Source organism: Serinus canaria, chromosome 2 (genome assembly GCF_022539315.1).
Source record: "Serinus canaria isolate serCan28SL12 chromosome 2, serCan2020, whole genome shotgun sequence".
Classification (NCBI taxonomy): domain Eukaryota; kingdom Metazoa; phylum Chordata; class Aves; order Passeriformes; family Fringillidae; genus Serinus; species Serinus canaria.
Genome location: NC_066315.1, coordinates 116,458,109 through 116,530,197, shown reverse-complemented (window position 1 = coordinate 116,530,197; position 72,089 = coordinate 116,458,109).

Sequence of the window (72,089 nt, the reverse complement as noted above, 5' to 3'; positions counted from 1 at the left end):
CTTCCTTCCTTTGCCTGTCCTTCCTTCCGTACTTCCTATCCTTCCTTCCTTCCCTTCCCTAAGTCCTGTCCTTCCTGCTTACCTTCCTTCCTTTCCTTCCGAGTACCTGGGTCCTTCGCCTGTCCTTTCCGCTCCTGTTCCTCCGCCGCGTTCCTGTTCCTTCGCCCGTCCTTCCTTCCTTCCTTCCTTCCTGTCCTTCCTTCCTTCCTTCATTGCCTGTAAAGGAAAAACTTTCCTTACCTTCCTTTCACGTTCCTTCCTTCTCTTCGCACCTTACTGCATTTTCCGTGTCCTTCCTTGCCAGTTCCTATACCTATCGCAATCTTGCCATTCCTGATCGCTTCCGTTCCGTTCCTAAGTCCCTTGTCCTTCCTGGTGCCTGTTCCTGTCCGTCCTGATCCTTTCCTGATCCTGGGGGGGCTTCGCTTGCTTCCTTCCTTCCTTCCGTCCTTCCCGGTCGGGTCGCGTTCCTCCCACTTCCGGTTCCTTCCTAGTTCCCTTCCTTAGCGCCAATCCTTATCCTGGTTCCATTCCTTCCTGTCGCTGAGGATCCTTAGTGGGGGGTCCTGTCACATTCCAGTGCTGATCTCTCGATCCGCTGAATCGCTTGTAGACCCGTTTACCGATAGTCCTATTACCGGGTTCCTTCCGTGGTTCCTGTCTACGTTCCGGGTTCGGCTTGCCTGTGAACTTCTGTCCCTATCCGTTCCTTCTCCCTGCCCTTCTCTCGCCCCTCCCTCCTCGAGGCCGTCGAAAACCCTCCCTCCCACTCCCTCTGCCGTCCGCTCCTCCCTCGCACTCCCTGGTCCCTCCCTCCCTCCCTCACCAGTACCCTCTCCTGCCCTCGCCGGCCCTCCCCTCCCTCCCTTCCCTCGCCGTCCCCCATCCCTCCCTCCCTCCCTCCTCCTCAGGTCCCTCCCTCCCTCCCTCCCTGCCTCCCCTCCCGTCGCGCTCTCCTCCCTCCCTCTTCCCTCGCCGTCCCTCCCTCCATCCCTAACCACCCCTTTCCTCCCCTCCCCCTTTCCTCCCCTTTCCCTTTTTTCTCTTTCATGCCCCCATATACAGCTCCTTTAGGTCCTCCAAGCCATTTCTTTCCTCACAAACACCGATCCCCATTCATGTGCACTTCTGCACCCCAGTAAGCGTCTGGCTGAGTCTCAGCAGGAGCAGGGGCCAGAGCTCTGGCCATGTGCATTTAACATTTACTCCCTGTCTGGCTTTCCCTTTCAGTCTTGACCCTATTTTCTTTGAAAACCTTTCACTGTAAGGAACGTGGCACTGAGCTTATTCTCCCCACCCTGCTCTGACCAGGCTATAGATGTCTATTTTCAGTTAATATTTCATCACTAAACACTTTCTATAGGCTTTTGCTTTTCCTTCCATGCTTCTTGAACTCCATCCAGTTCACTTTTATTGGTACTGAAAGTACTTAAATCTGAAAGCAGTAGAGGAGATGCTATCTCATCACTATTGTATACTGAGAGAGGCATCTATCACTTCCCGGGTACGTGACACCATGTCTCTGTGTTAGAAGCCCAAAAATTGCATTGGGTTTTTTTTTTTTTTTTGGTCACACTGCTAGATCCTATTGAATTTACTGAAGCCCATACATACAAATCTATATGTTAGTAGGCATGTATATTATACCTACTGTATTCCCTTCAGTCGCCACTTTGCAATTATAGGAAGAAAAAAATACTTTTGCGTGCCTTCTTTCCATTCCTTATAAATCCATGCTGTTTACTGGTTGTGGTTACATTCTCCCCTAAGTGCTTAAGATCTTTACCTTTTAATATTTTTTCCACTATATTACTGCAGACTGAAGTTAGGCTTACCAGATGGTAGATGACAGGTTCACTCTTTCTCTTCCCCTTCCCTTGCCATTTTAAAAGATCAGTAACCTTCTCCTCTTTCTTTTCAGACATCTTAGAGCTCACTAATTCTCCAGGAACACTAAAATATTGTCAGTGTTTTGGATACATTCATTAGTTAATTCCCCTTCTTCCCCATGCTGCACATCAGAAGGATATGCTCAGTTTCACATCCTTAGTTTTCTCTCCCTCAACCTTCCCTATGACATTCTATCAACAATCCTAACTACAAGGTTGTTTTTCCTAACTGGGCTTTCTTTTTCATAAAAATTGCAATTAGTACTTTTTAAAATTTAGAATCATCACTCCTTTCCCCCCCTTTTTTTTGTAGAATAACAAATCTCTTTTATTTCTAGCAATTCCCTTCTTCCCCTTGTAATTAAAAGATCATTTAGAATCTATACACATCTAGGTCATTGCTACATTGAAAAATGGAGGCACCATGACTTGCAGTGCTCTTATACTCTATAAATAAGGCAATTTTATATGTTTAATGAGTTATCATGGGCATAAAATAAAAAAAAATGTTGAAATAGAGTTAAAATCCTTATATTTTACAGTGAAAAATTATTTTGTTCTCAGACTCTTCCTATATTTCAAGTGTTTCTGAAGAAAAGTATAAGCTCATTTCCCATTATATCCCTTTAGTTGCCATGATAAGTAATAAGAAAGAACAAAGAATTTCCTTCCTGGATTACTTTGCTAAATTCATACTTTAATCTTTTGGTAGATGATGTTTTTCAAACACACTCAGATGTCTGATTGTCAGGTTTATGTCTCAGCAAGTATTCGCAGCAATTCAGGTACAGTAAAGTATCTACCTCTAGCAAGCCTCTGTGTACTATATAACTTTTATAGTCATTATAAAAAGTAATTTATTGAAAAAACTTAAACCTTTTCCAACTCAACTGACTTTTGATTTAAAGGTGTGTGATCCTGGTTATGGTAATCAGGTGTGGTAGGTGCTTTTTTCAGAATTAGGTTTGCTGTTTATGTCACAAAGTTTAGAAGCCCTGAGAGTAACATCCTCTAAAACATAGCATGTTCAGAGAAACAGAGATATCAGCTCATGTTTCACTGCTACAGTGCCTGGAATTGCACATAATACAAGCTAGGAGAACTTTTCCCATTTTTAGACCACATTTTTTTCTCCTGGGTATTATTTCTCTTTGTCTTCACTGAAGTACAATGCAATTCTGGCTACAGACTGGCTCTGGGGAAACAACTTGTAATAAAAGGGGGGAAGTAACATTGCTTCTTTCTTTCTCTCTCTCTTTCTCTCTTTCTATCTCTTTCTCTTTCTTCTTTCGTTTCTTTCTGTCTTTCTTTCTTTCTATTCTTCTTTCTTTTCTTTCTTTCTTTCTTTCTTTCTTTCTTTCTTTCTTTCTGTTCTTTCTTCTTTCTTTCTGTCTTTCGTTCTTCTTTCTTCTTTCTTTCTTTCTTTATTTCTTTTGTCTTTCTCTCTCTTTCTTTCTTCTCTTTCTTTCTCTCTTTCTTTCTCTCTCTTTCTTTCTCTCTTCTTTCTTCTTTCTTTCTCTCTTTTTTCTTTTTCTTTTCTTTCTTTTTCTTTTTCTTTTTCTTTCTTCTTTCTTTTCTTTTTCTTTTTCTTTTCTTTTCTTTTCTTTCTCTCTCTCTCTCCTTCATCTTTTTCCTCTCTTTCTCATGGTTTCCTGGCTTGCTGTCTTTCTTTTTGTGTCTTTCTCTTTATTACCTTTTCTTCTTTCTCTTGCTTTCTTACTTTTGGTTGGTTGCTTGCTTCAGATACCATATGGCCTTGCTTCATTTTAAAAGTGACAGGATCATTTAATGACAACAATGATCACGACCAACAGGAAAGCTCCTTGCAACAGTGTCTAGCTCTGATTAGCACTGTGACACTCACAATATTTTTGAGCCAAACCATTGCAATGGGATTTGAACTGGTTTTTCCATCCAGAGAGGAGAATACCGCCAGCTATGGTTCCAGCACTTTGCTGACTGTGTGGGCAGAGGCCTGCTGGTGCAAGATAAAGGAATCTACTTCACTGCATCCTCAAGGACCAAGGGAGACAAATCAGGGAAGCATCAGCAGGTGAGGTATGGACCCTGCTGAGTTCCTGAGAGATCCAGCTGCTGAGCTCTGACATCTGGGGCAGCTTTGGTGTTGCTCATTTAGTCCTTTATTCAAACCCAGGCACAGCACACCCACTGAAGAGCTGAGCCAGATACCAAGGTAGGGTAAAGACAGAGGCCATATGCTATCCATGGAGAAAAAACCCCACACAGTTCAGTTTTGTGAGGAACTTTTTCTTTCAGAGTATTTTACAACATAGCCTCAGTTGCCAAGAACAGTCCAGGTACCACTAAGCTTACACACAACTTCCTTTCTGAGGGTAAGGTTGAGTGATCAGAGATGGTTGAGGTCTGACAAAAGCTTTTAGCATCCTTAGTCCTGTCAGGCTGTCACAGAGACTTACCAGTGTTTCCTTTGCAGAGTAATTTGATTATTCCAGGAGAGGACTGCTGGAGGCAAGGAGTTCCACGCACTTGCAGGCTGAATCCACCAAGGTGACAGTCAGTTGTGCAAAGGCACATTTGCATGGAGGTCTGAACATATTTCAAACTGATTTACTTCATAATTGTCCCATTTCTCTCACTGGTGAACTGCTTGGACAACAGATTTATTTGAGTTTAAATGGGCATGAAAAGAAGTGGCGAGGCTGGAGGCAAGACTAGATGCATCTGATCTACAAAACATATAAGGTTACTTCTGGGAACTTGGGAGCTGAGGCACTGTCAGGGAAAGGGTATGGAGGCTTTTCACATCCCTGACCCTGTACACAGCTACACATAACATCAGACATTGTTAGCACAGGAAAGAAGTCCACCATTAATGTAGTGGTTAGTTCCCGAGTTCTTGTCTATAATCCTGAAATAAAGATCTTAGTGAAGAGTGGCATGCAGCTTTTCTGAGACAGCACTGAGGTCAACCTTATGCCAGTCTGATTGGCCGACAGACTTGGAGAGGTGTGTGCTTGAACAGAAAGAGGCTCCCTGAGACACATTTCTTTAGACTACCAAATAGGTCGTGGGAGATTCCCTGCGTTCCTCTCTTAGCTGTGGTCATAGGAATTTTTGCAGGAATAATCCAGTGTAATAGCAGAAGCTCATGCATAGGATGAATCTGGACCCAAGTGCTCACGTTACAAGACTTGGGCCCCATTTTTGGCCATAAACTCAGAAGTATTCCATCAGCATGAGAGCAGGCACAGTGAGAAGCATGGACCCTGCAACACATTGTTATCGTATTCATGCTGTTGATTCTGATTCTCTGATAAAGTTAATTGACTGAGTCAGGGCAAATTTGCTCCACACCTGCTCTGGACAGAGCAAGCTCAACCAGCTCTCATCAATCACTCCCACCAGGAAACTGGCACAAACAGTGCTTGTTCAGCTGGTGCCAGCAGCTGAACTTGATGGCACTGGTACAATCCCAGGGTGTAAGACTGTGGGATGTGCAAATGACCCTGGGGGAACCACATCAGAGTTACACTAAGCCACTATATTTTTTACCCTTACAGTACATTTCCTGAACCTTTCTAGTAAACTTTGTTAGTCTCAGTGTCATTCAGTTCACTCTGTCAGCACTTCCTTCACATGGAGTGCAATTTATTGCATTTGTGATCTGTCCATTATCAAGTTGGTTCTAGGATGGACCAAGGATGTCTACGTTCAACATCCTTATCTGGGGGCCTTCAGCAGGAGACATGGCTGCACTTTGCTATGTGGGTATGAATCCTGCAATCCAGGAGTCCAAGAAACTCTGCCTTGCATTTGATGAGATCATTCATCAAGAGGTTCACTCCAGATAGGTCTTGTTTAGAAAGGGCTATTAGACACACCACACCTGCCTCATCCTTTGTTTTATGAATAGTTCTGAGCCTTTAATCACGTTTTGTCTTGCCCTCCTGTCTGTACACAAAGCACTCCATCCAAAACCCCAAGCCTCTTCACAAAGGGAGTACATCTTTAAAAGCTCAGGCACAAGCCTGTGGCTGTCCTCCACAGTGGTGGCGTGGAATGAGAAGCAGTTGGACATTAGTCCTGAGAGGAGCAGAGTTCTGCCAGCCCCCTGTAACATGACTTTAACATGGATTTTGGCAGCCTTGGCAAACCCAGGATCTTGGGTCAGGCAGAAAACTGGTTAAGAGCTGAATCTCTTCCCAGTGCAGCTGCAGAAAGTTAAACTCTATATCTGCAGACAGTAGATGGCAGGAGGAAGGGAGGCAGGCATCACTCAACCTTATAAATCATGTCTGCTTTTGAAGCCCTTAAGTGTGTTACTGGGTCTTTGTCAGCAGAGAGAGGAGCCTGACTAGGACCCTTCCTTTGGAGACAAGTCAGACCACACAAAAAACTGAGCAGAGCAGGGATGTGTGTTGAGCTCAAAGATAATTTGACAAGAACAGCAGCAGCAGCAATAGCAGCTGCAAAAATCCTAAAACCTTAAATAGGCAACTGCTTAGCAGGAGGCAAATAGACTGTAAAGTAAAATATATTGTATGGAATACATAAAAACATTTGAATCCTTTCAATTCTGTTTACAGGCCGTAGCTTCAGACCCTCATCCTATATCAGTGCTAAATAACTCTCTATGCAGTTTGGGATCAGGAGTTTCAACCAGGACCAGGTGGCACTCAAGGGGTTATTGTGATTTGCACTCTGTCTCATGGTAACTTACTTGTGTGCCCAGAAGTCAAATCAGAAATCAAGGAGCACATTTAACATTTCAGACTGGAGGCTGACAAACAAACCTGGGCATGGGCAGAAACAATGCTATCAGCCCTCCTGTCCTCACCCCAGCCTTCATGGGCACAGTGGTGGTGTGCTTCTCTCTGAGCTGGGCTCTGAAGACTCTTGTGCTGGAGCTCAGCTGTCCCAGTGAATTTAATTCCTCGAACATCTGGTCTCCGTCTGCTGCAGGAAAGATGGTGGGCCAGATGGGAAATCCTAGTGGCTGCAGACAGCCTGGGGGGCACCTACTACATCGTTCTCAAAGACGATTTGAAAATGATAGATCACAGGACCTAAAGAGCTTTCACATATATTACTATAAATAAAGTGCCTTTTCATTTTGGGTTTCCCCCCCCCCAATTATTTTGTAAGGGAAAGATGTTAATGCATGTAAGATGCAAGAGATATGTTCACTAGACATTTAGCAGGCCAACCATGCTTCCAGGATAAGGAAGCATTGAGCTGAGCTGTGCACACAGTGTAGTTGTTAGTACACACACTGCTTCTGTTGTCAACCATTCCACCTAGCCTCTTCCAAACCAGTTTGGGAAGAGATGGGCTTGAGGTGTGAGGCCATGAAGTTCAACAAGGCCAAATGCAAGTTTTTGCACCTGGGTCAGCACAATCTGGAATCTCAGTGCAGACTGGGGAATGAACGGATTGAGAACCACCCTGTGGAGAAGGACTTGGGGATCCTGGTGGACAAGACTCAAAAAAGAGCACTTGCAGTCCAAGAAGTCAGCTGTAGCCTGGGCTGTATCACAAGAAGTGTGTCCAGCAGGTTGAAATTGAAAGAGGGTAGATTTAGATTGGACATATGGAAGAATTTTTGTGAAGAGTGTGATGAGACACTGGAACTACTTTCCCAGAGCTTTTGTGGGTGCCTCTGTAAAGCTAGATTCAATGAGCTTTCAAGCAATTTGATCCAGTGAAAGGAAAGAGGGTTGGATTAGCTGATCTTAAGAGGTGTCTTCTGACCCAAACTAATCTGTGGTTCTCAGGGTCCAATAGCAGTTCCTGCCAGGTCGTGCTCACAGGCTAATATGGCCTGCAAACAGGTTTGGCTCTTTCATGCTGGATAGTCATCTCAGACCATCCTGGAAGGCTTTGTCTTTCCAGATGCCAAACCTGCCAGCATGCTCTGTCTTTTTCTTAGAGTGATGGTGCACATGCTGTGCATGATGCCCATACTGCATCTCTCATGTTATTTTAGGTTTTGTAAACTGGCAAAAGAAACACAGAGTACTCAGGGCCCTGGGTAAAGCCATCCTGCTGACATGTGGATTTGGCCTTAGCAGTGTGGGTATCCATCAGCCTGTGCCACTTTGTCTGGAGGACTAGAGACTCCCACTCCCTTTACTTAAGAGTGCAGATATAGCCTAAAAGCCTGAACATTCATCACTGGGATAATCTCAGCTGACAGTGAAGGTTGCACAACTTCCTCAAGATGTGAAATGATAGAGGAAACTTTGTTCTACTGAACTGGACAAACCAGACAGTACAGAGGATCAGCAAATTTAGGGACACACAGAGACTCAATGTAATTGGTTTCAGTGCTTGGATTTTTGTTTTTTTATCTTTGCAGTCAATGATAATCAGAGACTGACCATGCATTGCTTACTGTCATCACTAAGAAGGATCTGGCAGCTTCTACTTTGGGATTACAGAAATTGTTCTTTCAGCTCCAAATCAGTGATGCTGCAGTTTGAATACAAACCTGACCGAGGTTCAGTAGTTAATAGAAATGCAGTGTAACAAAGTCTAGTGCTAGATCATGTTTATGTTATGCTGTCAAGAAAACAGAAATCAATCCAATTTCAAATGGAAGGTGGACAACAGCTGCCAGAACTGCTGCTGGAATGAAACCCTGGAAGGAAAAAGGAAGGGTATTAGCATAGGGTAGTCAGAACAGTTTATTTACAAAAATTATTGTCAGTTGAAGGAAGGGACCAAAACAGGAAGGATTTTATTTCACATTATTCACAATATTTAATTCAAAATTTCACAGGATTTTATTTCAGCCTGTATTGTGATTCTTCAGCTACAGAAAATGGTTTAACAAAATAGGAGAAAAAACACCCAAAGAAATAATCTTGGAACTGAAAAATACAGAAGATGAGAGGGATATTTTAATGACTGCCAAGAAATTTTGAGTGTTCAAACAGCTAAGGAATTTCTACAAAAAATAAAGACTAATTAAAGCAAAAGGACATAAAGGCTATCCCCACAGGTGACACAGCTGGTGCAGAGATTTATCCCTTTAGATCAAACTTCACACAGATTATTCTCTGAAGTTTTTGAGAAACCTCCCTGTTCTCCCATCTCTGAGACAGCCTTGCTACAACCAAACAGGAGATTTTGGTATTTCAGGTAATTTTTGCTGGTTTGTCTGGAACAGAAGGCACATTTTAGAGTCTCAGTCTCAGCTATGTGGACATGGCTTTATCAGTTTGAAGTAAAGTGGAGGTTTAGGTGATCATTCTTTTTTTTCTTCAGCCCATTTGTTGTGAACTATCACTCTAGTAATAAATACCTATTGGTAGAAAAGGGCTGCAGAGCCATTTTATTACTATGTTTAGTATTTCTATTACAGAATAGTGGCAATGAAACAGGACTAATACAACCTTAGATTTTGCTTGCAAGAACAATACAGAAAAATCTGCTATAAAACAAGGGAGACTGATACTTGAAAACATAAAGGAGGGAGATAAGCAAAACCAGAATGCCCTAGGAGCTGCCACCACTTGATAAAAACAGTCTGTGTATATGTGAGGATATTGGTTGTGTCATGAGAGGTAGCCTGGTGGTCATAGGAGGTTGTAAATCCAGATGGACACATGCTCTGCCAAGAGGAGAGCAGACAAGAGGCATTAAGTCAATTGTTTTGCACAAGACATTTTCAGGCAACGACCAGCAGGTAGAGTTGACCGAGTCCCAAAATACAGCACAGTCAGGAAAAGGCTGTGTCAGGGTAGACCCAGAGTTTGAAATGACAAATATGTAACTCTAATTCAGCATGGATTCTGTTAATTAAGTTACTGGCTCATTGGCAAGTATTTGAAGGTGTTTGCTGTGTTAACCACAGGACAATGATGAGGATGGTGATGGTGTGTGCTAAGGGAAGGTGTGGGGAAGTGTGCTGTAGATGGTGCTGGCACATGCCTTTTGGAAGCAACTGTTGGGTTGTGCTCCTGTAGTGCCGCACCGATCCGCTCCCGCACAGGCAGTGCGTGGAACAGACCTCTGTTGGGCTCCTTGGCTCTTAATGAGTCTAAACAACAGCTGTTCTCTCTTTCTTTGGGCCAAAGTCAAATGCTGAAGCATAAAACATGTGGGTTACAGTGCCATGGAGGGAGTGTGCAATTCATCCTCCTGTAGCTGTGGCAGGCATGTGCACTTGTGTGAGCAGCATTTACATGCATATGACAGTCTTGGGGAGGGCAGGAGAGTCACAAACTACAGATTATGGTTAAAAAGCTCAAAGGAACCACTGCAAGCATTTAATTGGACCTCCTGTGCAATGCATAAGACTGCAGTGAATTAATTTGTTTAAATTAGATCATGTCCGTGGAAAAGAAAATCCTAATGTTTTGATCTCTCTGTTAATGCAGAGAAATTGCTCGAGTGATAGCTGTTTTTACTTTTTAAAACAAGTCACTTTTTCCTGGTTTGAACCTGGTTAATTTCAGCTCCTTAGCATTGCACTATTGCATTTCTCTTGGCCAGACTGAAGATCATTCTTACTAATGTAAATTGAGTTGTCAACTTCCCACTTGTTAAAGTCAAACCCTTCAGTTTATCATAATAAAACACACCTCAGGGAGTCTTCTGGTTAGTTGCTGAGCTCTTTCTGTATTGTTAGCTGCCTTCTTGAGGAGGAGCAGCAAAACTGAAGTCTGTGCTCCATCTGCACTCCTTAGGAGGATGAGCTGTTGACTGGCTGTTTGAATGTTGAGTCTGAATACCAGGTTCTTTTCCCCTGCTTGATATTCCTTATTTATGTATCCAAAGATTACAGTAGACCCTAAATTGCACTTGGAGCAGTGTTCAGCTCTCTGGCCATTTCCCCTTAATAAAACCATCCCTTTTTCTTTGTCAAGCTGACAGAGTTACAATCAACTCAGCAGTTTTGTTCAAGATGATGTGGGCAGGATATTACCATGGTTTTAGTAATCTTGAACTTTTCCAGTATTTTACAGGCTATAGAAATACTTTTCCAATATTTTACAGACTACAGAATAGAGTAAGCTTCTTTGTCAACTCTTGAAATTCTTTTACACAAAATGTCTTGCAATGTAATTCTCATCTACATTGTGTCAAGGAATTATTATTCATTTAAATGCACCTGCTAAATCTACAGAGATGTGCATTTTAAATATGCTGCAAGTTATACTTAAATATGCATTGCAGACCAGAGAACTGGTGTTCAGCTGTTCACAGAGTTTAAAAGCAGAAAACAATATTATCATAATTTAATTTCTGTTAGTCTATGAGTATTCTAGAACAGGCTCAGTTCAAGAAGCAAAGAGAGGCAGCCTTACATTTGTTTCTGAAGCTGTACACTTTAGTCTAAATTTGCATGACTTCAACTGTAGATTTCCTTTTCTGTACTTGTTAGAAATAATATTTAATTCCTATGTGATCTGAAGCAGCTTTTTAAAACTTACATTTTCACTGCATTCAGAGGTTTCAGCTGCTGGGAAGGTATCAGAGTAACTGAAAATCATCAAAAAAGTCTAATTATCTTCACCATTAACATTTTGCACAAGTTCTAAATGAACTGTATTCAGTGTCTGTTGCTAGCTATTGAAACTTGCAAATCAGACAATGGTTGAGGTTGGAAGCGACCTCTGGAGGTCATCAGGGCCAAATCCCCTGCTCAAGCAGGATCTGTTGTAGGAGGTTTCCTAGGACCATTACCAGTTGCCTTCTGAGTAGCTTCACAGGTAGAGATTCCACAACCTCTCTGGGCAAATTATTTCAATCTTTTCCTAGCCTCACAGTAAAAAAAATGTGTGAGCTTTCTCTGTGTTTAAATGGAGTTTCATGTTTTCAATAACTAACCATTGCCTCTTGCCCTATCTGTGGCTATTGCTGAAATGAGTCTGGCTCTTTCCTCTTTGTTTTTGTTGTTGTTAGCTTGTTTTATTTTTGTTTGGTTTTTTTCCCCTGGGGTTTTCTCCCCCATCAGGTATTTATAAATGTTGATAAGATCTCTTCTCCAGACTGGCAGTCCTAGCTCTTTCAGCTTCTCCTCACACAAGAGGTGCTCTACACCCTTGATCATCTTTGTTAGCCCTGTACTGGATTCATTCCAGTAAGTTCATCTCTCTCTTCTATTGCGGAGCTTAGACCTGGACAGATTGCTACACATGTGTCTCAGCAGTGTTCAATGGAGGAGAGAGATCAACTCCCTCAACCTACTGCCAACATTTTTCTTAATGTAGTCCAGGATAGTGTCGGCTTTTTTTGCTTCACTTGTGACTCAGATTCAGTTTGCTCTCCAAGGACCCCAAGATCCTTCTTTACAGAGTTGCTTTCCTGATGGTTGTCCCCAGCATGTGCTGGTCCCTGTAGCCATGAAATTTTCTGAAAAATCCTTTCCTTAGGATTTTTTTTTCCTGACAAGCTGAGAGGCCTCAGGAACAGAATGTACACAATAATTATCTGTTGCTGTGGAATGCAACAGGTGGATCTGTTATTGGTCTCGTGTGGTTGTTTCTAACTAATGGCCAATCAGAGTCCAGCTGTCCAGACTGTCTCGGTCAGACACAAGCCTTTGTTATCATTCTTTTTCTATTCTTAGCTAACCTTCTGCTGAAATCCTTTCTTCTATTCTTTTAGTATAGTTTTAATATAATATATATCATAAAATAATAAATCAAGCCTTCTGAAACATGGAGTCAACATTCTCATCTCTTCCCTTGCCCTAGGACCCCTGTGAACACCATCACAGGTCCCTGGGGTTATTCCTTCCTAGGTACAAGAATTTGCATTACTCCTTGTTGAACTTCAACAATTTCCTCTCTGCCCAATTTTCCAGCCTGTCCAGGTTCCTCTGAATAGTAAAACTGATGTATGAGACACGCCTTACAATTTTTTGTCACCTGTGAACCTGATGAGTGCACTGTCTTGCAGTGTCCAGGTCAGTAGTGAGGCTAAACAGTATTAGGACCAGTGTGGTGTACCCTATGGCATACCACCAATAATTTAACCACTGATGAAACTTATGCTGCCAATCGTAACTCTCTGGCCCCAGTTATTTACTCAATTTCCAATTCATCTCACTTTCCACTTTCCTAACTTTTAGTTTATCAGTTGGTCTATGATGATGAAAATGAGACAGTGTGGGAAGTTTTACTAAAATCAAGGTAGACAGCAGCAACTTCTCTTCCCTCATCCATCAGCCAGCTGTCTCATTATGGAAGCCATTGAGCTGGTTAAACATGATTTCCCCTTCATAATTCTTGCTTATGGCTTCCAATTACTTTCTTCTTTGAAAAGGGCTTCCAGCCAGATTTTCATCATCTTCTAAGTGACTGAGGTGAGGTTGACCAGCCTGCAGTTCCCCCAGCTCTTTGTCTTGCCCTCCTTGAATATAAGAGTGACACTTCCTTTCTTCCATTCTTCGGGAATGTCACCTACATGACAAGACTTTGCAAAGATAATCAAGAGTGACCTTGTGCTGAAATCAGCTGGTTTTTGCAGGACTCATAGTGTCTGTTTAATTTGTTTAAGTGTTCCCTAACCTGTTCCTCCTTCACCAAGACTGAGTCTTCCTTGTTCTGGCTTTTCTCTCTTGTCGAATAGGCCTGGGGTTCCTGAAGACTTTGGTCCTTTGGGGAGGTTGAAACATCCCCTTCTGTGTATCCTCTGACATGAGATCACCTTCTTCATTCAGAAACAGATTAGTATTTTCCTTGTTCAGCCTTTTATTACTATAACACAATGGCAGGGCACCTTCTGGTTGCCTTCACATCCCTCAGGAAGGCCAGATTTAGGGGAGTGTATAAATTTAGGCCAAATTTATTACTTTCTTAACATCCTCCCTACATGTCCAGGCAACATTTATGCATTTCTCCTTTGTAGTCTGTCCTAGATTCCACCTCTCATATACTGCCTTTATGCTTTGGAGCTCTGTGATATGTTCCCTGTTTAGCCAAGCCTGTATCCTAATACATCTACCCCTTTTTTCCCCCCTGAATATTGGTGTGAAGCATTGTTCTCAGAGGATGCTGTCCTTAAAGACCTGCTACCTTTCTGAGCTGCTTTAGCCTTCAGAGCTACCACCCACGGGATCCTACCTGTAAGATATCTGAATAAATTGAAGTCTGCTTTTCTGAAGAATAGACTTTATTCTGCTAGTTTTCTTCCCCAATGAGTATGAATTCCTATGGAAATATACCAAATTTATGTTCACTTAGAATGGTTTAGGGGAATAAAAAACCAAGATTCAGTAATTGCTTAAAGAAGTAATTTTGGGTTTTGGGCTACAAGCATATATTTTGCGTTTATACCAAAGTAGAAAATCTTTAAAATCAACTTAAGACAGATAATAAAATGCCTTTTGCAAAGTATGGACAAAAAAAAAGCTCAATTTTGTCATCTATCATGTTTTAGACAAAAAAAGGAATCCTTCATCCTTCTCTCTGAGGTCACTACATGGAACAGGTTTCTTGCAGCAAATGTCTAGCATTTCTTGGCAGGTGGCAATGACTCACAGTGCAATAAGCACTGTGGATGGGCCATCTCATTTAGGATAGAGAAGAGTTTGGGCATATTGATACAAACTGTACTATTCCATTTGCTTTCAGGGTCATCAAATGGCCATGATTTATTTTATTTACTGTCACATGTACCATACATCTGACACCAGTAAAATTTATTTTTGCGAAGGTCTGTGTTGCTGTTGTTGTTATTATTATTATTATTCTCTGTATAAGTCTTTAAATGAGGTTTTCCAATGTCTTTTTAGATTAAATAGAGGCCTTTCCACATATTTTCTGGTGTTCTGCAGCAGTGGTGATCATGGTATGGACTCCTCATAGGGCTAAATTCCGTTCATAATTGTAGAGAAGATAAAAGAGAATGGGACTGGAAAAACAAAAGGGTATTTTTGTTTGTTTGGGTTATTTTGTTGGGTTTTTTGTTGTTGTTTGTTTTGGTTTTCTTTTTTTTTTTTTAGTTAAAGTGAATTGCAAAAGCTCTTCTTAGGTCATTTTAAGCCAGCTTGTAAAAGAGTGGGGTTCAGTTTTCTGTAGTGTTACTTGGAATCTAATGAATATAAAGTAAAATTTGCAGTGACTGGAGGTACTGTGTTTTGTTAATTTATTAGTGCAGTGCCAGGACACTAGCACTGCAAAGGCCTGTGCTATATATGCAGTATGAGTAAACAACATTTGTCTCTTAAAAATCTAGCAATCTCACTCTTTTTAAAAGTACTAAAATTATTTAAGATATAAGTTATTTGCATCAAAATATTAGAAGCTGAAAAAAATCCAAGAAATATATATTGACTAAGTAGGGGCTATTCCTGTGCCTCAGAGAGCTATGAATTTTATAACCCCATATAAACAATTACAAAGTGCACTATGCTTTAGAGAAATACACCAAAAGAATAAAAGGTTCTATTAAACTGGCAAAAAAATCAGTGAAATGAAAAATGAATTAAACCTTACTCTGACTTTTTGTTTTGGAAACTCAAGGTTTCTGGAATTTGCAGGTTCAATTTTTGTATCTTTTATTTCCTTTTTTGGAAATGAACAGTTGACAGTCTGCTTTATATGCAGCATGCATAGCACATAAATAGCATTCAAATTAAATTCTACACCAGCTGTACATACCCCATACATGTGGTTCGCGAATGTTGCTGACTGCAAATGGTGCATATTTTGATTTTCAGTTGATATCTAAAACTGTGAATTATCTTCTGAATATGTAGTGTTTTGCTTTCAATCCCTAGATTACATTTATATCAAGCAAAATAAATACAACTGTCTGATAATCACAACCTGGTTTTCTTCAGCTAAGGTAAAGATTAGTTCCTGGCCAAGTGACCTCAAGTCTTGTCTTCTTCAAGGTGAGAGACCCATTTTGGGTGTGAAAGGGAAGTTTGAAATGAAAAGTAGCCACAGAGAAGAAAACCCAGCATGCTGCAGCCTGTTAACCTGAAGTCTCTTGAATAAGGGGCTTGTGACTGTTTTTACTACAGTCAAGTCCCAGTGTGCCTTTAATGTAGTAAGGTTTGGTACTCAGCTATTAGCTCTTTCAGGCATGTTCACACTGCTTGACATTTATATAACACTGACTCCCAGAAACCTGTTCCAGCATCCACTGGGCCCAGTATAAAACCTGTGAGGATTTTTTTGGATGTGGCCTGTGTCTGGTTCTTCCAATATCCTGGTCAGGAATATGGCAGGGAGCCATTGGAGGGAGGGGAAGTAGCCAGATGGCACCAGTACACTGTTGCTTTGGCATTTTTTTCTGGCCAGCTGACTGGTGCGATCTCTAAGGAGGATTTCTGTTTGTTTGTTCATTTGTTTTGTATCTTTTCTTTCAGGTAGCCTGTGGACCTGAGTTAAATTCACTTGTCGCTTGATCACCTTACAGATTTTCCACCTTTTCTTTTATCTTTTTATTTGTTGTACACAGTGTTGGGGGAAATTTGCTTTGGTATACTAAAATCTTGCCCTGATTTCATATTCATCTTTCATACAAAAGCCTTGTTGGCTCTAAGGAGTGCCATATGCTTGAAAGACATGCAACACTGATATTTTTTTTTTTCTATCAGCTTGTCTATGAACATTGTAAAAATTCAAGACAAACCTCAAAGGGAGCTAAGACGTATATATATATAGTTATATATATATATATATATATATATATATATATATATATATATATATCTATATATATATATATATTTATGTCCACACACCTCAGAGGGAGATAAGGCTTATATAGATATTATCCTCACAGCAAAGACTTGATTTTAAATTCTGTCTGAGTTTGAAAATACCCTCTTTCACTGGCTGTATCTCAGATGTTGGCATCTTCCTTAACAATTTGAGGGGGTTGAGGGGAATCTATGGGTGCTCCCTCCTGGGAGTGGATGTGGATGTAAGATTCTCTGATCTGGCCAGACATGAGCCATTTCTGGTCTATATAAGTGTGTTAACATTGCTCTGTGCTCAAGTCAGTGAGGCCTGGTGACAGGCTGTGTATATTGCTGGTTTGTGTCTAAACAGCTTCAAGACTAGAGCTGGCTTGGATCCAGCCTTTTGAGAGCATCGACCAAGCCGCCTGCGTGTATCTGCACCTGTCCACGTGGATGCATTATAAACTGCACACCATGCAATAGAAATGCTGTTTATAAATGACATATTGTGACACCTCCTCCTTGAAACACATTTTTCCTCCACCTAAGCCTTTCAGTAATAATCTAACACAGAAACAACATGGCTAAGACAATAAGTGCATCGCTGGGAGTTACCACTTCTCCTTTGTGTTTGAACCCTGTGATCTGCCTAATTGAGAGATTGATCTTGATTAGTTGTGAGCACCCACGGTTCCTTCTGATGGGAGCATATGGTATTGTACTGTATGTGCTTTGAGCCAGGAAACAGATCTCTCACTACCCCCTTTACACATAGGGCTGACATTACTATGAAGACAGGCAGCAGTAGTATAATGCCTTCCAGCAACTGTGAAAAGTGTCTGTGTGATTCAGTCGCTTTTCTGCTTACTGATAATTTCGTTCTAATAGTACCACTAAAAAGTGGTTTCAGTCAGCCTCCCCAAAACAAACACTTTTGGGTCATCTGTCTACTTGCACCCTTACAGGTGATGATGTTCCTTCTGGTTTAGCATATCAATGGTGAATGAGTGACTTCAATATAAAATGCAACTGTCAAAACATTCAACTAAAGATGCTTTAGGCAAATATCTTTTCAACACTTCAGTTTAATACTGGCTCTTAAATACTCTGTTCAGACTTAGGTGGTTGATACTACACCATTTTGATGACTGATTTTTGTAGGAGACAGCAGCAGCTCGGTTGTCCTATGGGGTGGAGAAGACGGGAAGCAGCTGCATTTGTGGTCTGCAGATGTTCAAGACAGCACCAGTCAGGAAACTGCTAACTACCTTTAATTGATCAGCTCACCAAAGTGGGGAAGTGAGCGTTCACATCTGTGGCCCATTCTTATAACATGTTTCCTCCTCACTAATTCTTGCTGCTGTCTGGAAGCTTTCCAGACTGCTGCTAGTGAACAGAAGACAATTCTTTCATAAAGAAGCAGGCATTTCCAGCTCCTGAAGGGCTTTAAACAACTAAGCCGAGGTGTTTTCTGTTATAATAACTAGTTAAAGAGAATAAACTGTACTTTGACAGGATTTTAATTTGATTGTAAGGTTCTCTGCTTCTGTAGGACTACTTGAGCCTTGGTGTTTCACTTGCTATGCTGAAAATCAAGAGGGGTTAAAAGTCTTGCAAAAATTGAAATGTTATTATCTAACAGACCACTAGAAGTCACAGGCAAGAAGAAGGAAAACAAGTCATGTTTAGTCTGCAGGGCCAAATGCAAAAGATCTTTCTTCATCTCTGTATTCAGCAGTAAAGCTGTGAAGGCTTTCCTAAATGCTCACCTGTGCCTCCAAGAACCCTGACTTGGGAAAGTGTCATGGTTTGAGCCTGGCACAATGCCAGTGCCCCCAGGAGAACACCTACTTCCCTGGCACCTACTGTGAGATATGATCAGAGACAGAGCAAAGCAGGCTCCAACTTAAGGTTAAAAGGAAAAAAAAACATTTATTAACCTACAACTACAAAGAAAGACACACAAAACACAGTAGAACATAAGATGAAAACCTTCCAAAATTCTTCCTCCTCCTCCCCCCACCAACTTTCCCATTTCATTGCCACCCTTCAGACAATTGATTCTCAGTCTCTCGAGAAGAGAGGAGTCCCTCTTGCGCCACACGCCTTCCATGTCCAGTGCTCTCACCACTGCACATGGATCAGAGCTGCTTCTAGGGTTTTCCATTTTAAGGATACCTTGACCAGTTCCAAAGGGAGCACAGTCCTTCTCTTTTTGGGACACCTGTCCCCCCCAAATTTCACCCCCTGGGGCCGAGGGGTCTCTTGAACAGAGATCGTCTTCTTCTTCTTCTCTTCTTCGAAGCGGAGGGCACCACCACCACCCTCCTCACCCGTCGTCTCTGTTCACACTCCTCCACATCACTGCACTCTCTTGGCTCTGAGCCATCGCCTCCCCCTAGAACGCAGTCTCTGTGTCACGGGAACACCCGTGGTTCTGCTGTGGCTATACAAGAAAAGTCCAGCCCAAAGCCACTCCGTCATCTCCTCCCACCTAGAATTTTCTTAACACCTTTTCAATCTCAACAGCTTCTCAATTTCATCAACTTCAGGAGGACTCATCTTTTGCAAGGTTCTCAATCTTCTTCAGAGGGGTTAAAAGTCCCGAGCTCTCTCTCTCTGCCGGTTTACTTCGTCAACTCCCACGCCTGGCTGCCCTGCTGGGCACCCCCCCCTTCTCCTTCACGCCAGGCCACTATCACAGGTGCCGGCTCTGTCTCTCTCCCTATCTCCGGGGGGGGGAATGGAGGATGGCTGCCCGAAGCCCTTGCAATGTTCTCCTCCACCCTTGGGCCCAGGCCTGGCCCACCTCTCCCTCCGGCCACATGGCTCCCCTCCCCCCCCTGCCCAGCTCGGCTGGGCAGGGGGGGGTTCTGCTCACTCTCCAGCGGGACTCCAAGAGGAAGCTCCCCTGCGAGATCACAGCTTTTAACCCCTGTGTTCTCAGAGGCGTATCCTGCCCTCAGTGGACAAACCAGGTGCCAATATTAAATCTGAACACTGATTGGCTTGCCCACACCATCACAAAAAACTTCATTTCCTTCCAAACCACGACAGAAAGTAAGCTTGATTTCAGATGCTACTCCCTCCGTGGGTCCCACTCAGATTCAAATCTTCTGTGTCTCTCTTTACCCCCAGGGCTTCCTAATCCTCAACTCTACCAGGGAGGAGCTTCGTCTCAGCAGCCCAGGGCTGCCTCTGCCTTGGAAATGCTAATGTCCCCTGGCCACGGCTGGCGGTGATTAAGACCATCCCAGCCCTTATCTGGAAATTGGCTAATCCCCAAACAGATTGTTAGCCCATGGCTCAGGCTGAGTAAGGTTCAAATCCTAGACTCATCCCATGTTCTGCACCTCTAAGCATTCTTTAAGCTTTCATAGTTTGAGAGAGATGCATATAAAAACCTGCCTGCCTTTGGGGTGATAATATGGCTGCTCCTAACCTTGGTACTGACAGTTTGCATGATAAATGTGGTGACAGTCATTTTAGAAAGGTAAAGATGGATTTAGAGTCTAATCTGTGAATCTGCAAGGTGAAATGTTCAATAGTAATAATAGGTAACAGATTGTAGAACTTGTAATTGGATGTTGCTGAGACTAGGAACTTAGAACTAAGAAAGGATATTTATAGAAGTAATAATACTCAGACTTATAAATAGTAAAACCCCCAAGATTTGGTGTGAAGTTGATTATTTTTCTTGGAGACTTTTTGTCACTCGGTGAAGTTAAACTTTGTTTCCAGATATCACTGCAATATGAAGAAACCAAGTTTTATCCATATCTGAGATTGAGCAGCCTTGCAAGACCTCTGACCATCGTAACTACATAAAAGCACATTGACTGGAATCAGCATGGAAAAAGTTTACTGTTAGATTATTCCAATATGTTAATTTCCTTTATCTGGATGTCAATATAATGAATCAAGCTACAACATAAAAAAAATTACCTAAGCTAGGCAAAAAAAAAGGTGTAATCTATAATCCAAAGTAAACATGTTAGTTATTCATCTAAAGTATGAATATTTTTCAGTTTGGAGCACAAGTTCCTATGTAATTTTGAATTACCAGAAAAAAAGAAAATGTTATAATCCTTGTTTTCTAACAGAAGTGTAGAAGGTATGAAATTAGAACTTGAACAAGAAAAAGGAAGATAAATATTTTTTCTTCAAAAATGTCTAACTGCTAAACATGAAATACTGGTCTAAAATGTCACCTGTTTGAGAGGAGCTAATGAGAAACTGCTGGAATGATCTGTAACAGCCTGAGGATAAGGGTTCTGCTGGGGCTCCAGATTAGGTATGGAGTCTCTGAGGGGTAGAGCTGACTTGCCAGGGCACATCTAGCTGATACAGAGTGTGGGAGTTCATGCCATTTTGTCATGCAAAGGCAAACAGAAGGATGTGGAAAAAACCCCACATCTTTTGGCAAAAGCTTGACTAAGGCATGCCTTTGCTACTGTTGAAAAATAGTCCAGGACAGGCTTCTGGCAGCGAGGCCACACAACATGATACATTCTCTTCCACATGCCTGAATTCTTGTCCCCCTTGAAACAGGGGGTGGCGATATCCAGCCCACCACCTGGGCATGAATCCTGGCAAGTGCTGTGCTCTGGGCCATACCCAGGCAGTGCAGGCTGCTGCTGCTGGGCACAGACCAAAACTGCACCAAGGAACATGCTGACACAGTGGCTGATCATGGGCTTGAGCCTTTGCTTTATTTGTGCAGTATAGAGTCTGCCTGAAACAGCATGATGGAGCTCCTAAGCAGGTTCTCCTCAAGTGTTACTATTCTTCCCATAGACCTCACCTTTCTGTCTTTTTGTGTGTCTCCTCAACTTTTGGTTAGTCTTTGAACCAAAATAAGTTCTCCTGGGGACATTTTGAGGGGCAGTTGTAATCCGCAGTGTGGAAGTGGGGCACTGGACAATGAATACCACAGCTACTGCTCCATGCATTGTTCTTCCTCCAAGGATTCATTAAACTTTCTGCCTGGGAGCCTCCAGTTTTGCAGTTCAAGGTCTAAGGCTGCTTCTGTCTATATATATGAATAGGTTGTATATGTGATCAATTGACTGGCTGCTGTTTGACTGACCAACTGTGTCTGTTCACAGCAAGGGGAGATTTTGGTACCCAGGGTGCTGCTTGAACCTGTCTGTCACTTACACCAGTTTGCTGAAAATATGGGATAAATGCTGTAGAATTTGCTCAGCTGATCAACTGACAATGTGCTGAGAAACATCTTAGATATTCCGAATATTCTGCATATTTCTTTATTCTTAATGATCGTGTGTTAGGGTAAATATTCATTCCTTTGTTAATACTGATGAGTATGGCAAGCATTTCCCATGCATATGCTAAGTGATGTTCGTGACAAAATGCCTTTTCCTTGAATGGAGTGTGTACAAAATGTGCCTAAATGCACTTCCATGGTAAAGTGCACACACTGAGGAGTAAGTTTTTACAGCGTTTGACATCCTTGTGGTGTGGGGGTTTTCTCTCCTGAAAGCAGAAGTCTTCACATGTGTGATCTCCCTTCTGAACAGTTGTTTCTCATTATTTCTTAGTTTTACTTTGGACGTATCCAGTTTGACTGCCCACTGCCTGCAACTGCATCATTCCATGGGATATTCTGGTTTTAGAGCTCTGAGTTGGAGGGTTGATCTATAAATCTGGTCAAGAAATCTCCAGAAGGTCAGTGTGGAATAAATAGCAACAGTGAAATATTTTCCCTTTGTTTCATTATTAGCAGATGGCCTGATTCTGCACTTTCATTGGGACAAATTTGGCATTGACATAATTCAGAAGCAGTTCAGTTTTTATGGACTGATGATAAAGTTGGACTGATACCAAACGTCAGGCTGGCATAGCAGGTTTAAAGATGGGCAGAAGAGGCATAAGCCAAGAGTTATAGGCCAGTTCTTGATTTCCCCATAATGTGATCCCACTCTGCCCTTGGTTCTGAGTCAACTATAATCCACCGAGGTGAATTAGCCAGAGACAATATATTACCTCATGTCTCTGGCTTGGTAGCTGGAGCTCAGCCTTGTGTCATCAATAGTCACAAGGTTTGGCATCACCTTGGGGAGCAGAGGGCAAAAAATGTCCTTCTATTTTGTGCCTGCAGGCACCACCCCTGTGGCATTGGGCTGCTTTGGCAGAGAGTGGTGCTGTGCAGTCACTAAAAATAGTCAGGAAGGTTAAAAAGAAGGAAGAGTGGGCAAAAGCATTTAATGTGTGATAAAGTAAGTGATTTTATAACTGATTTTATTACTTTAAGTTCAAACATTATTTTCACTAGCCTTTGTCAGGTGTAAATGAAGATGAAAGAAGTTGGACAGGGGGAGACTTGAGTACTGCAGGATGCTTCAGGAATCATGTCTTTAAGGGTTATTAAACACAATTTGTTTTTGTCAGATTTCCATTTGTCTGTGTTTCAGCAAATCCTAGAAACTTGAGCTCTGACATTTTGTATATCCCTATTAATTATTCATTCCTGAGAATCTGTTCTTGTTTGACCTTAAGAGTTATTGCCTGTTTACACTGAAGAAGACCCAGTAAGTCTTGTCATACATCGTCCTTCACAAAAAAATAAAAAAATATAAGAGTCTTTCTCCCTGGGTAAATGAGGATATAAAACAACCTGGGCTGGGTCAATGATTTTAATACTGGTGGGAAACTCTTAACGTGCTGCAGAGGCAGCATCTAAGGAATCTGCTGAGATAGCTGGATCTGCAGTTCCAGGTTAAACTTAGGGATACAGGACCACACTTCATCAATGCTGTGTGGGATGAGCTGACCCTTGTGCAGAGTGCCACCAGAGGACTCATGCATCACTTATGTCTGACAAAGTGTCCTAAGTGGAACTTTGGTGTTTTGTGAGGTTAATATGAATATTTTTCACAGGAGCTAGGTTTTAACCACTATGGGTAAAGTTTATACAATCTTTGTCTCAATAAAAATGAAATATAGACCAAGAGAAACTTCCACTGAAATCAGCATGATATTGTGTTGAACAAACCCCACTGACTTCAGCAGTTTGAGAGCACATCTAGCTGCAGATTTCCAGTTAAAACAAGCTTTTGCTTGATCTTTGCTTTAAGAACTCACCTCTATGAAAGATTTCAAGGAAACAATTTGCTTTCAGTGATGTCAGTGGTTTTTGCACAGGCTGTGTGGAAGTCGGGACTTCCCAGGAACTGAATATCTGTAGCAGCCTTACAGATCAGATCACCATGGAATTGACATGGTGAAATGCCAGAATTTTTGCAACATTAGTCCAGCCCAGTCAGCTCACCTTTCTACCACTGGTGAGGGAACAAGGATAACAGTTAAAGGTCCTGGAATAAACGTGTTTAGACAGGACATATATCTAGCCTCTGCAGCAGGATTCTGGGACACAATTTTCACATGAGGCAGAGATTCTGGTATTTCTCTCACTGGACTGAGGACAAATCATGGTCTTCACAGCTTCAGCCTTCCTGTGATGCAATGGTGAAGAAGACCTGCAAGTATGATAGTACTTAATAATCTCTGGTTTGGGGTTGAGTTTGGCTTGGACACTGAAGAACTTATTGGAATGTTAGGCTTCCCTAGAAATAGCCAAAAGTTTGGCTGATGAAAGAGTGCCAAAGAAAAACACCTTATTGAAATATGCATTTTTTATATTAATTACTTTTATTATTTTCCCTCATAGTACCAACATTTATACTTTTAATTTCAGATTAGGAAAAAAAAATGCCTCCGTTTGAAGATAGAGATTTTTCTCATAGAAAAACCTTGTGATGGTATTTAGGACTACAGCTCTGAGGTTCATCAGCACTCGTCTCTCCTTGAATGGCCAATGAGCCATTAAAACTCAGCACTGTACTGCAACTATGAATGATTCCAACTTCCCAAAGGGAAATGGAAGACAAGGGCTTATCAGGGAGCTCTGGAGATGTCAAATCCCCACCGTGAGGCCTAATCACATATTTCCTTCTCTGTAAACTGTGACTCCTTTATGACAACAATTTTAGTGTTAACTGCTACAAAACCCATAAAGGTGAAAAACATGTATTTTTCTTAGGGACAAAGACCTCAGTTGCTGATATTCCATTACTTGCTGATGAATGAATATCTGCCATCATAGCTAGCTGTGTGGTTTTTTTGGCCTGCCTAGGAAATAAGAGCTGAATTAGACCATGGCTTTACCTGTTGTATTTCCTAAAAATAGATGAAGATATGAGGCAAAAGTGATCTTGTTATTTTTGTAAAATTGTGCTTTTTCTTTGCATTTGTTTATAATTCTTAATTTGTATGTGTTTGGAGAGACACTATGAACTTCCCAAAGTAGGTGGAGAGCAGTACTGCTGTAGAGATTGCAATTCAGGAAAAGTGTTGAAACAGGGCCTGGACTAAAAGAACTGAGAGGCAGAATTAGATTTTATTATCTCATTGACTAGTAGCAGAGATTCTTGCACAGCTCTTAATTAAATCTGAATGTCTTGACTTCTCTTAGGCCTTTGACACAGTTCCATACAACATATTAATCATTAAATTCTCTTGTTTTGTTTTCCCCATGACTTCTCTTTAGCCAAACTGGAGCTGTTAAAATGTTCATCCTTGGCTGTCACCCCAAGTTTTTCTCTTTTAGTTCCTGACAAGTTTCTCTTCCTAATATAAGTCACTCTTTGCCCTTCTAATACATAAAGATTAAATCCTAGCTCCCTGTCTCAGCCTTTGGGTTTCCTCAAGGGTCACCATCCCACAAAGTCTCAGGAAAACACTAGATATATTTGTCCCTCTTGTGGCTGCCATGTGTCAGAGGGGTATATATTTCTGTAAAGTTTAAAAGAAGAAAAAAAACTTCATGCTGAGAGTTGGCTGCTGCCTAGACTGATGGTAAGTATGTGATAATAGAGTACCTAAGGCAGTGCCAAGCACTAACTGGCTGACTTTGCTTAGCCAGTGGCAAAAAAAAAACCCAAAACAAACCCAAAAAAACGTGCCCAGGGCACCAGTTTTCCAAGGCAGAGGAGGATATGTGATAATCTGTTGTAAGCAAGACTAAAACTCCTTCCTGACTGAATTAAGGATTCAGAAGTCCTTCTGAGCTGAAAGATGTGGGGAAGAGGAAGGATTGAAACTAGCTAGTCTCCAAAGAAGGAGCAGCACAGAAGAAAGCTAAATCCTCAGGATCCATGGGAAAGAGCAGAGTGGAAAGTGGATCATCTGCCAGGAGAGTGTGAACATGTTACACCTTGTTTTCTGTACCATGGAGGTCATTTTGGAGCTAAGATGATAAATGTAGAGATATACATGGCTTTTGTTTCATTGCTTGTTTATCAGCTTCTGTGAACTGCATAGTGTGAGAGGCTGAGCAAATGCCTGGGGTTCTGGGATAATACTCTGGCTCTTTGGCCAGTTTTAACCAAGCAGTGGATTGAGGCTTCTGCACTCAATTGATGAATATTCAATTGCATTGAATATCATCCAGTCCTGGTGAAATGAAAGACAGTTTTCCTCTCTCACAATTCATTTGTTCACCAAACATTTCTGTATAAGAATTTTCATGTCTTTAGTATAAAGTATGGACGATAATAGTATATTCTCCTCTGTCTGATTAAATTCAAACCTCCCTATTTGATATTAAAAGCTGCATGAAAAGGCACATGGCAAAAAACCAAAAAATCCCCAGGTGTGTTAGTATCTCTGTGAATATGTAATGGACACTTACATATTTTCAGCGTAAGACAAGAGGCAGTGTTCTCTGTCATATGCACCCTGTGCTTTGTGGCACCAGTGCATCCAGAAAAAGGCATTAAAGGCTGGACCAGATTCTGGGGATGTCAGGATACATACAGCCCACAGACAGACCATGTTCCAATGAACACCTCTTTACATCTGGTAAAAAAGTTGTTCTCAAAATGCAGCTGGGGCTTAAGGTGATAAGGCTGATTCTGACTCTGAATGTGCTAAAGACAATCGGCAGAGATTTCCAAATAAATGGTAGAGGGACTTGACAAAAACTAAAGCCTGTATGTGGAGAACTAAGAGACTCAGTTCCTGTTGATACCTCCATATTGGTAAATAAAGCAGAGCCTCATCTAGAGGGCTTTGGTGCATCTAAAGGTCACAAGGAATTCAGCCTGGATTTCTGTGAGGTAGTTTGGGAGGGGGTTCTCAGCTGCCTTTAAACGGGCTTTTGAATTGAGTGGAAGGAGGTCATGACTTCTGTTTGGGGAACAATCCTTGTTACTGCAGACAGGTACAAGGTAAAGATGGATTTTTTGTGATTGCAGGTGGTAAGCAGGGAAGAGGGTGGTAGGAAATGCTCTGTACCTGGAGGAAGGATTGTGACCTGTGGAGAGAGCTGGAAGAAAACCAAGGGCTTTCTGACAGAAAAAATGGGTCTGTGGGTTTGCACTTGAGTGTGGGACTGTGGCTGTTAGAGGAGCTTAAATAAAACAATCTAGACTGATTAGATTATGAAACTGGGAGGCAGCAGATCTAATTTCTATTTCTAACTTGCTGTATGATTAGTGCCAACTCATCTAATTTCTTAGGGCATCAGTTTTTCCATCTGTGAAATGTGGATGATGTGACCATCATCAATAAATTGGACAATGCAAGTACAATGTGATACCTACCCCCCAGTGCCTTATGGACAGATTTTTATTTAGATACTTCACCACCTCTGAAATTACATTGAATAGGTGATTTGAAAGCTTTGTCGTAAATCTAAACACTGCTGACACATTAAGAAGAATGAGGTGATCAGATGATGAACTACATTAACAAAAGAAGCATGTTTAAATGTGGTATAAATGAGTTTGAACTGCAGTGGTATGAAGGGATTTTTATTTCGGCATTCTGCCAAAATGTGAGGCATTCACATTTTTATACTCTTTGTGGATTTTCTTTGAACGTAAACAACATATATATTGTTGTTACAACTTTGGAGAAGTCAGTGACTCAAATACAATTTGACTATTATTGATGAACTGTGTAAATAAGATTTGTTGTAGAGGGAGTAATTTTGTAAATGTAAAATGGAATAAAAAGGAGAGCGGTATGAGGCATCCATCACAGAATGTATTTTTTGCTTTCTCACAATAAATAGACCAAAGGAAATGCACTTATTCTGTAGAAGACTGTGCACTGACTTGACGGTAGTCTGCACCAGTAATGGCTGTCACCATCCAGACTTTCCCAAAGTCTACCAACTTCATAATTTCAGGAGCTGAGTATGTCTTTCTGAGAAGGTAAAAGGAGATTCAGAGAAGAAGTGTAGCTTAACCTTTTCCATATAAACTATTTGTGAGTTTTGTGGAAGAGAAGCTTTGAGATTAGTCCTAAAAGACTGAATTGTACTGAATTGCAACTTCAGTTTCAGTGCTGCAATATAAACCATGCGTTTTAATGTGTACATCGTGCTTGCAGCAGTATGATAATACAGAGGCAGAGCAATTACATCAGTAGAATGAACACATTTCTAATGGTATTTGTGTTATATGGATATATGGCTGTTGGCCTGTATGCTGATACTTTCATTGCTGCCATATACATGCAATCTACTTATGGTTAAGGTTGCCAGGCAAGTAATTACCAGAATGGAGTGCTAAGCAAGCAGTCCTGGTGTCAAAGAATCTGACCTTGTGAAGATAATGAGACAAGGAGAATTCAGAACAGATGAAAGCCAAGAGCACCTACTTTATCTACTGACAGCCAGAGAACACCTTCATGCTCAATCAGTTCCTGCTAATGAGACAAGATGGGGCAAGATGGTAAAACAGCAGTAACGGGCAAACTTTTTTTCAGCTTAATGATCTATAACTTAGTCAGATAAAATTGTCTTTTAAACCAGACAGTAACATAAGTATGAACAGAGAAAAACGAAGAATGTATTGAATACATTTTGGTTTTGTTTACATTGTAATGGGGGATGATTAATGGGTGGGGAAATATGCCCTGTAGTGTGGCTGGGGGAAGCTTAATCCATTTAACTTATCAAAGGGAAGGCAAAAGGGCAATGCAATCACTCTGAGAGTCCACATCAGGAGAGGAGCAGGGTAATGGAGGGCTTTTCAGCTTAGCTGGCAAACAGACACAGCATACACTGTCTGGAAGATGAAACCAGAGGAATCCACTTGAGAAAAGGAAAGCCTTTATCCATGAGGGTAATTTCTTAAACAACATTGTGAGGGACTTCTTCCTCTACTAAAAATTTTCATTTAATTTATTTTAAATTAAGACTGGATGCTTTTTGAAAGGTATATATGTTTGTGGGTGTTTTTTTCTTTTCTTTTTTTTTTTTCCAAAATGTGTTTAACATGTTTAATGTAAACACTCGGTGGTCCAGAGGTGACTGTGAAGGGATCTTAGAGAAGTAACTCAGATGTGAATGTTGCTTGTCAGTCTGCACCCAACATCTTCAAATCTATTGGAAGGTTTAAAGGTATGCAAATTGTAAAAGGTTGAAAACTAATGGACTAGCTAAATTGACTCTTGGATTTGTATCAAGAATTAATGTAGGGGAATGTTCAAATCTCTCTTAAACAGAGTATCAGACTAAAAAATCACTCTGGTCTATTCTAATTTTGCAATCTATAAATAGAACTACTATTGTGGAGCCGGACCAAGATTAGGAAATTCTGGCATATGTTGTAGATTACCTCTTCTGGTGCATGTTAGCTAGGCAGCCTTACAAGATGTTTGCAGGGTAGCTAGCTGATTTTCTATGTTATATTCCTGCATTCTTCTTTCCTTGCCATTTTAAAGCTGCACAGGCATTACAAATTGTTCCTTTTGCTTTCACAAAGTTGCAGCCTCATTCTTTCCATTCTCTATTGAAATCTAATGCATTAATTCAGAAGATTATTAAAGTTCAACAAGACCTCTAAGATCATTGAATTCAACCATTAACCTAACACTGCCATGCCCACCAGTAAGCCATGTCCCTAAGCACCACATCTGCATGTTTTTTGGACAATTCCAGAGGAATCCAGAGGGATTGCACCACTTCCCTGGGCAGCCTGTTCTAAAAGGCCAGATTCTCTAAAGCCTATTCTCTAAAGGCCACAGCTTGGTGAGAAGCTGGGGAGATAATGGACCCTGAAAAATAGTTCACTGTGATCTGAGTCTTACTTGAAACTTCAGATGAAATTATAATTAAGAAGGTTGTGGTAGGTTGATGGCAGAGGAAATATAAGCTCGATACCTGAGTCACTGTTTGAAATCCTTTTCCTCTATCATTTGTAACAAAGAATTTAGGCCATCCAGCATGAACAAGACCACATGTAAAGCACAGATCAGAGTTTCTGAGGGGAATTTTCCTCTGGGAGCTTAGAAAAGGACACTCTCCTCTTCTGTAGCTCCAGTGGTGGGAGGCTGAGAGGTTATAGAACCTCAGTTTTCCCAACCCCTTTTCACTTAAGGGTTTTCTTAATTCCAAATACAAAGGCCTTTCAGTGACTGATGCTAAAGTTCAGACCCATCTCTTCAGTTGGAGAAAAGGCCAAGTCCTCCTCTCTGGAAGCTTTTGGATAGAAGTTCTCTTTCTGTACTGGGAAAGAACTAAAGCAGAAATCCAGAAGCCAAGACGAAGAAGGAAAGGAGCAGTGGCACTAGGGAATCTCCAGAATCAGTTTATCTGGCCAGCTCAGAATTTCACCAAGTAGTTTCTTTCCAGATCCATGGTTGGAATTTCTTTAAATAAACCCACCACTTACTCTTGATCCAGTGTTTCAGAACAACCACATCATTCTTGGGGACTTGAGTGGCTCTTATTTGATGCAAAAATCTAATGGTAGTTCCCAAATGCAAGTCATTCCTGAAGCTTGAATAAGCTGCATCTCCTGCAAATGCTTCCCTCCTTTTCTTATCCTCTCTAATAAGCAATGCAATACCTTGCAAAGTGAAGACCTCACACAGATGGTGAGTGATGCTGAATAATTCACAGGCCTGTCAGATCATGTTCCTTGCCCCTGTTTTGTTTTCTTCAGTCTTGCCCTACCCCTTGGTGGTTCATGATGGTGCCTGGTGGCCCTGTTCTGGCTGTGGCTTGGGCTGCCTGGTGCCCTGGCTTCATGCCACTGGTGACTTAGTGGCCCCACAGGGCTTGGTGTTCAGGCTCACTGTGTGGGATAGCAATTGCAGAGCCCCAGAGAAGCGCTGCTGTTGCAGGTTTTCTCTCAGAAGACCTTCACTGGAAGTCACATCTTCCAGCCACAACTTCTGCCTCTGGACCTTTCACCTCTGTTTTGCACAAAGTGTCCCATATGTCCAGAGAGGAGATACTGAAAAGATCTGGAAGCTGTGTTTCTCTTCCAAACTTGTCAAAACTGAGGACTGCAACTCCTTGTGCCTAGAGCTATTCAATAAACTGTAAGGTTTTTATTTGTTTGTTTGTTTGTTTGTTTTAATTGGCCAGCTTAAAAGTAAAGTCATGCAAGCTGGTGTGAGATTTTTTTCCCCAGAAAAGGAGAGAATTTGTCTAATCATTTGTTCTGCCCTGTTTTTCTGCTCTCTCTGGTGCTGTTCCAGTTTCATCTGACACAGCAGCCCTGGGCACCACTGCCTCAGATCTTCGGAGTTCATTATTTAAATCTGGTAAGAGTGAAAAAGTGAGCTGTAAGGGCCCGTATTAGCACAGCTAGAAAAACAGACAAGTTTTTGGTCTCACAAGCCTGTCTGCATGTGAGCAAACCAGACTCCCAGCTGCACAGTGAGCATGGGGAAGGCCCATTGCTGACCTGTGCTCCTGCTGGCCCACGCCTTGCTTTCCCCATCTCCAAAAAATGAGATAATAGCACCTGAGCAGAGCACTGTAAAAGCCAGGTATTAAGATGAGCAAGAGCTAGGAAAGGGACATGGGCTGAAAACCACTTCCATCTCCCTGACAACAGTAGCTCAGCTGACCAGAAAATCACCAGTTCACAGCAAGACTGCTGTATTCACCAAAGCTTTGCTGCAAACTGGTTGTATGTTAGGTGGTTTGGGTTTTTATTCCAAAGGCATTCCAGGAGGGCTCTTAGCATTTTCATTGCACCCATTTTCTTTAAGGTGAAAATAATTAAACAGCCCTTCAGTTATAGATCAAGAATGATTTCAGTGTAGATCAAGTATGAATTGTTCAGCAGCTTCAGGTTCTTCTGCTTTCCCACCCAGGGAATTGCTGAGAGTTCCCTGCTATTCCAGGGAATCACTGTGACTTTTCTGCTTTTCCCTCTCTTTTACCAGAGCCAGAGTACTGCAGCTGACAAGTCTGGGCCTTTTTTCTAACCCTGCTCCTGCATGGTTGTCCTGTCCCCAGTGTGGCAAACACATGATTGGATCACACCTGCCCAGCCCTGGCTTGTCCCACTCTGGTCCCATGTGAGAACTGCCACCACCCCTGCTGCCCTATAGAATTTGTGAGTTGAAGTGAAATGTCAATCTTGCCTAACTGTGGGGGAAAAAAAGAGTAAGTAAGTTGATGTCTCCCTGTCCATCAGTTATTTTAAGGTTTTCCCCATCACATTTAAAAGAGAGGGGGAAATGTGATTTAAGGAAGAGTGAGAAGTAATTTGCACGCCCATTCATACACATGAGAAAAAAATGTTTTCCTCAACTTTAGCCTTACTTTTCTCAGTTGAAAGAGATTAAAAAAAAAAAAAAAGAGGCAAACAATGAAAGCATTTGGCACCAGTATGATTTTTATTGCAGCTGTCATTCTTTTGTTAGAAAAATCTCCAGCAAATGTAACTGAATGCTGAAAATGGGCCCTCTCCTGTTATTTCAAACATCTTCTGAAATAATGACATCAAAATTATATTTGGAAATACAAAATCATGACTTTTCTTATAACATCTGAGCCACTTTTAGGAAACAATAATTACAATGTTAGTGTAGAATTAAGTAGAGAGATTTCAGGGGTTAGAGAAGGGTTCCTGTGACTTTTAATTCACCTGTGCTGTGGAAGACAAATGTGTCTTACTATTTCTTTCTTTTTAAATACTTGATGACCAATTTACAGAAATAATCTGATATTTCACGGTCTTAAAAGAAACTGGAATGTGTGTATGTGTGCAGGGGTGCATATGTACACCGATATATAAAAATAAAATTAAAAACAAACAACCTTTTTTCATCTTGACTTTAGATTGTAGTAGATATAAAGTAGATATAAGGAGAACAAACTTGCAGCATTGTCATGGGTTTTTTGTGGCCTTTTTTTTTCCCTTCCTGCTAATATCTCACTTTGTGTCTGATTAGCAGCCAAATGAAACCTACTTGTTAAAAACAGAGAGCAACACACATCTCTTGAGTCAGTCAGGAGTCACTTGAGTCACACAGGTAAGGTGGCACAGCAGGGCCATTCTGGACTGTCATTGGCACAAGAAGCCAATAATTTGAGGTGGTTTTTGTGCATGTAGGTAGACTTGATACTGAAGATTTTTAGTGCAAACAAGTGCTAAGAACCCACACTTAATTTCTGCAAGTTGCAAAAGAAAATTGTTTCATCTCAGAGACAAAGGTAGTGTTTTCCAAAGAATTGGACTAGGCTGCAAAGAGTTACCTAGGGTATTCTCTTCATTGTGATATCATCATAAATTTAATGCTGTATCTTTGTAAAAGCTCTCTTGAGCTCTACAAAATATATTATGTTGGGTGATATACAGCTCCAAGATAGTGCAGAGAGGGTGGCACAGCTGGGTGCTTAGTCCTGCCAGTGTTTGGAGGGACAAAGACGAGATCTGTGCACCTGATTCACAGAGCTGAGGTGACAAGGAGTCCCATGGCAGGGAAAGGGAAGCTGGTACCCAGGGATCTAGGAGTGGAATAAGATCCTCTGTCAGCAGCTTGTGCTGTTCCATCCCTGCCTGCACTGCTGGCCCTCACTGCAACCTGCATTTTCCCATCACCAGGCAGCTTAAAGCCCCCAGGGTGTGAGCCTGATCTGGGGGAGCAGCAGGTTGGCAGCACACTGGGGCAGTCAGATGCACACGCTGCAGGACGCCTGTCAGTCAGGGCCGTGGGGATGAGACACAGACGGAGTGAAATTCAGCCTCCTGACAGCTGATGCGGAGCTGACAGCTCTGCAACAGACACCAAAAGTAATTGTTAGGTGCAGCTTTGTGGAAGAAAATGATCTAAGGCTGAGTGAGGCACAAACTGTCACATGAGGACTAAGGATGGCAGCATCAGCTGTCCTGCTGTACAGATCCCTTCTGAAAACTTTACCTCAAATTCTACCTTTTATTTTTAAACCCACAGCAGATAGTATAAATTGGGAGGTAGGTTCCAGGCAAACCTGAGTTCATCTGTTGGAGGCTGAATCGTAGCTGAAGGACTGTCAGCTGAAGAAGTGGGTGGAAGAAGCCTTGACAGCCCCAATTTTGTACCTGCTTAGAGAGGCAGAACAACCTCTTTGTGCTGAGGGTGGTCCTGGGAAGTAGTGGGAAGGGAAAAGCAACCCCCAGGCTTGAGAGTTATGGAAGAAATGGGAAAACCAGAGGAAGCTTCTATCTGCTGCTGTTTTACTAACAAAATGGAATGGGTGAATGGTCAGTAACAGCAGCAGTAATATCATTACAGACAGGTGCCATTTAAATATAGTTTTCATTGAAGAACTTGAATTAGTGTGTTGTTCAGCTCGATTTCTCTTTCTTCTTATCCTCTTTCTTCTTATCCTTTTGTAACACTTTGTGACATATTGCACCTTGGTCAGATGTTTTCAAACATATTGAATAAAATATTTCAATTTACATTAGCTGAGCAAATGATACAAGTCCATGATGCTTCCATGACCTCTAATGGAATGGGCAACTAACCCACTTAAGGATCAATATTTTAGTCTGAAGTTACTACACAGTCAATATCTTCATGTTTTTCTAAGTCCACATTTTCTAGAGGCAAATTTCTAAAGTTACACAAAGAAGAACCTAATTATGGTACTGGATGTAAATTCCATGATTTGCCTACTAACAGTTCAGAATTGGAATAACTGTTTTACTGTCTCAGAAAAGGAGGAGTGAGAAGATGCCAGAACCTGTGTAGAGTAGTGTAGTGTGATGATCTAACTTTAAATAATATTCAGGTCTGCCATTCTGGTCTAGGTAACTTGGCTTAGTCAGTTTTTTGTATGTACTCAGATTGGGAATTGTGGATAAAAGCACAGAACGTGTAACTTCTAGTTAGGAATCTGTTAAACCTTATGGCTATTGATCCATTGCAGTTTTGTTTAAAATAGAAGCCTACATAAAGGCAATACCTATGTGCAAACAAACAAAAAAAAAATCAGGGTTTTTCAAAGCAATAAATCTGAATTGAATTTATAAATATCCATGGGCAAAATTACATAATTTTCATAGAAGTCTCCCAAGTTTTCTGAATGTTTATCCTTTCTCTAATCACTGAAAGAGTGTCTGCAGACTGTATTTATTTTATTTTCAAAATATGATGAGACTAAAAATTTACAAGCAGAATAGCTATTTAGAATAGCTTTCCAATTCAGCACATTTTTATGCTTCATACAAAACAAAGAGTCCTCAGATCAGTAAGAGGGAAATAAAATGGGAGAAAGGAATGGCTTATGTTTTTGGTGAAGAACTAAAGCTGAATTATGCTGTTCATACTGTAATTCTTGAGCTTATCACATCTTCCTGTGTGTTGTCTATCTTGATAGATAGATGAATGACAGGTGACATCTGCCTGCATCTGAACACAATGTTAAAACACACAGAGGCACTCAGGAAGGATCCATTGTCCCAGAGAGGTGCCAGCTCCAGAAAACCTAACCAAAAACCAAACCAAAACAAAAACAAACAAACAAAAAAACTCCCCAAAACCACAAAAAACCCCCCAAACAAACCAACACAAACCCTGGGGCTAAAACCAAAGCTTGTGTTTTAGTTTTTTTTTTCCCTGTCTTTTTGTGTATGTGGGTTTTTTTTGTTTTGGTTTTTTGTTTGTTTGGTTGGTTTATTTTGTTTTGTTTTCATGTTTGGGTTTTTTAACTGAAATATCCAAATATCTTAAATATTAGAAATCATGTATCTGTATAAAGCAATTTTTGAAATGTTTTGCCTGATGATTAGACATTCTGGAATGACTGGATGCATTGCCAAAGATTTACCACAGTCTTTTTTACAACTATTGTTTTAAGTGTTTCTCACCACTGTTTTATCTGAAGCTCATTATCATTGCTTGATTTCCTTTACCACTTTTCTCCCCTAAAAAATTGCAACTGTTTTATTCTTTATCTCTTGCACTCCCACCTTACATTGTTTTTCTCTCTTGTTTCATTATTTTCCACAGCATTTACTTTCTGTCTTCGGCTTTGACCATGTTTTCAAAGCAAAAAAAACCTCAACCAACCAAAATTACTCAAACCCAACATCTTTTCACAGAATCACAGAACTGTTGGGGTTGGAAGACACCTCTGGAGAGGTATCATCCAAGCCCCCTGCCCAGGCAGGGTCACCCAGAGCAGGTGACACAGGAACGTGTCCAGATAGGTTTGGAATGACCTCCCTGGGCAGCCTGTTCCAGTGCTCTGACACCCTTAGTGTAAGGAAGCTCTTCCTCATGCTGGGGTGGAACTGCTTGTGGTTTTGTTTATGGCTGTGCCTCCTTGTCCTGTCACTGGGTACCACTGAAGAGAATCTAACACCATCCACTTTCAGTCATAAGAAATCTCCATGTGCTCAATGGAAGTAGCTGGGGCATAATTGTTCTGGAATAGTGATGGGATGGCTGCTAGGGAATGATTTTATTGGATAACTTAATCTTGTATCATCCCAAGATTTTCAGGACCAAGTTCTATGCTGCCAAATGTGTGAAATTGAATGGATGTATTTTCTACACAGAATAAACTGTCTCTTTACTTGTCCATTCTTCTTATGACATTAACAGAACTTGCATCATTAAATTATTATAGATGCCAGACTCATAATTAAATTATTATCATGGACTAGATGAAGGGAGACAACTACATGCACCCTCTTCTCTCAGCCCTATTTTCTATGGTTATGCAATCCGTGCAAATCAGGTAGAACATTATTAAGGCTACAGAAGAAAATATAAGTTTTCTATGCTAAATGTTAGTTGTTGATCTGGGTGCAAGATGTCTTTGAAAATAAAGTCAAAGTATCAGGAATGTGGGAAAGAATCCCTGAAGGTCATCTAGTCCAACCTGCTCCTCAAGACATTTTTCAAGAGGTAAACAAAATGGTTAGTTGCTGTTTCCCTGGAGACCCAGGCAAATATATTAAAAAAAAAAACAACCCAAGATAGTTACTTCATTATTTGTACCAATCCTTTCTAGTTATGAGGCAAACCTTAATTATAAGCATACTTCCAATACACCTGGGCAGACATCAAGCAGATTAAAAGAATTTCTTCAGATTTTGGAGGCATTGAAAGGTTCAAATGAATAGTGAAGTTAAAAGTAGATAAATATTGCCTCATTTGCAAAAAATCTTCTCTCCTTTCGTCCCTCATGATAAGATGGTGATCTGATTTTCACCTGCACAACCATATTTGATATTCTGGAATATTCATCAAATTTTTCTTCAATTATCTCTTGCTCTGTGGTTGATTTGCATCCCCTGGTGCTGCAAACACTCTTTTTTGCATGACTGAAAACCAAAGCTAGGAAAGTACATTGCAAAGAAAACTTAATGCCACATGGTACAGTCAGTTAATGAAGTTAGGATTCTGAGATGGGACTGCACCATGCAAAGTTTGGTCAACTATCTAAGACTTCCAAGGACCTCTTGAGCTCTTTAAAACATCTTTACCATGCCTGAAGACAGAAATATTTGACAGTTACCTAACCCAAATCTCAGGTTTGCTGCTCTCTAGGTTGCATGTGATGGAGCTTTTAATGTCTTAAAATTCTCTTATAGGGCTAATTTACATTGAAAACAGATAGAAAAAAATATCTACTGCTAATTTTTAGATAAATATCTCAAAGAATTTTGCAGTAAATCTCCCAAAGTCTTTGGCTCAGTACCAAAGAGTGAAGACTCTTTTGGATGTTTACAGAGTTGCTTAGCTTTCTACAAAATAATCCAGTGACTTAAACCTCACATATGCTCCATGAAAGCAGAACAACGTCAGTAATAGGCCTAAATTGACCTGAAGCAATTCTGAAAGTTTTCAGTTACCTAAAAGTTCTCTTTTGTTCTAATCATTAAAAAAAAAAAAAAAAAAAAAAAAAAAAAAAAAAAAAAAAAATCCATGTACTGTGGTTGCTTGAAAAAGAAGGAGTCCTGATTGAGGTATTAGAAGTCAGTAATAATTCATGGTAAACTTAAAAAAATCTGTAGAGGTTTTGTTTTACAAATTCTTCAGAACATGAATTTCACATCTTGTTCTTTAAAACGTGTTCGCTTTTGTGGCGATAATTATTGAGGATGTGAGTGAATCAGAGTCTGAATCATTTAAGACCTCTACATCCATGAATAATGTTCACCAGTGACTATTTCTCAGGTCCATATTTATTCAGTAATTCCAACAATGAAGTCTTGTTACGTTACAAGAAAATAAACATTAAAGTAAACAGCTTGTTCTGTATTGAGATGATTAGAGGAGGAATTCAACAAAGACTAGACTTCTGTCAGTCCAGTTAGGAGTTTATTATCCAAAGCTGTTGTGATAACAGTATTATTTCAGTGGATACAGGCTGTTCAAGTTTCCTGGGATTTTAAGGTGAATTTGGGTCATTCATTACTTTTGTTACCACTATAAATCTGTAGCATTAGAAAGGAGTGGAAAGAGATAAGTATGCTACAAATAGTACAAATAAATAGGGAAGTGATCACTTTAACCCCTTAATTCTTCCTGTATGAAAATGTGTCTGCCTCCTTGATAGGAGCACAAAAGTGAGATGAAAGAAAAGACCACCAAATTTCCTTTTCCAGCCATACTGTGCACACTTTCTTATGCATAAAGGACATCCTCTGAAGCCCTCTGAAGCTTTTGCACTCTGTAGGTGCTCTTGGTTCTTTGAATGGTAGAGTTCAACACCACCAGTGCAAACAGCAGAAACTGGATATTTGCCTAATTCAATATTGTAGCATGTGATTTAAAAATCACTGTAATATAGCCTGTGAACACCCCTTAATTTATATGTGAATTGTGGAAGAAGCTGTGTTGAAGTTTGTAGTTAATTTACAATTGTAATAGATCTTCTCAGGACCTTTGCATTGATTGTAGCCAGACATTTGACATTTTTCTTCCCATTGAGTGCATTCCTCTTCTTTTCATTCCCAAAGGAGTTGAAGGAACGAAAAAAGGCCAGCTATGCCCCAGGTTTTCCAAACTGATAGTAGGACCTTCCTATTTCCAATTTATTTCCCTCAGATGAATTTTTCATTTTGCCATGAAAAATGTAGAAAATTTGTTTCCTGTTACATACTTTGAACAGACTAATCTTGCTTGTTCATTGCATTAATTGCTCTGTTTTGTTAATACCTTTATAGTTAATCTACTTTTAATTATAGAATGAAACCTGTTTATTTCTTTTCCTCTGGTAGAGGAAAAGCTATTGTAGAGGACTTACACACTGTATTCTTTGTATCAGGAAGAGTTCTGGTGGTTATCTTACTGCCTTGGGTGTATATGGTGAGTGAAAAGCTGCAGGACTTAACTAATTGGAAATTTCATTAATGGGGAGGAAAGCTAAGCTACTCTCTGGAGCAATGTTAGAGGAACATCTCTGGTTTGAGGTCTCATCAAGCATCCTCAGATATACAAATGGTCAAATGTGATTCTTATGAGGACTGGAACTGAGTTGTGTTATAAAGGATTTGAGATGCAGTTAGTTCTTGCTTTTCAAAACTAGAAATCAACTTGAACCTTTTAAGTAGTTTTTCAGGGTTTTGAGGTTTACTGTCATCAGTACTAAAGTTTTACTTAGAAATCTTGGAATGATCATCATCCTAGTTATTCCTGCTTAAATGTGCAAGCTCAAAACACCTTGCCCTTTTGGGACATATGTAGTGTTTTCATTATCAGATTGTGATGTCCAGTGATAGATTTAGAAAAGACACTAATAAAAATGTGAAGAATCTGTCCAAGTAGAGAGGAAATAGGTGGATACTTACAAAAACATTAGAACACAATCATACAATGTCCTGAAATCCTTTCTGTCCCGAGCTGTTTTAAATGAGTATCCTTTCTAGAGGGGAATACTCTTCTATTTTTAGGACCTGATATGGAAACTGTTTGAGACCTTAATTCTACCATTGTATCTCCTGTCTTCAGAATCTATCTTCTAAAGGCCCAAAATCAAAACAAGATGTTGAGATGAGATGAGGTGAGGTGAGATGAGATGAAATGAGATGAGACGAGATGAGATATGAGGTGATGCAGCCAGTCACCCTCAGGCAATTATCAGGGGACACACTTTGGGTGCTCAGATCTCTTCTATTCCCTGTGTACAGAGCCTGGCAGACGACACAAAAACTCATCCCTGCACTTACTATTAAACACCTTTCAATGAACACAGGCAAAACCACTCTACCATAGTAACACTAACTCCTACTTCCAGTGGAAGGCTCTTGCAGTTCTGGGGAGGGGGTGGGGAGCAGCACATGCTCCTCTGAGCATCTCTGCTGTCAGGACAGCTCTGTGTCTCTCTCAGGTGCTGGTGCAGGCTGCACTGCAGCACAGCTGGGAGTCCTGCTGCCCACCGAGCCCATCTAACTGCACAGCATAGGCTGACTGACACCCTTTAAGGCAAATGTAGAAAGTTTGCTGTAAAACCTGACATGGTTTCTGACATTGATGGATATGAGTAGTGAGAAATGTCAGTGCAAGATGAAAAGCTACTGGTGAAAGAGCATCCTCTGAACATATTCCTGTGGTACCACTGCAGACTTCAGCAGCCTTGATTTTCTTGACACAGAAGCTGGTAACCAGAGGTCTAAATGTAACTTCAGTCACATTTTCAAACAGTTGAGAGGGCTGTAGGCTGATTTGCAGTGTGCATTTTCACTCCTAATGTGGAATAAGGTTGTTTTCGTGGTGTTGGATGCTTGGAATATAATACATGTACATGTACAAGCTCAGGCATGTATGTGAGTCTGATTTTGACAATTATGCATATGGGAACAGGGCATACTGCAAAGCAGCATTCTCAGTCATCATCTCACTTCTACCTAGCCAACAATCCAAGTGCCTTGCTAAGAATGCAGAAAGACACCAATTTAAACAGGTACAGATTTTACTTATTTCCTCAAAATATTAGCTTTCCTCTACAGAATTATACTCCCTGCCACTGAGAGTTAAAGGACTGTGTTAGTACCTAGGTTCTGTCTTGGCTGATAAATTGTTATTTGTTTGCATAGAAGTCGATTGCATTTATGCTTTTCAAAAATACTTGGATATTGGCTCCTGACTTTTTACAAACATTTCTGATTTATGAAAAAAGCTAACAAAGACAAAAAAATTTAAGCAATCCTACCTAAAGGCATTTAAATTTTTTTTTTAAATCACTTGTTTTTAGTGTTGTTTTATAGAAGAGATTTTAAGCTGCTATTTAAAAAAAGTTATTACTCTACTTGGGTAGATTTCTAAAGGTAAGAACATGACTTCACATACAAAAAAATATGACAAATAGTCCTCAGAAGATATTTGGAAATTTTTACAAAGCTTTCCCTGTAAATGTTGTTGCTACATCTGTCCCTTCCATTCAGCAGTTTGTACAATGGAACAAGTTTTAGCAAATGTTGAAGATATGTAGCACTTACCACATTTGCAGGTCATTCATCAAATGAAAAGCTTTTACCTTAAAACTGCCCTTTTTCATGCCATAGGTAGAGTGAAAAGCTAAAGCCAACAGAGATATTTTATTTGAATATTAATAAGGAATATTTCTTTGCTGCTCAGGGTGTCAAGTAATGCCTAATACGGGGTGAGAATAAACATTACTGGCAGTCATGATTTTTCCTCTCTCACCCTTTCTGTGGTACTGTAACATTATTTATAACTGAATTATTGAGACAAAAATATTATATTTATAGTTATTTGTAAATTGCCTGGTTCATCTTGGGTGAATGACTTTGGGACTGTTGACTAAGCTTGTTTAAAAGACACTTTCTAACATACGATGAAGATAAAGACAATTCTCTAAGATATTTCACAGAAAGCTGAAATTTGGTGCACTGAATATTCTCCTCAGGATGCTGAAAATAACTGAAGCTTCTCAAGGATTTTTTGGGTTTTTTTTTTTTTTTTTTTTTGTTATATTGGCATGTTTAGTCTTCCTGGGCTAAGAAGAAAATTCTGTTTCCATTGCCTCTTGTAAGTTCTGTTTGTTCTGGCCTTTATTAGGTGGCTTTTAAGCATGACAGAAGCAACAGGATTATGTGCAAGTCCATCACCAGAGTGAAGAACAAAGCCATGTATTTCACATCGTCACAGAGTGGCTGAGGTTGGAATGGACCTCTAGAGAGGAGATCATCTAGCCCAACCTCCCACTCAAGCAAGTCACCCAGAACAGGTTGCTCAAGAAGTATCCAGTTGAATTTTGAGTGCCTCCAAGGGTTATGACTCCATAGCTTCTCTGGGCAGCCTGTGGAAAAAGGTAAAAAGTAAAAGTTCTGTCAAAGAAAAATTTCCTGCATTTCTGTATGTGCCCATTGCCTCTTGTCCTGTCACTGGACACCACTGGAAAGAGATTGGGCCCATATTTTTCATTCCCTTCCACCAGGTATTTATACTCATTGATAAAACACTCCCAAGGCTTCTCTTCCCCAAGCTGAATAGGCACAGCTTTTTCTCCATACATCAGATCTCTGGTCCTTGAATCATCTTTATGTCCCTTCCTCAGACTCTTGGGCAGGGGAGCCCAAATCCAGTCCCAGTACCTAATATATGCCTAACCAGGGCTGACATGAGGATCACCTCCCCCTACCTGCTGGCAATGTTTTTCCTAATGGAGAGCCGTTCATCCTAGTTATGTATAGTCTGAAAATTTGCTGAAGGTGCCCTCTGTATTGTTGTCCAGGCTATTAATGAAGATGTCACCTTCCTAGGGCTGAGGGGGGGCTGACTAACTTGTAGCTCCCCAGATCCTCCTTCTTGCCCTTCTAGAAGACAGAGGCAACCTCCAGTCCTCAGGATTTTCCCTGAACACCTTGACCTTTCAGAGAAACTTGAGAGTGCTCTTGCAATGACATCATCCAGCTCCCTCAGAACTTGTGGGTGCATCCTGCCAGATCCCATGCAAGTTCCACTTTGTTTAAATATTCCCTAACCTGACTTCTCCCTACCAAGAGTAAGTCTGCCTTTCTTTTCATTCAGGAGTCTGGGGTTCCAGAAGGTTGATCTTACTGGTAAAAGGGTGAGACAAAGAGCTGTTCAGTACCTTGGCCTTTCCCCTCTCCTTTGTCACCAGGTCCTCTGCCCCACTCAGCAGCAAGCCCACATTTTCCCCAGTCTTTCCTTACTCTTTCTGTACTCATAGAAACATTTCCTGTTACCACTGACATCCCTCAGCAGATTTAACTCCAATGGATTTTTGGCTTTCCTAACCCCGTCACATGCTCAGACAGTGTCCCTGTCACTTCTGCATAACTTGACCCTACTTCAGCCTCATATGGTTCCTTTTTGAGCCTGAGTTTAATCAGGAACTCCTTGCTCAACCAGGCAGATCTTTTGCCACCTTTGTTTGACCTCCCAACCAAGGGAACAATAATGGGCATAATTTCCAAACCTGTAGATGGTGGTCCCCCAAAATCACCAAGTCTGCACCTCTCTTCTCTCCAGAGCTTTATCCCATGGGATTATCCAAGAAGTTCCCTGAACAGGTCATAGGCTGCTCTCCTGAGGTCCAGGGCTGGGAATTCTAGGAATTCTATTTGTGTTGCTTCTTCCTCTCAGCATCCTGAACCCCAGCATTCTGTGATAACTGCAGCCAAAGCCGCTCCCAACCTTCACATGCCAAACAAACTCTCTCTTGTTTGTAAGCATGAGGTGCAACAGAGCACGTACCCTTGTTGGCTCTGTGATCACCTGTTTTAGGAAACTATTTCAGAAACCTCCTGGATTTCAGAAACCTTCTGGATTTCTTGTGTAATGCTGTGCTGGCCTTTCAACAGAAAATGGGATATCCAGGAAGACCAGGGCCTGTGAATGTGAGGATTCTTCTTTGAAGGAATGACCATCCTGTGCTTTCTAACAGTGAGGTTGCACAGTCTCTCTTTTTTAAGTCAAGGCATATCTGCAAAATATTCTGGGTTCAAGACAGCGTATTTGTTTCTGCCAAAAATACCATGCATGTCCAGCTTTGTACCTGGGAGAATAAAGTTCTTGTTGTGCAAAGAAATGTAACTTCTGGAAAGATACACAGAAATATTTCCAGCATACATGGCTGGCTTTTATAACCAAGCCATCAGTGCTCTGAAGGTAGTCTAGAATATTCTGGTCCATAAGCTCAAGGAGTGAAGGACAAAACTTTTCTCTGATTTTGAATTCCCATTTGATATCTCTCAGTCTTTATTGGAATGCCTCTCCTGGACAACATCATACACCTCTGCTCAAACCTTGTCCTTTGCTAAGCAGAAGGATTTTAAAAGAATTTACCTAAATTTTCTTCATTTAGTTACAAACTCTTTTTTTTTTTTTTTTCTTGGAGAGCTTCCATCCCCTAAATGAAACAGGATGAGAGAAGGTCTGGACCATCTCTTGTTTTGTGTTGCTATTTTCTTGGAGTAGTTCATGAGTCCTTTAATCTGAAGGATTAAACCTGCATTTCTGGTCCCTACACCCCCATCCAAGGCTAATTCCTGGGACAGAGTGTTTGGGTCACACCACTTTTCCCAGCAAGTATGGCAGTGCAGCCAACACTCTCAGGACAGGATGTGCTCACCCCTGCCACCTCTTGCTGGGGTTCAGCACCACTCTGGCTTGCATTTCAGTCTAAATTTTTTACATTTCTGTAAATGCAAAGCAAAGCCTATATGTCTATGATAACATGCAGTGAGGGGCTTTTTGAGGGCATTTTTTTTTAAATACTATTTTAGAATTTTTTTTCATTGTGTTATGCTATAAGTGATTTCACTGCCTACCTTACAGCAATATAATGTGGCCTTACAATTTCCCTTGCAGCAAGTTAAATATCTTTGTGAAATTTATTTGTAATTCTTAGCTGTCTATTTATTTTGATTTAATATTTATTTTGAAATAAGAATAATTCAGAGAGAGATTTCATGTGAATAATTTTTTCAGGGGATTAAATTTGCATTTTCTTTTTTTTTTTCTCTAAAATTTTCTGAAGCTTAAACCACCATTAAATTTAATTGAAATATTCCAGTAGTGTTACTGGTATTTTTAAAGATGAAAAAATTCAGAAAAAAAAATATATCTGTCCTCAGTAGTTAATGATCAAATAAAAATAATCTCATTGATTCTGAAGTAACTAAATTAGAGTCTTTGGATTTTGTGCCCTCTATTCAGATTCAATTATCTGTAATTTAAATACTGTTTTTAATTCTCACGGTGTTGATCCCATGGCTTAAAAGCACATGCTAATAAAATACAGAAATGGAAGATTATGCATCTTTTAATATTTCTATTGATGCTTTGAATAGGGTCACTTTTGATACAGTTCTGATTTCTGTAGCTGCAGTACTAGATTTTGACCACTGAGTGTCAGACACTGAATAATCTTTTGACATTTTTTACCTTTTTGTTTCACCCCTTTCCCTCTGCAGCACAGTGTTAAAAAGAAAAAAAGTTGTGGCAGATCTTCCTAGCCCTGCTTTAACGAGAAAAAAAAATATCCTGATCATTTGATAGATGAAATTCCATCTCTCAGACAGAAAGAGAACAAATCTGGACTTGCTAAAAAGCTTTACAGCACACACTACAAGCGCCTTGCTATATTTGTTACTGGTGGCACACCATTGCAGAAAGTTGTATTTTATTGATAGGAATTTGTGTGGGTAGCTAAACTCCTGTTCATGATGCCTCTGTTACATACTGTTTGTTCTTCCTCAAAAACAGAGGGTAGACATCACCCGAAATCACTTCTCAGGTTTTTTCTGGGGTTTATTATCTGGGACTGTGAGATGAGGATACCCCCATGTCTGTCTCTGTTATGTGCTGAGGGTGTGTTTATCTGTGCTAGGCAGCTTTGGTGGGGGCTTTGAGAACTTTGTTGGTGGAGACACAATTTAAACAAAGCAGAAACTTAGCACATTCACTTCCATGTTCCTCTGACCTTTAATCTCTTGCAAAAAAACAGATGAAACATTGACACATAGGCCCAACCTCATGGCACTGTTATTGCTGCCTTGGTGAATCCATGGCCAGAGACATAACTCAGGCAAGAGCTTCGTATCAGTGAGATAATAGTTATTCTTTTTCTTCTCCTTCTTCTTCTCCTTTTTCTCTTTCTTCTTCTTCTTCTTCTTCTTCTTCTTCTTCTTCTTCTTCTTCTTCTTCTTCTTCTTCTTCTTCTTCTTCTTCTTCTTCTTCTTCTTCTTCTTCTTCTTCTTCTTCCTCTTCTTCTTACTCCTCTTCTTCTTCTTCTTCTTCTTGATAATAGTTATTGTTGTGTTAAAGGACACAGTTGAGGCAGCCACCACTGCAGCCAAACAAAGCTGCTACTGAAGTCTACTTCAGCTGCTCTAATGCTTTTCATTGTAAGTCTCTGGCTTTCAGCTCATCATATCTGCTGAATTTACACACCTGTCTTGGTCTCTTGGTGCTTTCCCTGAATGTGTGTGCATGATAAAAAGAGGGGTGTCTCACAGTGGATTGCAGAAGAAATAGAAAGGCAGAAAAACCATGGAAGAATTGGTAAGGACTGAAAATCTGAGCTAACCTGCAGCAAAGAGATACCAATGACTGTGGCTGGGAGCAGAGGGAGGGAGAATCTCAAGTGACACAGGGCAGAAATAGGGGCTACAGGGGTAGGGGACATAATTGTTATGTGTTTCTGCAGTGGATTTAAAATCCTCAGCTTTGTTTCAACTTTCGCAGAAGAAAAAATTACAGTTCTGTGCAATAAAGCTTAACTACAGGGAAATACCCAAATCAACACTGCCTTTGCAACCTTACTTCAGCCACCAATGGATGTTGAGAAGTCTTGGTAATGGCCACTTAATGTTTTTTTTGTAAGATCACCTCAGGAACTTGGAGAACTAGGCGGAATCTCTATTTTTGCTGCAGCGCTAAGATGCTATGCTCCCAGAGTTATGCATATGATTTTTATCTAGTTTTCTCTGCTACATGATGTTGTAAAGTGTAAAACACCTTTTGGAAAAACTCTTGAAAGGCAATCAACTAAACTGGACCCAAATGTCTCTGTGCCCCACTTCCTTCCCTGCTGCAATGTGTCCTTGCTTCATCTCTCAGGCATACTGGAGAGATAAATTCATAATGACTGTGTATCAGTTGTTGTGAAATGACATCATCACAGAAAATTCCAAGAGGTAATGAATAACTTCATACCTGATATAACATTGATCTGTGATGCTGCAAATAAAGTCTGAGGCATCCCTTGAAAAGAGGTACATAGAAAGGTGGAATAAAAGTTTGCACATCAGCTGTTTTGCACATCAAATGAGTCTGGGATATGATTCTATGGCCATATCACATTGTGTACTCTGCCACACAGTAGAGTATTTCACCTCACGTTGCTTATAGACAAAAGGATTGAATAAAATTTAGACAGACAGTGTTTTTTTCCCCCTGTCACTTTCTAACTTACCATTAAAGTTTTCTTTTAACATGGTTTTTAATCTCAACAACCCATCTGTGAAAAGGCAGCTCCTGCTTTCCCAGGAACAGGGTGTTGGTCAATTCACTGTCCTCTGAGAACAAATGTTTCTGACAATGCTTTCCTCAGTAGTGATCTCTCTTACTTTTTCCATTTCTTCATCTATCAAACACTAGATAAATTGCTTTTAGAAGTGCAGCTTTCAATTTCAAACTGGTTTATGCAGCACCTTCATCACAATTCAGTCCTTTGTAATCGGATCATTTATAAAACTGCCCAAGGAAGGACATTGTTTCCAAGAAGTATGAGTAAGATGCCATTATGAGGATCTAATAACAAAACCAAGAGTTTCCACTCAAAAAGGAATAGTCTGACCTGGCCTTGGAGCCCTGTAGTGAATAGATAAAATTAATCTATTGAGTTTTAGGCTTCAACGTAGTAGGAGAGGACAGAGAGAACTGTTGGACTGCAGGTCTGTCTCCCTCGTGAGAAGAGTTTTCCATATTGCCTGCTGCTCACATGGAGGCTCAATGTGCTTACTTCATTCAGGTGATTTTGTGGCTGTCAGTTCTATGAGACAGTTTGTATTTTGCCTTGGTATTCTTTGTAAAAGATTCCTGCACAGTGCAAGGCAGACTTCAAAACACCCTGTGCAGTCCCCATGAGGAAACTGACCCTCTGTAGCAAGCACTGTCTAGCTTTTTTCTCTTCAAGAAAAAGAGGGGAGCTGAGGCAAAATGTAAACCTTACAATGAAAACAGTTAACTGAAAATTTAATTAGGCATGAACAGGACCTTAATGGTGAAAGCCTTGCCTGCTAGCACTTCTTCTGTCTTGGGTGGTGCTGCAGCTCACGTCTCTGGTTGTAACAGGTACAAACAACAAGTCCAAAGGTGAAAGCAGATTACATAGACTTTTAATATCTGGAAATTAATTAATACACTTGATGTCACAGGATCTAGTGTTTTCAGAATGGGCTATAGGGATAATAATAGGAAACTTGCATTTTGCTCCTGGTTGTACTAAGCAGGGCTCAGAATTACACAGCTACAGGTGGCTTTTGGCTCAACTCTGCAACCTGCTGGATCCCATTGTGTGGTGTTTGAATTTGTGAGGGTCTCCAGGACGAGGTGAGATATGAGAATCTGACTCCATGTTCTCAGAAGGCTGATTTATTATTTTATGATACTGTATTATATTAAAGAATGCTATACTAAAACTATACTAAAGAAAGAGAGAAGGCTTAACAAGAACAATAATGAAAAACTCGTGACTGACTCCTCAGAGTCTGACACAGCTGGCTGATGGTGATTGATCATTAGTTAAAAACAATTCATGTGTTTGGATAAACAATCTCCAGACCACATTCCAGAGCAGCAAACACAGGAGAAGCTGTGGCTTCTCATCTTCCCAGGAGGAGAAACCCTGGCAAAGGGATTTTTCAGAAAATATGACAGCGACACTACTGAACTTTATTTGTCTCAAGATTTTGGTGGTCTGAAAAAGGCAATTCAGACCACTGTCCAGAGGGTGGCACACTTAAACAGGTGGTGGTCTCCTTCCTTTGCTGCTCCACCCCTTGAGCATCATGTCTGGCTAGAAGTTCTGCTGCTCTCTGCAGGTCTGTCTGTGTCTGCAAGCAGAGGCAGTCCCTCTTGGGAGACAGGAAGGCAAATAGTTGAAACAGTGAACACAATAAGCTCTAATCAATTTAGACAGGACACTGCTGGTCTCTGTGGACTATTTTGAAGAGATCTCAAAGGAGAGCTTAAAAAGGCAGCTTTATTGCCTGGAGGCTTGACAGAAGTTAACACTTCTCCTTGAAAAGCGCAAGTCAAAATGGATGAAAATTGCTACATCTAAAGCACGGATGAGTCTGGGGGATGAATCACTAGGAAAAAACTTTACAAACTGTTCTGCAAGAGGACAAGCCTAGAGAGCTCCCTACTGGTCTTTAAGTACCTATGAAGATGTTTTTTCAGTATTGCAGTAATTGTGAAAACCAGGACAATGGTGTTGAGCCAGTTATACGTTTTGCTTTGTTTTAGAAGCCATGTATATATCTGATAGTGAGACACTAGGGAATGCCAAAATCTCCCCCAGAAAAGCAAAAAATGGTAGTTAGCATCACGTCAATTAAAATGTGCTTGGATGTTGTTTTTTTAAAACTTTAAAATTCTTTGTGATGTAAATAAAACCAAGAAATTCTCTTTAACTTGGGAATAAAATTATTTTACTTTAAACCCCACATAAATAAGATCTTGGAGCAGTTTCAAGATTGACATTCTTTCTGAGATCAGAAAATTTATAAAATTATCTCAGTTTTGACTATTCTATATTTTAGAAACAAAAAAATTGTCTTTACAGCCTCCCAACTACCTCTGCTCACCCTTAGCAGCCAGGATGATTTTATTTCTCCTATTAAGTCTTGCAGTTGAAGGTGACACACTATTAAACTGCAGGGAGATGTGCATTGTGGCTGACAAGAGCTTTTATTCATATGAAGTTCCTACACAGGGAGAGCACAAAATGCATCCTTCCAGTTTCCATAATAGAACCCCCATCTGAGCTAAGGTAACATGCAGAAACACCACTGCTTGTTATGGGGCACAATCAGCCAGACAGACCAGACAAAAAGGGCTTATCTTGCAGTAAGTTAATTTGAACAGAAAACTATTTTGGATTGTAATCTAATCAAGTGTTTGAGACAGTTCTGTTTGGAAAGGGCAGATGATTTTCACTTTGAATTGCTTCATTGCAAAATCTCTGCCAAATTATCTCGCTGGCAAGATGGAGCCACCTGGCATTTTTGAATGGCTGCTGGGAGTGGCTGCATGCCAAAAATTTGCCAGACTGCAGCGATTAGTTTTAAAGAACTTGGCCTATGCTGTTCTTTCTCTGTGCAATGTCCTCAGGTCCCTCGATCCAGGCAGATTCCTGCACACTTATCAGGGAGGATGTGGAGCTTTTGAGGTTAAGAGAGGATGCTCTTGCATCTACAGTTTTGGTCACCATGAGGTAACATGGCAGATTTCTGGTGTTCCCAGGAATGTCCTTTCATTTTGCCTTCAGTCTTCTGCTGGGAAGTATTTGTTGAAAGGCAAAGGTTGTGCATAGCTGCTCTTCAGTTTTGTGGAGTAATTATACTTCTGGAAATGAGAAGGTTGCTATGCTGAGTGGCCACAATGGGAGGCACAGGCATTCTTGGCTCTATATCCATTGGGAACATCCACAATGAAGAGGCTCCTGCACCACTGATTAGGAGTGACCTTTGTTACAGGAAATTTTTTTCCTTAGCAAATATGTAGTTTTGATAAAGCTCCTACATGCTGAATAATGACCCAAAGCCAAGCACCAATTAATAATCTAGTTTATAAATTGAGAAGGAAACAGAATCTGCCTTTTAGCCTTTGACTAGCAAGCCTGTTTTAAACAGCTTGACTGCCATCTCTTTAAATTCACCTAGAAGATCTGTGGGCTTTAGCTCATTGCCTCTGTGGATCTCTGCACTCCCGGGCAAGTTTTCCAGGACCTTGGTGTAAAAGAAGCTTAGGCCTGCTATTTGTGTATTACTGAAATTTCTTTCAAAACTGCTGTGACAAGTAGAACAGAACCATTATAAAGCAAGAATTTTGGGAAATGTGCCTTTGGAACTTTTTAGGAAGGAGGAGGAGAGACCATCTGTTTTGCTTGTCACAATTCTTGTTTGTTTAAGATGTGAATTGCCAGAAATGTGGAAAGATTGGGTACAACGACAAGTGATAGAGTAATTTTCACACTGGACTTATGGGAAGCATGTGTTGTCCATCTGTGTGATTCTCATTTTATGCAAATTTAGGAAATATAGTCTTATGTCTAATTGTCCAAAGGTAGTTCTGAACATTGAAATAGAGGAAAGATACCACGCCATATCGTCAGTAGGCCTTCCTTTGGCTCCATAACACGCCAGTGCAGAATGCTGCTTGTTTGAAACTAAAAATCATAATAAACATTTATATTTAGAATCCCATAAAATAATGTTTCAGGGTCTGCAAAACACTTCAGACCCATGCTTGGGTTTTCCTGGAAGCGGGACAGGATGCCACCATTTTCCTGACCTTCCTAAGCAGGTGTTACCGACCTGCCCTGCGTCACGTGCTGATGCCTGCTGGATCCTGGTGCTGGGGAATACCAGGAGAGGCTGGTGAGGGTCTGCAGGCTAAAAAGGACATAGCTGTATATGGTTAAAGCTTAAACAAGGCATATCTGAGCTTCTGGGAAGAAGCTTTAATTTAAGGTTTGTTTTGGGGGAGGAAAGTGTTTATTTGCCTTCTTAAAAAAGAAATCACACTCCAAGGAGGGTGATGGAAGTTTTACCTGGAGCATATTGCATTTTTCAGAGCTCGTGAAAATGATACTTCCCCTTATCTACCCTAAGCAGTTTCATTGAATAGGTCCCAAAAGATACATTTTTCTCCCCTCTTGTTTTCCTTTTTACCATTTTATGGTTTGTCTACAAACTACAAATGAGTCTGTATTTTTTTTTTTCCCCTCAGTGTGACATCTGGAAATATGACTAGAAATAATTCTTAATTCTACTGTCATTGAAGTGCAAGCATTCCCAATCTAAAATACACTTTTTTGAGAGTGTTCAGTTGAGGATTTCTTCAGTGCTTGATCATGTAGAAAGACAAAAGAGATCCACATGCAATGAATATGAGATTCAGCTTGGAATTTCAGTTGGAAGTTCCCATGAGATATTTTCCTTTGTTGGTGCTTCTTTAAATGGTACAATGCCAGCAGTACCAAAGATTTAGGTTTGTGCCTTGTTGCTTACTGAACCCTCTTTAGACAGACACCTTGGTTCTATATACAGGCTTTTAGGATTTTTTAACTGTCTATTGTTGACCTTTGGATGATTGCAAGGTGAGTCCCATTTGAGATTTTAAAAATATTCTATTTATAATATGGTGCATCATTTATCAGGAAAAACAACCATGCAAGAAGACAAAACTTTGTAATAAATAGCAATATAGTGATGTTAATTTGTAAACACTGATTCTGACTCCTTGCAATCTGTCTGGCTTTTGAGGAGAGCCCTGTGGTATTTGTGAGCAGAATGGAAATCATGTTTATAATGCCTGTGGGTCAGTTCTGTGATATGTGATGTCAGAAAGGCTGTCAATGAATACAGGAAAGACAGTGTAGCAGGACTCCAGGTTTTGGCAAGGTCAAGAATACTGCTATATGTAATAAATCTCAGGCACCTTTAGGTATATGAAGCAAGGTATAGAGTGCAGGAGAAACTGATGTACTAAAGGGAAAATAAGGACCATCACAATGAAAGAAAATGAGAGATTAAGCTGAGCCTTAGCTTGCTGTGGGTGTCTCATTGTGAAGGGACAGAAACTAGAGAAATTAGGTCTTGTGTATCCAGCAGGACAAGAAAGAGAAGAAGGGAAAAGATAGAAATCCATATTACATTTACTGAAGTAGAAATCCATATTTCATAGAGCAGCTCATTATTCAGAGAAGACTCTGAGAGAAGGAGAATGGAATATGGTTTTTTAACCAGCAGGATTGTTTAGTAAGTAGGTTTGCTGTTTTTCAGGTGGGAGAGGCTGGGGAGATGTTTCAAATCCCTTTTGGAGGCAATATCAAGCTGCTGTTTTTGGTGGAGGTGGGAATCAAAGATGGAGGAGGACAAAAGGAAAGGGAAAAGTTAAAGTGACCAAAGAGAGATGCTCCTCAAGAGCATCTCAAGATGAATGGACTCAAAAGTGAGGAACTGCAGCCTTGTGAAATGTAGGCGAGACTGGGGGTTGCACGGCCGGGACGGACGGAGACGAGAGATCTCTGAAGCCAGGTCGTGGAACTTGCGGTTTATTGCGAAGGGCCTGGGTACAGGGCCCTGCTGGGAGCTGCCAGCTGCAGCTCGGAGCAGGCCCGAGAGAAGAGAGAGGATGAGAGGGTAAGAACGTAAAAGGCAAGAGCTAAGAGCATAGAAAAGTAAGAGCAAGAGCAAAAGCAAGAGAGCAAGAGCAAGAGAGCAAGAGCGCAAGAGAGCAAGAGAGCAAGAGCGCAAGAGAGCAAGAGCAAGAGAGCAAGAGAGCAAGAGAGCAAGAGAGCAAGAGAGCAAGAGAGCGAAGTTCCCATTACAATACAATAAATCATCTTCTGTGTTGAATATTCTGATTCTCGCTAACCAATCTAGTAGAGCATACGAATCCTATATCATTTACATACAGCCTATAAGAATCACTACATTACCATATTGTGGTACATTTTAAACCCTAAATCTACTCTTCGGACCCCTTCTGCCAAGCTGGCAGGGTCTGCTCTGACCCTTGGACCTGCCTGCTTGCAGAGGGTATTGTTTCATCAAGAGGGGATTACCTTCATCCGGCCACACCATTGTTTTCCCGTTGTTCAGTAACTAAGGGATGTCAAAGCTTGCTTTCATTTCAATCTCGCTTATAGTCTCTATATTCTCAAAATCTTTTGCCAGGCAATCATATTTGTAAGGCTTTCCTGTTTCATCTTCCCCAACAGTGAAACACAATCTTTTTTTTTTACCAATGTGTCTGTTTGTCTCAAAAGCTGTGCTCTGTGTCAGCCTTGTACTGAAATGTGCCTTATCTTGAGGAGAGACTGCTCCAGACTTAATTATCTGAGGAAACTGGAAGCTCATTTTTTTTTTTCTGTTTTAGAGTACCTGTTAAATGCATCTCCATGATGGATGAGTACAATAAAGCTTATAAAATCCTTAGATATGTGTACTTTGAGCTGTAAATAGTAAGATATCTGAATACGGTACAACTGTCTGGTTAAAAATTTTAAATGAAATAATCAGGTGCATTTTATATGTGGCTGCCCAGTAGAAGATGCTCCATAATGAAGGTTCTTCTCTTGTCAGTGTATGCAAAATACATTTAGAAAACACTTAAATGTAATTTTATAGATTCTAGGTTTGAAGAGAAATTTTTATCTTTAAGACAAACACAGCAGCCAATTTGCAACAAGCAATTATTTATTCATCTTTTGATACTGGAAACTTGATGTCTGAAGGAGTGAACTGCAATACTAGTTCTGCTTCTTCTTTCTTTGGATTATGTAAGGATGTGTTTTAACTCTAGCTGATTTGCTGAAACCTCTGTGTTTTCTTTTGGTGCCTTCATCAAGCATTGCCTTATTCATGCAAAACAAGGAATTCAGGAGATTTGAATAAACAACTTGTAGCTGTCCATGTTTTCTGCTAGTATGTTTTAATCAAACAATGTTGAGCTATATGTTGCTATGTTACTGCTTTGTCTTTGTCTTTGCTTGCCTTCAACAGAAATAATTTTTCCCAAGGCTGCACCATGTTCCTGCCACACTGCAGTGTGCTATGTAGATGTGTCTTATAAGCAAGTTAGCTGAAGTATCTCTGTGTTGTAAACTGATCTAAGGAAGCAAGAAAGAAGAGGTACACCTCCTCTCCTCCACACCCCAAATATTGTGGAATCTGCAACAACTTCAGAAATTCTTGCATGTTGCTGGAGGTGGTTTTAGTTTTCACACCAGAAGTAATTTAATTTCAGCACTTAAAGCCCAAAAAGCTCCAACATATTGCTAGCGTGCAAAAATTCCATGTGTGCTAAAAAACAACAGCATATGGTTGGGTGGGGTGTGACCAAAATGAACATAGTTATCACATTGTGAACTTTCTTTTTACAGACTTGATTAAATAAGGAAGAGGGGGGCAAAAAGGGGGCATCTAGGACGAGAACTTGGAATCCTCTTAGAGCCTGTCCTTTCAAGTGCTGTGTGGTGAATGGGAAGGTTCATCTTGCATAAACTGGTTTGAAATAGGAGACTGACATTTCATCTGAACATAAACATGGAGACAAAGGAAAGGTGGAAAGAAGGCAGGATGTCTCTGGGGTGAATTATTAAAGGAGAATGGTAGGACATGCAGGCCAGAGAGAACTTCAGCCCTATCTGCTTGCTCTGAGAAATTAGGTATTATTTAGAAATTGGGATTATTTGGTTTGAATCAGGTAGAATAAGTTTTAAGAGGGTTCATTTGCTGGGACTATGTGTTTCAGGATGTTTAAACTTTACTATCAGTTCTGCTCAGCAAAATTGTTTTCTGCGGTAATTGTAGAAACAAATAACTTAATCAATCTCTGATTGTGACTGTATGTACATCTACAGTCTTTTTTTTTTATTATTTTTTTTACTCAGTTGAGTGTTAGAGACCTTATTAGGTCCCCATATAGGAATATCTAAAAATTGTGCAAATCAAAATCAGAAATATTTCCGGAATCTTGGGTCCAGATACTTGACTTATCCTTCTGAAACCCTGGTGGCAATGTTGAACCCTTTAAGACAGTAATATCAAAAAGCTCAGGTGACTAATACTAATATGCAGGTTTTTTGTGTGATCATGTGGCTTCACCTAAAACCCCACAGCTGAGTGCATCTCTCTTGAGTCGTTAGTGTAGGATTCTTGCCTAGTTTACTTTGCTCTTTTCTGCCTTTTCTATGCTCTTCTGGGTGTAAATATATCAACAGAAGCTGAATCCTTATTTTCTGGCACATCACATGCTACTCTGTCTGGTTTTCAGGTGTGAATGTGATGGCAGCCCACCTTTGCCAGGTAGTGGCCCTTTGCAGGTTGTTTTACTGCCCAGTGCTTGGCTCTCAGCACAACCAGCCCTGTTGGCCTCTGGCTGGCCAGGGAAGATGCCCTTAATTCATCTTCCTAGTCAAATGATGTCATTTCTGCTGCAGAGGCCAAACACCATCTCTGGGCCAAGTGAGCTATGCAATGCAAAATGTGTCTCTGTTTTCTGCATGCAAGTCTGTCAGATGGTTAAAAGTTAAAAGCAGTCCTAGTTTGGCTCTGTTGTTGAATAATTGGTGATTTCTGTGAACTCTGCAAACTACTCTGTTTTCTAATGGTGAATTTTTTCATGCTTTTTGTTGTTCCCTTTGTCTTTTCAAGTGAATGATCATCCTTGAGCAGCCTTAAAGATTAGAGCTTGGCCCAGTTTTCTTTGTGTTCTTGCAAATGACAAAATAACAATTTGCATAAAAGTCTATTCTTCCAATTTCAAAACTAAGAACAGAAAATTACTTTGGATGACTTTGCAACTTTGGAAAGCCTTTGATTTTTGCCCAGAAAGGCCATTGCTCATGTTAATTATGTTGGCTGAGACAAAGTATCTTTTTCAGAAAAAAGCCCAGGTTATTCTGTGGAACAATAGGGTCTGTCAACATGTGACAAGGCTTCCATATCTCGAGGGGAGGATCCAGTTGATGCAACAAAGTGTCAGTCAGGATGCAGAGCTGCAGGAAGTTAACTCATGCGTATTCCAGGGTTGTCCAGCTCAGATGAAGGAAGTGCCAAAAGAGCTTACCCATCATAAGCAGCTGAGAGATGAGCTGTATATGAAAGACAGGACAGCTTGAAGGGCCTTGAATGGTGATCTCAGGAGATGTGTCCCTCAAGGGACAGAGACATGCTTCATGTCCTTGTACAGTCACTTGAAGCAACTTGACGTGAAAATACTAAATAAAACATACGGAACCCCCAAGAGGGCATTTCACCAAAGAGCCCGAATGGGAATTATCCAGCCTTTTAGCAGGTGTAGATCCCTGCCTGAAAGTGGCATCATGGATGTCTCCTGAGTCTTCCCAGTAAGCCAGTAATGGATCTGCAGCTTGCCAGATAGTCTGTCATAGGCTGTCAGCCACGGCTGGGAGGAGGGACGGCAGCCTCTTTTGTTCCCATGTCAAGCATGCAGAGAAGGGACTCCTAAGTAGATAATTCAAGGGAAAACAGCTGCTGAGTTCCCAATTCTCCATGACTCTCTAATTTTGCTTTCTTCCCTTACTGTATTTGCCTGCTGCTGGATGAATGTTGTGTGCTGACAGTCCAACAAATACAGAAATGCTATAAACTCCTTGAAAAACTACTGTGAAGTGTAGCTATTTTGGTGCTTATGGGAGAACAAGTTGAAAGGCTTTCTTTAATACATGGGACCATGGATAATTTTAAACTCCTGTAAAAGGGCATGCTCACTTCATTTCCCTAGTCCTGGTTTTTAAAGCCAAATGGAGTATTACAAACTCTTCTGGTTTTGTGATTGTGAAGGAATTTTTATCCTCTTTTAAAAAGCCTCAGCACTTGACGTCACTTGAATATATGAATATGTAATATTTCACTTAAAGAAATGTTTGAATTGTCGCTTGAAAATGCAAATCCTGTAGACATAAAAAGGCAGACTGCTGGTAAACAACACTTCCCACCTGATTAATGTCACTTAACTTTTAGGCTCATATCAGGCTTCTCACTCGTAGGTTTCAGATATTTTGGTTGAGAGTACTTGGATGTTTGTATCACTTAGAAAACTGCCAAAGCGCTGAACTCCAGTAAGAAAAATTTGTCTTGGGCAGTTTGTCTCTGTAAGAAACTGACTGACTTAGCCAGGGCTATGCAAACATAAACCCATTTTACATTCTCCTGGGCCATTGCTTCAATCCCGGCTCTGACTGTGTAAAATTTGTGATTTGCAATTTGTAATTGCTCTGAGTCTGGCTGGCCTTTGCACTGGGGTGTTTCTGGGGTTCTCTTTTAGGGGTTTTGGTGGGTTTTCTTGGTGTCTTTACCGGCGGGCTGGTTTTGGGTGCCCCCGCGCGGTTTCCGTGCCGCGGGTGCGGTTGCGCGCGGTGCTCAGCAGGTGGCGCCATTGCACCGAGCAGGGCCGGCGCGGCTCCGGGATGCGGGAATATCCCACCGGGAACGTCCCACACCGGGAACATCCCACCGGGAATATCCCACCAGGAATATCCCACCGGGAACATCCCACACCGGGAATATCCCACCGGGAATGTCCTGGGAGCCTGGGCCATGTCTGAGCGCTGCCTGCCTGGCTGTGGGACAGCCCGTCAGAAACTCCCCACAGGACAAAGCGTGCTTCTTCATCCCCCTAGACACCCGTCACAAAGGTGAGGACGGGCGCAGCATTAGCTGGTTTATTTATGTGTGTATGCTTCAGAGGAGTGAAGGTTGATGGCCAAAGAGTATGTTCGTGCTGTCAAAAAGCTTTCTTGTTTTCTCCTCCTGACAGGCTTCAGGACAGGAGCCTCTGTTCCAGTGTTTTAGCTTGAATCAAGAATGATGCTATGGCCTAAGCACCACAGGGTGGTCTCAGAGCACACAAATTTGTTTTCTTTAGGATGAAATCAAGGAATCCATATGCAAGAAGCACAGAGGAAAGCCACACTCCAAACTCACCTGCTGTTAAGGCCCTCAGACCCCAAACTAAGACTTCAGACTTGACTGAAGAAGCATCCCCCAAAGCTTTCAGTGTGGATACTCTGCGGTGAAACTCCAACAGTTTCACTGCATGGATCCGCTCCTTTCAGGCTGTGATAAATGTTAATTTTCACAGAGCCTAAACTCACTGTAGTGTCAGCTGACAAAGATAGTGGCCCATAGGGGAAAATGAATGCCTCCAGTTTTGATACCTGCCTTTACATCGAGTAGGTGGTGTGGATAAACCCCACAGTGATGAAAGGCTCCTGGTTTCCATACACACAGAGGCAGTGTGGGCATCTTGATGACTGTGCCACTTGTAATTTGCACTACTGGTTGTTCAGAGAAGGGATTCAGGAAATAAATTCTGTTTTTTCTTTGTTGTTTCAATTTTATGGCACGGTCTCAGGCTTCCCACAGACTCAGACAGGTGTTTCTGTGTGAGTTATGCTGAGTTATGCCAGTTTTGAAGGCTCTTTTCAGCCCCACCTTAAGCTTGTTACCATTCTTTTAAATCCAAAGCAAAAGCTGTGGAGACACATCAAGAAATTTGTTCTCATCTGCATTCCTTTGAATAAAGCCCTCAAAGATCTAGAAAATGGTGGTGCTTTCATTCTGCAAGTTGGCATCACTTACTAACACTGATTTTTTTTTGTTATAGACAACCCTCAAACATGATATTTCTGGAAATGAAAGTTTTAGTTGCTGGGTAGAAGAGAGTTAATAATCCTGAATTTATTTAAAGGTTATGTTTTCTATATTCATGTAAAATTATACTCAGTGGTGCATAGAGATGAGTGGTAAAATCTGTGAAGCCTCCAACAACTTGGTGAGTGGGCATCCAACACCTCCTTGCTAGAACATATTCCAGGCTCATTGCAAAATACATTTAAGGTAATTTGCAAAGTCTAAAATCCTGGAAGCAGGAACTACCAAATTTGGGCTTCCTGTATTACTTTCACTCTTGCTGAGCTGTCTGCTGCAGTCATGGCTGGGGAAAGGATTTAATGTGATTTTTCTGTGACTGTGCTGCCAATGCTGCAAGGAGGATGCAGAGATGTTTCCCAGAAAACTGTGATTCCAGCCTACCCCAACTTCTTCAGGTGTTTGACTTCTTTACTGTAGCTCTTAATCCTTCAGCTGAGGATTTTTGGGTGAACAGTCATCGTGCTTTTATGGAAAAATTGAAATAAGCAGTAAACCAAAAATTTCCGTATGAATTCCCCAGGATTGCTCAAGTGCTGAAAAGCAATCATGTTCATAGAACATTTGAATTTTACCTTGTTTTTATTCTGTGAACAAGATTTTTATTTGAAACAACATTGAATGAAAATTCATCAAATGATAGTTTCATTTAACTATTACTCTGCTTTCCTATCTAAGTATTTTGAAGGACCACAGAAAACCTGGAAAGGAGTCCTGTGTTAAAATTTTACTTAAATAGTTGTGTTCCTTTATTTAACTGGGTATCTTATCAAGGTGGATTTGAATTGCTGGAAAAATGAGTGAAAAATACAGTTATTTTTCAAAATGCTTTGCTTTTAGTGAATATAAGTTGCCAATGAAATGTTGCCCTCTGAGCCTAATTTGGAATAGTTGGGATATGTGACAAAGAGCTTGTTTAAAAAGAACCAAGTTTTTTATGTTTTATTCCTAAAGATGGATTGAAGAAAATATGTTGAAGGCAAGTTGTGCCAGCACTGCTTAACCTGCTAGTATCTTGGAGATTATTTCTGCTGGCTTTGTGGGCCTTTTCAGTGTGATCCTTGAAAATGCTAATTAATTTCAGGATTGCTGTGTGTGTGATATGCTTTGACATACACAGCAAATTAATAATAATATAATAATCTTTCTAAAAGAATTTTGAGAGCAATTTATAGTTCATGCCAGATGTCAGTTGACTGAGTAATTTAACACACTTGTGTAACTGAAAAGTAATAGCTTTTGCAAGCCTGCCATGCTGCTTATGGATATGAATGACAAAATTTATGGGTTTTTAGCTATGTGCATAATCCCAAAACATTCCCTCCCTCTTGCAGGGAATAAGCAGTACCAGAAGTGAATGTGTTTTAATCATCTGAAACATATAGCCCAAATGCCATTTTATTTGTTCAAACCAGGAAAAGACATAATTCCTCTAAAGGAAGTGCTGTGAATGCAAGACCAAGAAAATTGTTCTTGTCCTATCAGTAGCTGCAGAGACCACATCTCCATAAAGTCGTTAAAGCAGCAAAGACAGCACTGTCAGCTTAGAAATTGTGCTAGAAGATACACTAAGCCTCTGGCCCTGGAATCTAAAGTGCTTCTTTCTATGTCTGTGCCCAGTGTAACGCCCCTGAATTTTGTAGGTTTTAGAAGTAGATGTGACTCAGAGGTCTAGGGAGAGCACCAGGATCCATCTTTCCAGACTTGAGCTGCCTGGAAACCTTTCAACCTGAGATGGAGTTCCTCTAGAGCAGATATAGAGAGACAGGCAGCTCTGGGAAGAGGTTCTTCCCCAAAAGGTAGGTGGATGGATTACTTCTCGTGGGGAAACAAATCTAAGTAAGATTATTATCTCTGTCCTTTCATGCTAATGATGAAAAACTACAGAACTGAGCGGACAGTGTTCCTTTACTGCTCCAGAAAAAGACAATTTCACCTTCATCCTGCAAGTCATGGCACTGAGCATTTCTGATTTTTCCTTATTTTACAAAAAGTGCCCTACGTATTTGTTTTTCTTTTGATGTCTAAAGATTTTTAGGATTTTTTGTAGATTTTAATATACAGTTGTATAATTTCTAGCATTTTCTTACTTCTCACACTTCAGAACAGCAGCTAACCTTTCATGTCACGTTCTTGAAATTCTGTTTGGTCTTAATTTCAAGAAAAAATTTCTAGCAAGAACTCCCTGTTTTCCACCAGGACTTGAGAGGCACAACAAGAAATAGGGCAAAAAAGCCCCTGGAGAGTCTCCAAGGGGTGGACCCAAGGATGGGTTACCAGGGCAACTGTTCTATTGGATGTACCTGCTAGATATACTAATTAATTAGACTTATAGAAATTGTGAAGATCTCATGCTGTGCGTGCGCATAGTTCTATTTGTGCACCTGCAAGCTTTCATTAAAGAACTGCTCTTTATAGTACCACTTTTAATATTTTTGGAAAGTTTTTCTTTCAATTCTAGGCAACAGTTTCACCATTTAGAGTAAAACTCCTCCTTCAGATCTGGGCTCTTCATAAATAATTTTTTAGAAACTCATGTCCACAGTGCTGCATAGTGGTGGTTCATCCTAGGGTACTGGAGTGTCAAAACATTCCTGGCTCTTCACTCTGCTGCCAACTCCATCTCTATTACCCCTATTTTTGTCTCTGAGAAAGGATAAGACATGCAAGAACTCATTCAGGTTAACAATTGTGGGGCTTGTTAAGTTAAATCAAATGGGATAACCACTTTGGAGTGTAAGGAAAGGAGCTACAAGCCTGGTTCCTGCCTGCCTGCCTGCTATCAGTTTCCTACAGCTGAGACTCTGTGATCTCATCTCCAATAAAAACTGAGCATGCTGGGTTAAATATTGGATTTTGTTTTCTTTTTATGTTTGTGTTTGTTTGTTTGTTTGTTGGCTTGTTTGTTTTAAGAGTCTTTATGCTTCTCTTGTAGTCTTAAAAGTAGCAACCAGCTTACCCTGATAATATTATAACCAGGAATTTCCCATGTATGCATTTAGATGCCCAAATACATCTTTGAATCAGAGGTCAACAGGCAGGTGAGGTGAGAGGAGGAGGACTGGAAAAGAACTGGTTTAACCAAAAAGTCATGGGAAGTTGGTGAACAGTACAAGACCACATTACCTGCTGCACTCAGCCTCCTGCACTGAAATCCCACTGATCTAGAAAATCTGCTACTCATATGGAGATGAAAGAGGGTGCATACCATCAATGGCATCTCCAAAAAAAGTTACAAGGATAATGAACGAGCTGGGTTGTGATTGCTACGCACCATAATTTTTTCAGCTCCTCACAACTTTGATATCTATCAGTTTTTTCATCTAAAGATAGCAGTCAAGAAGGTGTTGAGAGTAACCCACATATGCAGTGCCTAGCAGGGAGGGACCTTGGCTTTGAAGGACCTTCCACAGCTAAGAAAATAAAGAGAGTTACAGCGTACAAAGTTGCTTAATGAGTAATTTTCCACTTTTTTATTGGGAGTGTTTGGCAGGGTTATCCTATTGACATATGGAAAACTGCAGGACTCTCAGGGAGCGAGTTAGGAAGCAGTTTTTGTCACCAGTAACCAGCAAGGAGCTGATGCTCTTGGAGGAGTCCCAGTCCATACATGCTCCATAAGCTGATCACAAACAAAGCCTGGACTCATTTTCCCATGCTCAAAAGCACAGAGTCGATACTGGGAATGTGAGGGTAGCATGATAGGTGCTGCTCAGACTTTATTGGCTTATTGACCAGCTGATCTCAGCACCTTGACAGCACACAGCCTGTCTTGCTTTTTCTTCTCAAAAACCTGTGCTCCAGAGAATGTAAGTAGGCCCTGTGCATCAGCATTGTAGCTCTGAAGTGCCAATAAACCTATTTGTTTTCACCATGTCCCACAGGCAGATTTGGGTGGTTTTGTGTGAGATTAGCTAGGTGTTGCAGCTGTAATTGTTGCTAGTAAAGACCAGGGTAAGGAAGCAAAGAGGGCCTTTGCAAAATATCTACAGATGCTGAATTCATCTGCCCAGTGAGATGTTCAGGGTCCAAGGCACACCCAGGGGAGCCTCCAGGTTTCTCTGTACCCCCAGAGGTCTGGGCTAAACTGTGATCCCCGGGCAGTACAAAGATGATGGCCAATGGGGGAACAGGGAGGGAGTGGCTGAGGGACATAACAACAAGGGAAGGAGCCAGTGGGGTCCCAGCAGCCCTGGAGGGAAGCCTCTTGTGCCTCCCCAACCCAGGGAATGCCTCCCAGGGTCTCCATAGCTAGACAGTTTAGGCTAGAGGACTACCTAATGCTCTGCCTCTGTTGCCTTCATCTGAGGCAGTTTCCCATTTGAGTTTGCCAGTAAATCTGAAGAATACCTCTGAGAAAAATATTTTCTCTGATTTTGATTGAAAGTTCTAATTCCAGTTCACAGGACTTCATCCAGGCTTCTCTCATGAAAATAAGAGAGGAATATTGTTTTTCTGTCTTTTTGAGACCACAATGAAGCATGGAGTAGACTCATGTTCTGCAGGCAAAGCTTTGGTTAGCTCACTTTGCTCCAAACAACCATTATCTTGTTTACATCTTCCTGCAGATTTGATTAAAGTCAGGAGAGATGCATACAATTCACCAATGCAAACTTTCTTTTGCATAACAACAACAGTTTAAAAGCAATCTGCATTCCTTGGAACAGTAACTATGTTCACTTAAATTATAATGTTGCAGAATTCTTGTTAGACAAGACATGATTAATAGTTTTGATAACAGGCTTAAAAATCTGCTCAATATAAGTCATGCCTTCTACATTATTCTGACTGGAACCGTGTGCTGTGGTTCTAAGAAGCAATTTGCTTATTTATTTTAACAGCCCATTTAATGAAACTTTAATGAAGAGCAGTCCTTATGGCAATCTTGGGCTTCGTGTGTGGGAGGAATATTGGATCAACGTCATCTGTAACATTTTTAGCTTGGGATTTTTATTGGTGTGTTAGTAGAAGGTCTGTGTTTGCCATCTACTTTTGTGGCAGTGCCACAAACCAGATGCAGTTTCTCAAGAGACAAGGACTTGCCAAATGCTGTCCTCTTCACAAGAGAGTCTACACGAGTAGCCCCAACATCAGACTAACCATATTTGCAATGGCTTGGGGGATTTTTTTCCTTCTGAGAGGAGGGAGGCTGTGTTGGGTTTGAGAACACTTTAGCAGCAAGTCTGAGGAGTAAGATGCTCGCTTGGGTGTGTGTATATCTGTATGGTGGCTCACTCCCCCTGCTACACCCTCCCCAGTAATGTATTAGAAGTCAATTTTTTCTCCTCTGATCTGAAACAAGGATGAATTTGGAAATCTTAGCCCTTTTTAAAAAAAAAAACAACTTTCTTTCTGGCCAGCCCCCCTTTATTAAATTAGCAAATTTATACCAAATGGGGAGCCCTGAATTTGGCTAGGGATGTCCCTAAGACCATCACTGCCATTATAAAGCTAAAAAATCTGAAAAAAAAGAGGATAAATCCCTTTTGTATAGCTCTGTAAGCAGCTCTGCTTGCTGGTTAGATTTACATATCAATGCATTTCGATCTCTTTTCCTTCTGATGGCTTCTGAATTAAGCCTGTTCTTAAGGGCACTTGTTCAACCGCGCCACTTAGGAGCTTGCAGATATTTTCTGGGCCATTTTGAAGTGTGACCAGTTATCAAGCTTTGTACTAAAGTCCTACGTGCATTTTCTGAGTGTTTCTTTTTTTCCATCCTCATACACAGTGCCCTGTTGCTTATTCCTTCCTTGTGTTTTTGTTCTTGTGTGAGTTCAACTTCTTGTGGTAGTATTTACTGAAATGTAGGAGGGAAATCTCTGGGTTTCACTCGGGCCCTGCATATTATGAGTTGGCCCTCAAGAAAGGAGATTCCCATTGCAGCTCCAGCACTGACAGAGCAGTGGAAGAGAGGGGGTGCATGGCTAGGGCAGTTGATGGAGAAAGTGGAAATGCTTCTGTCAGGAAGAGAACAATCCTGAACCCTGTGCTGGAGCACGCCAGGAATCACTGGGCTGGGTGTCAGAGTGTGAGGCTTGGGGGATGGTCCTCCTCTTTCCTGCACTGTTCTTGGACTGGACTGTCTCCATAGCCCTTCTGGTAAAGAGTTTGGACACAGAATTTACTCCATTCTTGAATTTAACACACATGGTTTTTGCAGGAAAGAAAGAGAAGTGATGGAGGGTGTTTTAGGCAAATCTGTTTACTTATGGAAACTTGTCTGACTGAGCCTTGGGGAAAGGGAAGACGCCTCACATCAGCAAGCACCGTTTTCCACCTTGTACTCACTCACACACACACACACACAAACATGTGCATACTCATATGCACAGACCAGTTGTTACCAGTTCCAATAACTACTCACAGCACAATCCATGGCTGGGAGACCACAGTGTCAAACTGGAAGGCACTGTGTGTTGCTATGAGTATAATGTCTTGCCTAGAAAAGCAAGTCAAGTCAAATTTTCCCAAAAAATCACTGATGTAGGGTCTCAAATTTGATTTTCTGAAGTTGTGGGCTTCAGAAAATGAGGGTCTTCAAAGTCATATTAAGCCTTGACTATCAAAAACATGAAGTCAACTTTTGCATTCTATTATTACTACTACTATTAGCAGTAAAACCAGAGAAAATTGTGAAACAATTTACAAGCAGTACTGCATTATGAGTGGATAGTAAATGTAACTGTTTATTAAATAATGTTTATTAATATTACTTTAGATTATTAAACTGATTCAAGAAGTCACTTACCACTAAGAATATCCATGAGTGTTTTTCCAAATGTTTTTGTTACCTGATTCAGTAACAAAGAAAATTGATTAGAACTTAAAGTAAACACCATAGATGTCTTCAGGCTTTAGTAAACTAAATATAGTGGAAGCACTTTTACTTAGGTGAAAGGAGCAATAGAAGAAAACTTAGAATTAAGTATTTTTAAAGATGTTTTCTTTTCTTCTACAAAAAATTCTGTATTTTAAAGCTTTGCACTTCTCTAGGTCCCTTCGTTTTAGTAGATGTGTTATAAAGGTATGTGTGTATATAAATATATATGCACAAACACATCTATCTATCTCTCTATCTATCTATCTATCTATCTATCTATCTATCTATCTATCTATCTATCTATCTATCTACACTATACACATATGATGTCCAAATGTAACACTTGGGAACAAATAAGCATATATCCTGCCAACATGCTGCTGTAGCTTGAAGAGTTGGGCCCTGACAGGAAATTTGGCTATATAACAGTACTTCCCAATAGCATGCTTGACCAGGTTTTTTAAAGTCTCCCCTTTTGGAACCACTTTCAGACAGACTAATAATGAAAAAGGAAAAAATAATAGACTAAGAAGTTTATGGCAATGCTAAAGTGAACTGGCAGAGTTCTTCACATGAATTTCCAGATTTTCTCATTATACCCATCTAATGCCCAAGACTGTTCTTGGAAGTTTATTAGCAGCTCTGATTCTTATGGAGCTCCTAAGATATCTGCACATATAAAATTTAGAAAATATGTCACTTTGGACTATTGCCCATATATTAGACTGCCAACAAAGTAGTCCCTACTGCCTCTACTTTGCTAAAAACACAATTGTATCACGTAAGTAATAGAGTGCGGCAGAGAGAATTACATGAATTAGTCCTGAAAATGTAATGTTTGTGGCATTTCTCCCCTGTCCTGCCAGGGCTTGACCTGCAAAAATACTTTTTCACTTCAAATAAGAGAGCTTCCCTAACAGCCAATTTTGAGGTGGTCACAGATTTTCTACACTAGGAGCTGAGAAGCTGTACTGGGGCTTCCCAAACCCTGGCACTGGGGACACAACCTGCCCAAGGGCTGTGTGATGGGTATGTAGACATGTGCCTATCAGCTCCTGCCAGGGTAGGCAGATCTCAAGAACTTTAGACAGGAAATCACTGAAGCCCAGTCTGAAGCGTTGGCTTACCAGCTAAGTGACTATCTTTGGAGTTCTCCATGGTGAGAACCAGCCATTAGATGGAAGACTGTAAATATTGTTGAATTAAGATGCCAGTTGTCTGGGAATTGCTGTGTCTGAGACTGGCTGGTGGTTCTGCAGACCCTGCTGTGCCCTGTTGTCTTCACAAGCCCTTCTGGGAGCTGCCTGGAGGAGGGGGAGTCAAGCCTATTGCACTGTATTTGGATGAAAAAAAAATAAAAGAAAACTGGATAAATAAACTTCTTAAAATTACTTTTTCTTGTTTCAGTAGCTGGGCACCCTTGAGATGGTATATCGAAATAATAAATTTGGATCCTGTTCACAAATCTGTGATCCCTTTAGAGATGCAGATTTTTTTCCATAAGTGATGATGTTTTCCAAACACCTTCTAAATAATTCATAACCAGGAGCCAGAATGTAGAAGACTTTTAACTACAGAGTGTCAAGTCACTTTTCTTATTCATCTTGAACATATTCTTAAGTTCTCTCTGGGAATTTTCCAGGGTTTTGTTTTTCTGAAGCCGCTTGTTTGGGAGAGTTCAGACTATTTTTGACCCCATTAACATTCCTCCATATATCACTCTATATTCTCTCACTGTTAGGCAAACGGAAAAAGTAGGAAATTTAGTTCTGCTAAATGGGGTCCCCAGAACCTCTCCATCTCTCCTTAGCTTTTTCCTACAGAACCGTCAGAAAACAAGATCCGTTAGTGTGATGTGATGTCAGCTATTCCTTCTCTCCCAATATAATCACTTTCTAAGCATGTCAGCTCTCAGCAGGGACAGGAGGGCACGGCAAATCTGTGTGCAGCTTGGGCTTTCTAGCTCCAATCCATCTCACCTGGGGGTCAGGTTCATCTCTCTCAGCTTTACTCCTAACACTGAGCAGTGTTGATATAAGGTAAAAGCCCCACCTTGTCCTTCTCAGCCACAGTAGCAGTGGTTGCTACTATGACCAGCTTGGTAGGTTTTTAATAGTAAGAAACACATAAAATTAGGGAATCACTTGCTATAGGATGCAAAAGCTGAAACGTGACAGGGAAATGTAGAGTTTTGGATGAGGAATATATGATATACCAGTGTGCATTATATTGATTTGTGTTGTATTAGTTACAGAGTCGATATGTAACACAATAATTTAGTGTTGCCTTGAAATTCTAGTGGATTCAAAGCCAAGTTTCTAGTTTGGTAGGTACTTAGTAGGTATTTTTCAAGCATTTTAAAAGATCGACCATCTTTATCTTCCACTGATAAGGCTGTTCTGATTTAGCTCTGATATTTGAAATTGCTTCACAGGAGTTGTTACTGCCTTTTCCTGCCTGGACTTAGCTACTGCTTCCTTCTGATGGTCTTTTTAAATTCCAGGTCTGGGCATACATAAGCAGAGTGAAGGATTTGCCCTCCTGTTCCTTAGCAGACTTCCATATCTCCTCCTTCAGGGCAGGCTTTGGGCTGGAGTTTCAGTCCCAGGGCTCAAGGTTTATCCCAAATCACTGTCTTCTCTGCCCTTCATCCTAATACATGTGACCCAGGGAAGAAACATGCTGCAGTCAGGAATCTAACACAGATTCTGCTGACAAATTTTCATCAGAAAACAACTCTTCAAAGACATCCCATAATCACTTGGGACCTCTTGGTGGTTCTTGCTTGTGGACAGGATTGTTGTTACTTTCTGAGAGGGTGAGTGCTTGAAAAAATTGAATAAAACAGTGTGTGCCTGGAGACGTGAAAATCTAGGGATTTTTGTGTTGGCCCACAAAACACTAATGTCTGCTGGAAAGAAGCTTGCTTGCACAAATGTCTTAAGCTGAACACAAAACAACGAGCATACACAACTGAAGAAAATGCATTTTAAGGTAAAAAAAAAAGCAATTTTCACAGTTCTATAGTTCTTTGAATTATTTGTCTCCTTTCTGTTTTTTCTCTATATTGCCATATAAGCTTCTGAAATTGCAGAATTATTACTCTTCACTTAACTTTGTAGGGAATCTCAGTCTTCATTCCTACTCAGCATCAGCTGCAAGTTTCCTAATAAATGCTCAGCTTCTATATTCCCCAAATTTTCCAAGCAGTTTTACAGTTTCCATACAGATGAGCTTGCGTAGTCTTTCATCTTTGCTCTTCCACGTCCATGTGAGCCACAGAACAGCCTTCATCTTGCAGGCTCCTTCGTTGTATCTGAAAAGGCAGCAGTGTTTGTAGTTTGAGATGGTAAAAACAGTCACATGTTTTCATTTCTAACCTCTGTATTTAGGATTTTCTCAAATTTTTGCATCTTTACGTGGCTTTTCTCTCATGTGTGCTTTGTCTCCAAAAGTGAGAGAAAATTACAATAGAAAACCTTGAATGAAATTTAGATATTGCTGAAATATATACGATGGTGTAACATGACTTTATGGACTGCTAGTGGTTTTAAAATGCATTAATGTTAATGCAGTTGATATCTGGGGTGCATTTATTTATCCATATTTTTAATCTATATATACCAGTGTGTAAACTATATAAAACACCACGCTGACAAAAACACTGTATCTGAGCTCTGATGTCTCTTTAATCATAAATATCCAAGACCCTGCCATTCTTTGATTGCTTGCAGTAAGTACAGCATAAACCTCATTAAAAGTTCTTCTGTCAAACCACAAAATCTATAAACAAGTTATCTTTGCGTTTTCCTTACATCTTTGCTTAAAATCAGAAAAAAATAACAAAAAGCTTTTGAATCCCTTAATTTAGAGAATTTATTTCCAGCAATGTTAACAATGCTATAACATACCTGGATTTTCTGTTCCTGTAAGCTTCTGATATTATAGATGTATTGAAGTCTATCTTATTATGCAAGTTTCACATAATAACAGAAGGAATGCTTTAAAGAAGAACAGAGTTATTTGTACAGCACTGCATTTAGGTTTTTTAAACACCGTAAGAAAGAAAAGCTGATTCATTGAAACCAAGCAGTGAAATTGTACGTTTTGTTAAATTACCCAAATTAAAAAAACCTTGGATAAATTAATTTAAAAACCTTGTTGTGAGCATTTTATTTAATTTGAAAATACTTCTCTTTCTTTCCCTTTCTCACTTTCTTCCTATTTCTCTTTGATTTCCCTTTTTTCCTCCGGTCTCTTAGTCTTTCTCTATTGCTCTCATTCTTTCTCTATTTTCTCATTCCCTCTCAAAACAATTTTTTTTTTTTTTTTTACTGTACCAGATTTTTGGCTCTGAAATATACATTAATAATTTTTTCTTGATCCAGGATAAGATATCTTCTTCTTTTTTTCTTTTTCTTTTTTATTTGGGTTTTTTTTTTTTTTTTTTTAGATTTTGACATGTTAGAGAAAACAACGAAGATGCTCTTCCTAGTAATTTAATTCAGTTACTCAGTCTTAAAATATTTTTTTCCTGTCCTCTACCAGCTTATGAGAAGGCTATTTATTAATTTACATTCCTTTATGCCTATGTTAGAGTTGAGGTATTTTTTCAAGATAACATTAGTGCTAACATCCTAGTCATACATTACTTCTTTGCCTATCCTAGTGTTGTTTCTGCTCTGGTGTTTGCCACAGCTGTCATACCTCCCCTCTGACTACATTTTGCTGAGCTGACAAATCAGGTTCTTGTGATCAGCTCATGACTGGAGATTACTCATCTTCCTTGCTCTCTTGGCAGCCCTTTGCCTGACCACAACTGATCACACTGTACATAATCCCAGTATAGGCTTGCCTACACCTAGGGTTACAACAGAAAGTAATTTCCTCTAATAGCATCCCAGTGACTTTTTTTTTCCCTCCAGGGGAATACCACACATCTGGCATACAAATACTATGTAACAAAACAATATTCAAAGTCCTTCACCTCCTACTGCCGCCAGCCACTGGTAGTCCTAATTTACAACACAGAACAGTTTCATTAACTCCAGAGTGTGATCTCCCACATTCTCAAGCAACAACATTAAATCCTGTTCTATTATTCCCAGTCTTTAAAGTCACTATATTTTTCACTCACATCATGTTCCAGAAGTTCTGCATTTTTCATAGACAAGGAAAAGTGTTTCTGGGACATCTCTTCAATTATAATGTGTTTCTTCTTTTAAACCAGGATTAATGCTCTATTTTATGTGTATATAATTTTAGGAAGGCCCAGGATGCATTTGATTGACTGCCTTAAGTGTATGATGTGAACACTGACCTTGGTCACATGTGAGTAGTTTGAACCTTCAGTTCAAGGGGTCTCAGGAGTCCCAGAGTGTCTGTCCTGTCCTGGTGGGGTGCTGAGCATGTGGGGGCTCTTCTCTCATCCCAGTATGGAGCTGTGGGGCTGAAGCATGGCTGGGAGTGCAGCGTGTGCTGCAGCACATCTTAAATCCAGGTCTCATGCAGGGAAGGATGGGATTGCTTTCCACAGGTGTGTTGCATCCTGCATTCTTCAATGCTTCATTGCTTGTGTTTAAACCTGGCTCCTGGCCTAGGAGTACATCTTAATAAAACTTAACCTTACTAAAATTAAGCTTGCAAACTTATAAGTGCAGCAGATCTATCTGAATGGGTGCATATGTTGGTTTGATTTTATATTGACCTCGATAAAATTAATGTTTCTTTCGTCTTGCCTGACAGATTTTTATGTATTTCTTAAATACTTGTGACTGATAGCTGGTGTCACCAGTTTGACTAAGGTGGGGAATCTGACATTTTAATTGCTTGAAATTGAGCAAAAGAATTGCAAAAAGAAAAACCCACTGATTTTTCTGTTTTCTTTTGGGGTTTTGGCATTCTTTTAAAGGAAATTATTTCTTCTGATTGGCTTTTAGAATCCTCTGCGGAGGAGAGATGAGGAACTATAAAACTTTAAAATGGGTCAACATGTCACTAATTATTGCTTTAATTAGTGACAGCTACATAATTTTTTATAGTTTTGTTCAATTTAATAGAAGTCA